The sequence below is a fragment of the Salvelinus namaycush genome, chromosome 12 (genome assembly GCF_016432855.1).
Source record: "Salvelinus namaycush isolate Seneca chromosome 12, SaNama_1.0, whole genome shotgun sequence".
NCBI lineage: Eukaryota > Metazoa > Chordata > Actinopteri > Salmoniformes > Salmonidae > Salvelinus > Salvelinus namaycush.
Genome location: NC_052318.1, coordinates 46,367,695 through 46,439,783, shown reverse-complemented (window position 1 = coordinate 46,439,783; position 72,089 = coordinate 46,367,695). Strand labels below are relative to the sequence as shown.

General features: G+C 42.6%; 2 protein-coding genes across 2 annotated transcripts; one reads left to right on the top strand and one right to left on the bottom strand.

The window, feature by feature from the left end:
- Positions 1-27,938: 27,938 nt before the first annotated feature.
- LOC120057339 (reticulon-3-like) lies at positions 27,939-38,500 on the bottom strand. The gene is made up of 7 exons (XM_039005920.1): positions 38,242-38,500; positions 33,481-33,688; positions 33,175-33,313; positions 32,422-32,491; positions 28,995-29,041; positions 28,844-28,902; positions 27,939-28,562 (listed from the first exon to the last, which is right to left on the bottom strand). The coding sequence occupies exons 1-7, from the start codon at positions 38,318-38,320 to the stop codon at positions 28,514-28,516; spliced, it is 651 nt and encodes a 216-aa protein (XP_038861848.1). The 5' UTR covers positions 38,321-38,500; the 3' UTR covers positions 27,939-28,513.
- A 4,338-nt stretch (positions 38,501-42,838) lies between these two features.
- LOC120057341 (mitogen-activated protein kinase kinase kinase kinase 2-like) lies at positions 42,839-67,076 on the top strand. Its single transcript, XM_039005921.1, has 31 exons — positions 42,839-42,959; positions 49,990-50,047; positions 50,146-50,236; positions 50,319-50,383; positions 50,541-50,596; positions 50,766-50,813; positions 51,032-51,074; positions 51,766-51,838; positions 51,928-52,059; positions 52,235-52,297; positions 52,996-53,077; positions 54,849-54,959; positions 55,090-55,168; positions 57,044-57,102; positions 57,209-57,255; positions 57,357-57,395; positions 57,608-57,966; positions 58,095-58,234; positions 58,334-58,375; positions 58,460-58,544; positions 58,638-58,717; positions 58,811-58,871; positions 58,971-59,094; positions 59,250-59,308; positions 59,404-59,507; positions 59,612-59,786; positions 64,728-64,796; positions 64,942-65,028; positions 65,110-65,180; positions 65,285-65,340; positions 65,449-67,076. Exons 1-31 carry the CDS (start codon positions 42,867-42,869, stop codon positions 65,534-65,536), a joined length of 2,739 nt encoding a protein of 912 aa, XP_038861849.1. The 5' UTR covers positions 42,839-42,866; the 3' UTR covers positions 65,537-67,076.
- Positions 67,077-72,089: the final 5,013 nt, after the last annotated feature.

Genomic DNA, 72,089 nt, shown 5'->3' with positions numbered 1-72,089 from the left:
TCTTAGAACTATTGACTGTTTACTGTATGTTTTTAACACACACTTGACAGGGCTCAATTTCGCCTTTTTGAACCTGTGGTTGTACAACTTCTCTGATATCACAGAAACTGCTGCACCTGTATCAACTTCTATTTTGAGTCTCACATCATCTACCCTTACATACACATAGTACGGTTTAGTAATGTCTTTACCTATATCTAATGTAAACAGTTCATCTACCCTTACATACACATAGTACGGTTTAGTAATGTCTTTACCTGTATCTAATGTAAACAGTTCATCTACCCTTACATACACATAGTACGGTTTAGTAATGTCTTTACCTGTATCTAATGTAAACAGTTCATCTACCCTTACATACACATAGTACGGTTTAGTAATATCTTTACCTGTATCTAATGTAAACAGTTCATCTACCCTTACATACACATAGTACGGTTTAGTAATGTCTTTACCTGTATCTAATGTAAACTGTTCATCTACCCTTACATACACATAGTACGGTTTAGTAATGTCTTTACCTATATCTAATGTAAACAGTTCATCTACCCTTACATACACATAGTACGGTTTAGTAATGTCTTTACCTGTATCTAATGTAAACTGTTCATCTACCCTTACATACACATAGTACGGTTTAGTAATGTCTTTACCTGTATCTAATGTAAACAGTTCATCTACCCTTACATACACATAGTACGGTTTAGTAATGTCTTTACCTGTATCTAATGTAAACAGTTCATCTACCCTTACATACACATAGTACGGTTTAGTAATGTCTTTACCTGTATCTAATGTAAACAGTTCAGTTCCTTTTACATCACCCAACTCATAGTCAGTGGTGAAAACGGTCCCTTTATCAGATGCCTCGCTCTCATTTGAGATGTACATGTAATGATCATCACTCTGTTCGCTTGAGTGTGACGCAATGCTCGTCTCTGTTGCAATGACGTTCTTGTCCTCTCTCTCGCTGTTGTGCGTTGCCCTGGTGCTGATCATCGTTGCTCCTCTCGTCTTCCTGCAGTCACAGGAAGTAGGCCTCTCCCCCAGTAGCATCCAGGTGCTTGATCCATTTGGCTTGATTCGCGTCATTGTTTCCCACTTGACGCGAGCGGCATGCCCTGGCTATGTGTGTGGCACTCATCTGGCATTTTTCCCCGCGCAACGGTAACATGGTTTACCGGTTGCCTCAGTTTTCTTGGCAACGCTTTTCTTCTCAACTGCATTTGCTTTAGAAGTATTTTATGAAAGCTGCTGTGCACTTTTCTTCGCTACTTCAAAAGAACATCCCATATCCACAGCCAGTGGTAATGTTGTCTTTCGTATATGAGCTATGTTCAGTAAACTGTCTCTCAGCTCCGCACTTTTAACACCGCACACATCTATCACACAATGACTCTTCAAGAAACGGACTGAATTTACAGCATACATAATAATATCAACATATTTGGATTCCTTTGCATTTCTACGAAATGCTTTTAAATCAGGCCAAGTAATTACATTTTTATTGCTGACAAACTGTGTTTGTCTTCTCATGGCTACTTTCCAGTATGGCATCAAGATGTCTGAGGGGAGGAAGACTCGCGGCTTCAAGGAGAACTATGAGAAGGCAAAGCTGGATAGGCAGTGGAAGAAGATCAGTGCTGTGATTGGATCACTCAATTGCTCCATTAACAGGGTTGTGACAGTGTTGTCAGGTAGGGTATAATGAGGTTGTGACTTATTAATCGTATGCTTTGTCCCTCACAGATCATCGAGAAGAGGATCTACTGCAGCCCTCATCCACCACATACAACACCTGTTCTGCCAGTCCCCAAAGCACACACATCCCTGGGTTGCTCGTCTTTTCAGTTTGCTGTAGCTAGTGACTGTAACGAGCTGCAACAAACACTCAAACTGGACAGTTTTATCTCAATCTCTGGACAGTTTTATCTAAATCATGGTCACTCTTACTGACAGTTGTGGCTGCTTTGCGTGATGTATTGTTGTCTCTGCCTTCTTGCCCTTTGTGCTGTTGTCTGTGCTCAATAATTTTTGTACCATGTTTTGTGCTGCTACCATGTTGTGCTGCTGCCATGTTGTGTTGTTGTTATGTTGTGTTGTTGTGTTAGGTCTCTATGTAGTGTTGTGTTGTCTCTCTTATCGTGATGTGAGTTTTGTCATGTATTTTTATTCATTTAAAAAAAAATATATAATCTCAGTTTGTTCTTAACTGAGGCAGATGGGTAAGTACATTTCATTCAGTCTGTTTTTCATCCTCCAGTTAGTGTACGTGACTGAGAGCAGACAGAAAGACCGTACGATGATGTGAAGATGGCGGTGTTAGCTGAGAGACTGTCAGAGCTGCTCAATGTGCTGTACAGTGGTGACCTACTTTCTGCTCACACTCAGAAAGTAGGAGAAAAACCTGTAGCGTAACACTTGTACCAAGCAGTGATGCAGTACTGCAAACCACTCTGGATAGTACCAAGCAGTGATGCAGTACTGCAAACCACTCTGGATAGTACCAAGCAGTGATGCAGTACTGCAAACCACTCTGGATAGTACCAAGCAGTGATGCAGTACTGCAAACCACTCTGGATAGTACCAAGCAGTGATGCAGTACTGCAAACCACTCTGGATAGTACCAAGCAGTGATGCAGTACTGCAGAACACTCTGGATAGTACCAAGCAGTGATGCAGTACTGCAAACCACTCTGGATAGTACCAAGCAGTGATGCAGTACTGCAAACCACTCTGGATAGTACCTAGCAGTGATGGAGTACTGCAGAACACTCTGGATGGTACCAAGCAGTGATGCAGTACTGCAGAACACTCTGGATAGTACCAAGAAGTGATGCAGTACCGCAGAACACTCTGGATAGTACCAAGAAGTGATGCAGTACCGCAGAACACTCTGGATAGTACCAAGCAGTGATGCAGTACTGCAGAACACTCTGGATAGTACCTAGCAGTGATGCAGTACTGCAGAACACTCTGGATAGTACCAAGAAGTGATGCAGTACCGCAGAACACTCTGGATAGTACCAAGAAGTGATGCAGTACCGCAGAACACTCTGGATAGTACCAAGCAGTGATGCAGTACCGCAGAACACTCTGGATAGTACCAAGCAGTGATGCAGTACTGCAGAACACTCTGGATAGTACCAAGAAGTGATGCAGTACCGCAGAACACTCTGGATAGTACCAAGAAGTGATGCAGTACTGCAAACCACTCTGGATAGTACCACGCAGTGATGCAGTACTGCAGAACACTCTGGATAGTACCACGCAGTGATGCAGTACTGCAAACAACTCTGGATAGTACCAAGCAGTGATGTAGTACTGCAAACCACTCTGGATAGTACCAAGCAGTGATGCAGTACTGCAAACCACTCTGGATAGTACCAAGCAGTGATGCAGTACTGCAGAACACTCTGGATAGTACCAAGCATTGATGCAGTACTGCAAACCACTCTGGATAGTACCAAGCCGTGATGCAGTACTGCAAACCACTCTGGATAGTACCAAGCAGTGATGCAGTACTGCAAACCACTCTGGATAGTACCAAGCAGTGATGCAGTACTGCAGAACACTCTGGATAGTACCAAGCATTGATGCAGTACCGCAGAACACTCTGGATAGTACCAAGAAGTGATGCAGTACCGCAGAACACTCTGGATAGTACCTAGCAGTGATGCAGTACTGCAGAACACTCTGGATAGTACCAAGAAGTGATGCAGTACCGCAGAACACTCTGGATAGTACCTAGCAGTGATGCAGTATTGCAAACCACTCTGGATAGTACCTAGCAGTGATGCAGTACTGCAAACCACTCTGGATAGTACCAAGCAGTGATGCAGTACTGCAGAACACTCTGGATAGTACCAAGCATTGATGCAGTACTGCAAACCACTCTGGATAGTACCAAGCAGTGATGCAGTACTGCAAACCACTCTGGATAGTACCAAGAAGTGATGCAGTACTGCAGACCACTCTGGATAGTACCAAGCAGTGATGCAGTACTGCAGAACACTCTGGATAGTACCAAGCAGTGATACAGTACTGCAGACCACTCTGGATAGTACCAAGCAGTGATGCAGTACTGCAAACCACTCTGGATAGTACCAAGAAGTGATGCAGTACCGCAGAACACTCTGGATAGTACCAAGCAGTGATGCAGTACTGCAGAACACTCTGGATAGTACCAAGCAGTGATGCAGTACTGCAGAACACTCTGGATAGTACCAAGCAGTGATGCAGAACATACTGGATAGTGGAACAGAAGGCCAGTATTTCTGAGCTTGCCCCGAAAGACCTCAGCCTGCGGAGAAAATACATGCGCTGTTGCACCTTAGCACACACGTAGTCCACGGGGCGGCAGGTAGCCTAGTGGTTAGAGCGTTGGACTAGTAACCGAAAGGTTGCAAGATCGAATCCCAGAGCAGACAAGGTAAAAATCTGTCGTTCTGCCCCGAACAAGGCAGTTAACCCACTGTTCCTAGGCCGTCATCGAAAATAAGAATAGGTTCTAAACTGACTTGCCTAGTTAAATAAAGATAAAATAACAAAAATGTGTAAAAGCGAGCAGTGTGTCAAGAAGCAGTGCGGCTCGTGTTTCGGAGGACGCATGGCTCTCAACCTTCGCCTCTTCCGAGTCCGGAGTTGCAGGGATGGGACAAGACTGCAACTACTATACCAATTTGGATATCACTAAAAAATAAATAAAAACCTGTTATGATATTTGCTCTATAACCCATTCGCTCATACGCCAACGTGAAATATAATAAGGCCGTGACATCACTCACACAGTGGCGGAATAAATTAAACTACACATACGTTTGTTTCATCACAAAACCGGAGAGCAACATTTGTCCTGTGAAGTCCACAAAGCAGATATTGCATGAAACAAACAGTTATATGACCTATAGCATGGTTAAGCACGTTCATGTTTTCGACAGTTTACTAAATAAACAACGACTGATTTAGAACCATGGAGTTACAGCAAGGCAGCACAAAGACTACAGGAGCCCTGCCTCCGCTATTCCAGCACCATTTCAACTTAAACATCAAATCAACCAGGCTATATGCTTAGTTCAATACACTGAAAACAAACGTTAAGATACCATAAAACAATTTAGTCTAATCAGTGTTGCTAAATGTCATGTGGTTGACAATGTGACTATATCTAGGCTCCATATTGAACTTCAATCGTCTCAGACCAGTTGCACAACATATTAATTTATGGTTAAATCAGAATTGCCGTTATAATCATTAGCCTGTACAGAGAATGAAGTCAAAACCACAAGTCCATATTCCCCTCTGATTCCATGGCTTGGGAAAGGGACGATTTAGAAAGGTAATTACTGCAGAACATCAACACAAGCAGACCAGGAACAGAAAAGTTTTTCTGAAAATGACGTTTTGCTTAGGAAGTAATTTGATTGGTCTGAAACCAAATCCAAACTGACATCCCTTGGGGTAGTTTTTGCTGCACCAGAACAACCTACAGTTAAGCTCAGCTCAACGTTGATTGGCTAATTATTTTATCAAGGGATGCCAAATGCTTGCTGGCATCAATCAATCAAATGCTACGGTGGCAACATGTTGTACTATTTTGGTCCAGACAGCATCATATACAGTTGAAGTCGGAAGTTTACATACACCTTAGCCAAATACATTTAAACTCAGTTTTTCACAATTCCTGACATTTAATCCTAGTAAAGATTCCCTTCCCTAGGTCAATTAAGATCACCACTTTATTTAAAGAATGTGAAATGTCAGAATAATAGTAGAGAGAGGGATTTATTTCAGCTTTTATTTCTTTCATCACATTCCCAGTGGGTTAGAAGTTTACATACACTCAATTAGTGTTTGGTAGCATTGCCTTTAAATTGTTTAACTTGGGTCAAATGTTTCAGGTAGCCTTCCATAAGCTTCCCACAATAAGTTGGGTGAATTTTGGCCCATTCCTCTTGACAGAGCTGGTGTAACTGAGTCAGGTTTGTAGGCCTCCTTGCACGCACATGCTTTTCAGTTCTGCCCACACATTTTCTATTGGAATGAGGTCAGGGCTTTGTGATGGCCACTCCAATACCTTGACTTTGTTGTCCTTAAGCCATTTTGCCACAACTTTGGAAGTATGCTTGGGGTCATTGTCCATTTAGAAGACCCATTTGCGACCAAGCTGTAACTTCCTGACTGATGTCTTGAGATGTTGCTTCAATATATCCACATAATTTTCCTCCTCATGAAGCCATCTATTTTGTGAAGTGCACCAGTCCCTCCTGCAGAAAAGCACCTCCACAACATGATGCTGCCACCCCGTGCTTCACGGTTGGGATGGTGTTCTTCGGCTTGCAAGCCTCCCCCTTTTTCCTCCAAACATAACGATGGTCATTTTGGCCAAACAGTTCTATTTTTGTTTCATCAGACCAGAGAACATTTCTCCAAAAAGTATGATATTTGTCCCCATGTGTAGTTGCAAACCATAGTCTGGCTTTTCTATGGCGGTTTTGGAGCAGTGGCTTCTTCCTTGCTGAGCGGCCTTTCAGGTTATGTCGATATAGGACTCATTTTACTGTGGATATAGATACTTTTGTACCGGTTTCCTCCAGCATCTTCACAAGGTCCTTTGCCGTTGTTCTGGTGTTGATTTGCACTTTTCGCACCAAAGTACGTTCATCTCTAGGAGACAGAATGCGTCTCCTTCCTGAAGGGTATGACGGCTGCGTGGTCCCATGGTGTTTATACTTGCGTACTATTGTTTGTACAGATGAACGTGGTACCTTCAGGCGTTTGGAAATTGCTCCCAAGGATGAACCAGACTTGTGAAGGTCTACAATTTTTTTTCTGAGGTCTTGGCTGATTTCTTTAGATTTTCCCATGATGTCAAGCAAAGAGGCACTGACTTTGAAGGTAGGCCTTGAAATACATCCACAGGTACACCTCCAGTTTACTCAAATGATGTCAATTAGCCTATCAGAAGCTTCTAAAGCCATGACATCAATTTCTGGAATTTTCCAAGCTGTTTTAAGGCACAGTCAACTTAGTGTATGTAACCTTCTGACCCACTGGAATTGTGATACAGTGAATTGTAAGTTAAATAATCTGTCTGTAAACAATTGTTGGAAAAATGACTCGTTTTCCTCCTCGTCTGAAGAGGAGCAAGGATCGGACCAAAATGCAGCGTGGTTTGAATACATGATGATTTATTTAATTAAGACGAATGCGAAGGACACTTGATAAACTACAAAATAACAAATGACGTGAACAGACCTGAACTTGAGAACAAAAACACATGAACGCACGAACAGGACGGAACGAACGAACGAAACGAAACAGTCCCGTGTGGTACAAACACTGACACAGGAACAATCACCCACAAACAAACAGTGAGAACAGCCTACCTTAATATGGTTCTCAATCAGAGGAAACGTAAAACACCTGCCCCTAATTGAGAACCATATCAGGCTAATACATTGAACCCAACATAGAAACACATAACATAGAATGCCCACCCCAACTCACGCCCTGACCATACTAAACAAAGACATATAAACAAATAAAGGAAATAAGGTCAGGAACGTGACAGTGTTCACTGTGGATGAGTTCACTGTGAATGGCTCCAGTCAGCCACTGACCTGGGGTCAAAGATACCTTCCTGTGTGTTTGTGACATTCAGGACCAGAGAATTTGTGTCACACCACTGCACAAGGCTGTTTACATTGCCTAGGTACAGTGGGAGGGCGATGTTGTCATTCTTTCATTTGGGCCAGGAGAACGGTGTCGTCAGAGAAATGAATGATGTGATGCTTTGACTTGTGCAATCGTTGGTGTACAGAATGAAGAAGACGACTGAGCTCACACAACCTTGCAGGGCCCCGATGAATTTATGAAATTGCTTCTTCCAGTTATTGATAAACATGCACATGTTAAGAACCTGACTGTTACAACTGTTATAAGGCTCTGTGGATTGATGAGGAATTGAAAAACTGTATGGTTGAAAGAGATGGGGCAAAAGGAGTGGCTAATAAGTCTGGCTGCATATCTGACTGGCTGACTTACTTCAAATTGAGAAATTATGTGAAAAGAAGAAGAAACTGCATTATGAAGCTAAGACCAATGATATAAAGAATGATGGGAAAAAAACGATGGAGTACTTTAAATGAAATTATGGTCAGAAAGACTAATTCGACTCCATCTTTCATCGAATCAGATGGCTTATTCATCACTAAACCATTTGAGGTTGCCACATATTGTAATGATTATTTCATTGGCAAAGCGAACAAACTTAGGCAGGAAATGTCAACAACGAACAGTGAACAATTGTACTGACGCATTAAAAAAACTAATAATGAAAGAAAAGCATTGCCAGTTTGAATTTTGTACAGTTAGTGTGGGAGAGGTGGGAGAATTATTGCTATCGATCAATAAAGACTAACCTCCTAGCATTGACAACTGAGATGGAAAGCTAGTGAAGATGGTAACTGACTCTACAGCCACTCCTGTCTGTCATATCTTTAATCTGAGCCTAGAGGAAAGTCTGTCTTCAGGCCTGGACGGAAGCCAAATTAATTCCGCTACCCAAGAGTGGTAAAGCGGCCTTTACTGGTTCTAACAGCAGACCTTTAAGCTTGCTGCCAGCTCTTAGCAAACTGTTGGAAAACATAGTGTTTGACCAAATACAATGCTATTTCTCTGTAAACAAATTAACAACAGACTTTCAGCAAGCTTATAGAGAAGGGCATCAACATGTACTGCACTGACACAAATGACTGAGGATTGGTGGAAAGAAATTGATAATAAGAAGATTGTGGGAGCTATACTGTTAGAATGCAGTGCAGACTTCGATATTATTGACCATAATTGACCATGAAAAAATGTATGTGTTATGGCTTTTCAACCTCTGCCATATCGTGGATTCAGAGCTATCTATCTAATAGAACTCAAAGGGTTTTCTTTAATGGAATCTTCTCTAATGTCAAACATGTAAAGTGTGGTGTACCACAGGGCAGCTTTCTAGGCCCTTTACTTTTTTCAATTTTTACCAACGACCTGCCACTGGCATTAAATATAGCATGTGTATCCATGTATGTTGATAGTTCAACCATAAAGCAATCAGCAACCACAGCTAATGAAGTCACTGAAACCCTTAACAAAGAGTTGCAGTCTGTTTTGAAATGGGTGGCCAGTACTCAACTGGTCCTGAACATCTCTTAAACTAAGAGCATTGTATTTGGTACAAATCATTCCATAAGTTCTAGACCTCAGCTGAATCTGGTAATGAATGGTGTGGCTGTTGACCAAGTTGAGGAGACTAAACTACTTGGCGTTACCTTAGATTGTAAACTGTTACGGTCAAAACCTATAGATTCAATGGTTGTAAAGATGGAGAGAGGTCTGGCCGTAATAAAGAGATGCTCTGTTTTTTTGACACCACACTCCAAAAAGCATGTTCTACAGGATCTAGTTTTGTCTAATCTTGATTATTATCCAGTCGTGTGGTCCAGTGCTGCAAGGAAAGACCTAGTTAAGCTGCAGCTGGCCCAGAATAGAGCAGCACGTTCTGCTCTTCATTGTAATCAGTGGGCTGATATAAATACTATGCGCGTCTCTCTTGGCTAAGAGTTGAGGAGAGACTGACTGCATCACTTATTTTTTAAGAAACAATGTGTTGAAAATCTCAAATTGTTTGCATAGTCAACTTACACACAGCTCTGACAGACACACTTATCCCACCAGACATGCCACCAGGGGTCTTTTCACAGTCCCTAAATCCAGAATAAATTCAAGAAAGCGTACAGTATTATTTAGAGCCCTTATTACATGGAACTTCCGTCTCATATTGCTCAAATAAACAGCAAACCTGGTTTAAAAAAACAGATAAAGCAACACCTCACGGCACAACGCCTCTCCCCTATTTGACCTAGATAGTTTGTGTCTATGCATTAATATCTAGGTTACGTGTCCATGAGCTCTTCTTGTCTATTGATGTTCTGTATTATGTCATTGGGTATTATGGTTCATGTTTTGTGTGGACCCCAGGATGAGTAGCTAGTGCTTTTGCAACAGCTAATGGGGATCCTAATAAAATACCAATACCAGAGATGTTCGATTGGGTTCAAGTCCGGGCTCTAGCTGGGCCCGGGTTGTCTTGGCTGTGTGCTTAGGGTTGTTGTCCTGTTTCCCAGTCCCTGCCGCTGAAAAACATCCATGCTCCACCATAAGGATGGTGCTAGGTTTCCTCCAGACGTGACGCTTGGCATTCAGGCCAAAGAGTTCAATCTTGGTTTCATCAGACCAGAAAATGTTGTCTTTAGGTGACTTTTGGCAAACTCCAAGTGGGCTGTCATGTGCCTTTTCCTGAGAAGTGGCTTCCGTCTGGCCAATTTACAATAAAGGTCTGATTGGTGGAGTGCTGCAGAGTTGGTTGTCCTTCTGGAAGGTTCTCCCATCTCCACAGAGGAACTCTGGAGCTCTGTCAGAATGAACATCAGGTTCTTGGTCACCTCCCTGACCAAGGCCCTTCTCCCTCGATTACTCAGTTTGGCCGGGCGGTGGTTCCAAACTTGGTGGTTCCAAACTTCTTCCATTTAAGAATGATTGAGGCCACTGTGTTCTTGGGGATCTTTAATGCTGCAGGATTGTTTTGGTACCCTTCCCCAGGTCTGTGCCTCGACACAATCCTGTCTCGGAGCTCTACAGACAATTCCTTCGACCTCATGGCTTGGTTTTTGCTCTGACATGCACTGTCAACTGTGGGACCTTATATAGACAGGTGTGTGCCTTTCCAAATCAAGTCCAATCAATTCAATTTACCATAAGTGAATCAAGTTGTAGATACAACTTATTTTTAATAAATGCAAAATGTCTAAAACCTGTTTTCGCTTTGTCATTATGGGGTATTGTGTGTAGATTGCCAAGGATTTTTTTAATGTAATTTAATCCATTTAAGAATAAGGCTGTTACTTAACAAAATGTGGAAAAATTCAAGGGGTCTGAATACTTTCCGAAGGCACTGTATATACACCATTGATGCCAATGATCTGTTTAGCATAGCAACATTGCAAATAGTGTAGAATGAATATGTAATGGCTTCCGTCGGTAGAAGGAGAGGAGGACCAAAGGGCAGCGTGGTATGTATCCATATTTATTAGAATACTTTTTCAATAATGAACAAAACAATAAACAGACGAAAACCCAACGAAGCTACAGTCCCGAACTAGAGAACACAAAAACTGGGATGCTGGGATGTACCGCACCGGGCTATGCACACGTACAGGAGACACCGTGCGCTCTTCCGCATAACACGGTGTCTGCCCGTACTCTCGCTCTCCACGGTAAGCCCGGGAAGTTGGCGCAGGTCTCCTACCTGACTTCGCCACACTCCCCTTTAACCCCCCCCCAAGAAACTTTTGGGGTTTCCTCTCGGGCTTCCTTGCCAGCCGAGTTCCCTCGTAACACCGGTTCCCTTTCGCAGCTGCCTCCGCTCTCCTAGCTGCCTCTACCTGTTCCCATGGAAGGCGATCCCTTCCAGCCAGGATCTCCTCCCATGTGTAGCAACCCTTTCCGTCCAACACGTCTTCCCAAATCCATTCCTCCTGACATCGCTGCTGCTGCTGCTGCCGCTGTCCGTTACCACGCTGCTTGGTCCTTTTTTGGTGGGTGATTCTGTAATGTCTTTCGTCGGTGGAAAGAGGGGAGGACCAAAGCGCAGCGTAGTGCGTATCCATAATTTATTAGAATACTTCTCAATATGAACAAAAACAATAAACAGACGAAAAACCAACGAAGCTACAGTCCCAAACTAGTGAACACAGAAAAACCCAGGAACACACGAACAGGAACAATCACCCACAAACCAACAGTGAAAACAGGCTACCTTAATATGGTTCCCAATCAGAGACAACGTAAAACACCTGCCTCTGATTGAGAACCATATCAGGCCAATAAGACAAACCTAAACAAAGAAACACATAACATAGACTACACCCACCCAGCTCACGTCCTAACCAACTAAACAAAGACTAAACAAAGGAAATAAGGTCAGGAACGTGACAGAATAGAATTAACAACCAGGTCAGAACCTCAGAATTAACAACTGGCTTTTGCCTGGACTATATCATCAGGTGAAAAGATTAAATAAAATGAATTTACTCATTCAAATAAAGAACAGCCCTTTGTCAGGAGTTATTCACACAATAATTCTCGGATTCTCATGCCTTATTGTTTAAACATAAAAGGCACGTTGTCAATTATGTTGATAAATGTATGTTAAATTCACACTGCTCTATATTCATTTTACTCATTTTTATTTCAGGGAGAAACCGAAGAGGCCTAAGTATTAATGTTCTCCCCTCTTGCATATTTTGGAACATTTTGAAAATCTGAACATCTTGCAATATATTGTTTGCTAGAAATCCTGTTACTATTTTGTGGAATACTAGATTGTGTATAGTTTTGATTACTTGTTATCTTTATTTTTGTTAATGTAACCATCAATGAGAATTGGAGCACAATGTTTTACAGCTTTTACACGAATGTCTCTATTAACTAAGCAGGGTCGGTCCTGGACTGCTGGACCAGATACTGCTGGAAGTGGTATTGGAGGGCCAGTCGGAGACACTATTTCCTCTGGTCTAAAATGCAATATCCCAATGCCCCAGGACAGTAATTGGGGATATTGCCCTGTGTAGGGTGCCATCTTTCGAATGGGACGTTAAACGGGTGTCTTGACACTCTGTGGTCATTAAAGATCCCATGGTGCTTATTGTAAGAGTAGGGGTGTTAACCCTGGGGTCCTGGCTAACTTCCCAATCTGGCCCTCATACCATCATGGCCACCTAACCATCCTCAGCTTCCAATTGGCTCATTCATCCCCCCTCCTCTTCCCTGTAACTATACCGCAGGTCGTTGCTGTAAATGAGAATGTGCTCTCAGTCAACTTATCAGTAAAATAAGGGTAAGAAAATATATAATAAAAAAAGGTAACATCCAACAAATTAGAAGGAAAAAAACATGTTTCTTGGTTTATGTCATACATTTTATTTCTAAGAGATTTGTCATAATACTGTTTCAAACAGTTTGATGTAACAACATACAATTTTGTTATTATTTTACAGTCACCTAAATGACAATAAACCCATGTTGAATAAATATTTTTGAACCCGTCCATGACCTAAATACACATAATAAAAATGTAAAAAATGTTCTTGTTAACCCCACCATTAGCAGAAGGTGAAAGAGCACCCTGGAACCAAATATATTTCCAATATAAGCTTTCCTTGACAGCCAAAGGCAAATATACATTACCAGTCAAAAGTTTGGTCACACCTACTCATTCAAGAGTTTTTCTTTATTTGTACTATTTTCTACATTGTAGAATAATAGTGAAAACATTAAAACTATGACATTACACATGTAACCCAAAAAATGTTAAACAAATCAAAATATATTTTATATTTGAGATTCTTCAAAGTAGCCACCCTTTGCCTTGATGACAGCTTTGCACACTCTTGGCATTCTCTCAACTAACTTCATGAGGAATGCTTTTCCAACAGTCTTGAAAGAGTTCCCACATATGCTGAGCACTTGTTGGCGGCTTTTCCTTCACTCTGAGGTCCAACTCAGAGTGAAGTGTGTATCATTTGATATGTTTAACACTTTTTTGGTTACTACATGATTCCATATGTAGTACAAAAAAAGAAAAACCCTGGAATGAGTAGGTGTGCCCAAACTTTTGACTGGTACTGTATATTTCTTCTATAATTTAGTTATTAGTTCTTCACTCTCCATGTCAGACTCCTCTTCTTTACCCTGTAGATTGCAAGACATGGTAGGTAAAAATGTCTAGTCTAGTTCACTGTCAGTCTTTCACTGCTTTATGCTGCTATATGTTCCATGGCCCAATAGAAGAGATGGAGTTCAAAGTGTCTTACCAGGAAGAGGAGTGTGTGGTGGATAATGAGCTCTCTGGTGAGCTGCACCATGTCAGTGTTCGTGGCCAGCTCCGGGAATAGTGTGGGGACAAACACCAGCGCCAGGTTCTGAGCTGTCATACGGTTCTCTGTACTATACTGCTGAACTCTAGAAGGAGGGGTGAACCATTAGTCACACAGGTTCATTTCGAGGCCCTTTTCAATTTGACAATCATTGATCATGTGTGGTTCTTACATGTAGAAGTGTCCGCAGAGGGCGTTGAGTGTGATTCTGTTGTCAGAGGGCAGCTTCTTCAGGAGTCCGCGGTACGTAGCCAGTCTAAAGGTCTCTTCTGTGTGAGCTATGGTGACAAAGGGCGATTTATGAGAACCCCATTATTTAAATCACAGCTTGTATTAAACAACTTCCATCTCCATCAGAGTTTGTTTGTTATTCTAGATACTGGTCAAATATGTCCATGGTGACCCTAAACTGTGTGGGGGGGGGGGGGGGGGTGTCTTGCGTAATTGGTCAGATGCTCGATTAAGTTCTGGGTCCATACGTGTTAAGAGAAGAGATAGAACAATGATCGGAACCGGGAACACAGAGCTCCACCCTCTCTCTTTGCAAGTTACAGGCAAGTCTATCGGCCAAATACCCCCAATCCCCCCCCCTGTCCGATATTCGAAAGATGCTAACAACTGCGGAATTTGTGATTTGTCCAAAAGCACCGGAACTAATGCTGCTCGTTATCTACCTCGTCTCATTGTATCAGGACAGATCTACAGTACCGTTTATGTTGACACAGTCGGTCCACAAGAGATTAAGATGAGAAGGAGAGTACCTGCAGCCTCAACCCATAGTTTCCTGTGTGTTTCTGGGATGAGCACCACCTGCTGGCGGACATACTGCTTCAGGGCCCCTGCAGCGTCCAGGAGACCCTCTTCGTCTGTGTCCAGAGGGGTAGTTGTAGGTGAACTGCAGAGGGCATCCACCAGACAACTGATCTTTGTGGCCAAGCCACAGCGCCGGTACAGCCCATCCACCTTTAAACCTGGCAGGGAGAGAGGAGTGGAGCTGATGCAGCTGTAGAATTGTGAGAATCATTTTCCCCTTGTTATCCAGATCACTACAATACTTGTTCCAGTATCAAATGGAACACACCATATTGTGTGATGTGTGAGATACACCTCTCGATGGCAGGGGGCACATTGCCAATGACGTTGGGGGGCAGCTGGTACAGCTTCCTCTCTGTGGTCACTGCCCGTTTCAGTAGGCTGTGCCAGGACTGACAGCTGTGGTCTCGTTCAAACTGCATGGACATGGTTCTAGCAGGAAGAAGAGAGCAAGCAATAGATACATTGGGCACATTCCTTCCTTTGAATGATGCAGAAAAACGTTTGGGAACTGCTGCTATGATATAAGTAAACGCGAATGTGACTTGTTATAACAAAGTGTTCCTGTGGTGCTGACCTCTCTCCAGTGACCAGCTCTATGGTGTTCTCAGAGGAATCTATCTCTGTTGGCAGAAAATAACACTGTCAGTGTTGGGTGAGATACACAGTCATATTACCTCATCATGAAACTTCTGCTCATCGGCACAAGGCATGCACATCATGCTGTGTAAACACGCAGTCCGAACAATGAGGTGAGATGGGACTTACTGTATTGCGTCTCGAGGTTGAGTGTTAGCCTTTCTCTGTGGCGCTGCTGGTCAGTAGGATAGATGAGGACCTGACCTCCACGGAGCACTGCCCAGACCTCGTTGTGCTGCAGGCCTCCTCCCTCCCTGAGAGACACCCGGGACATAGCAAACCCCCTGTCCAGCACCTCCTCATCTATGGGCCCGGGCAACACCACCTGTCAGGGGGGAGAACAGATCAGTTTCAACCACATTACTTTGTTTGTTCTGTCTGTTTATCGGTACCCTTTACAGGATAGAGTACAGTTGGCACAACGGTTGCTATCATCATACTGCGCTACCTTGAGAATATGGAGAAGGTGTACGAGTAAACCATCTTCTGTATCCGAACTGCACAGCAACTGGTCCGTCAGAGTCACCATCTCAAACGCATGAGTTGGTCTGTGGGGGAGGACAAAAATCAACAGTCACCCCTTATGTCTTATCAACACACATCAAATCATTAAAAAAATGTGTGTTTTCTCCCACAACGCTAAGATCATAAGGTTGCAATACCCGTTGGAGCAGTCGAAGATGGAGATGACCTCCCTCAGGTCCAGAACATCACAGGCAGCAGAGTCATTCTCCTGGGAGAACAGGAAACGGTCCTCCTCCAACTTCCCATGGAGCTCCTCTCCTGCCACACACACGTTTACAATTTCACACCCACTACGAAGTCCCCTTCTAGGCAATTGTGATGCACTCATAGTATACGTGTACCTGCAGCAGACAAGGGGACCGAGGTAGCAGGGTCTCTGCTGGGCTTCTGATGAGCATAGGCAGGGGCCTCTGTACAGGAGAAAAACAAACAGATAGGAGAAACCATGATGAACAAGACCGACATTTGATGTACTGACTTCATGAAAGTTGACAAGTTGAGACGACGCAAAAAACACAAAACAAAAGCAGTACTGTGGATCTTGGACCCCTGATGTCAATACCTGTGTACTCGTTGTGTCTGAGGAGCTCAGTCTGCATGGCCTGTCCAGCCCGCTCTGCCAGTGAGATGGGTGAGGAGCATTGAGGGTCCCCTGAGTGGCACAGGACCCGCGCCCCCGAGCACAGCAGGGACATGGTCTCTGGGACGTTAGGGCCACACACTATCTCACACAGCCTCTGGAGGACATAGGGTGAGGTGATGATGTTGCCATAACAACCAATAACACATCTCATTTAGCACAGTTTTTCCTGTACAGACTCTGGGAGGTTTAGGTGTATGTTGCTTTCTTTTAAGATTGATAGGAAATCCGAAACGGACGCTTACAAATGTGTAATAACACGAGTTTGGAAGGGATCTAAACGATAACCTGAATAAGTACACTGTCCTCTGCTGGTTGATAGCAGCAGTGTAGGCTGAGGCTGGCTGACCTTGTTGAGCAGGTTCTGGCTGGAGGCTAACGGATGGGTCCGTCTGTATCGGCCCTTGGTGTACTTGGCCCTGATGAAGTCCCCCCTCTGATCCACAGAGGAGTCCGGCAGGATCTGCTCTGCACCCGGTACGTTGTGAGCCCACACTTCATTGGCTGCTTTGTTCCCATAATGGACAAAGAGCTATGGAAGAAAGAGAGAATATAATTTGTATATGTCAACTTCACAGATCTTCATTGTAGAGGGTTTAAACACTGTTTCCCATGCTTGTTCAATGAACCATAAACAATTCATGAACATGCACCTGTGGAACGGTCGTTAAGACACTAACAGCTTACAGACGGTAGGCAATTAAGGTCACAGTTATGAAAACTTAGGACACTAAAGAGGCCTTTTTACTGACTCTGAAAACACCAAAAGAAAGATGCCTAGGGTCCCTGCTCATCTGCGTGAACATGCCTTAAGCATGCTGCAAGGAGGCATGAGGACTGCAGATGTGGCCAGGGCAATAAATTGCAATGTTCGTACTGTGAGACGTCTAAGACAGCGCTACAGGGAGACAGGACGGACAGCTGATCATCCTCGCAGTGGCAGACCATGTGTAACAACACCTGCACAGGATGGGTACATCCGAACATCACACCTATGGGACAGGTACAGGATGGCAACAACAACTGCCCGAGTTACACCAGGAACGCACAATCCCTCCATCAGTGCTCAGACTGTCCACAATAGGCTGAGAGAGGCTGGACTGAGGGCTTGTAGGCCTGTTGTAAAGCAGGTCCTCACCAGACATCACAGGCAACAACGTCGCCTATGGGCACAAACCCAATGTCGCTGGACCAGACAGAACTGGCAAAAAGTGTTCCTCACTGACGAGTCGCGGTTTTGTCTCACCAGGGGTGATGGTTGGATTCGCGTTTATCGTCGAAGGAATGAGCGTTATACTGAGGCCTGTACTCTGGAGTTGGAAGTGGAGGGTCCATCATGGTCTGGGGCGGTGTGTCACAGCATTATCGGACTGAGTTTGTTGTCATTGCAGGCAATCTCAACGCTGTGCGTTACAAGGAAGACATCCTCCTCCCTCATGTGGTACCCTTCCTGCAGGCTCATCCTGACATGACCCTCCAGCATGACAATGCCACCAGCCATACTGCTCGTTCTGTGCGTGATTTCCTGCAAGACAGGAATGTCAGTGTTCTTCCATGGCCAGCGAAGAGCCTGGATCTCAATCCCATTGAGCATGTCTGGGACCTGTTGGATCAGAGGGTGAGGGCTAGGGCCATTCCCTCCAGAAATGTCCGGGAACTTGCAGGTGCCTTGGTGGAAGAGTGGGGTAACATCTCACAGCAAGAACTGGCAAATCTGGTGCAGTCCATGAGGAGGAGATGCACTGAAGTACTTAATGCAGCTGGTGGCCACACCAGATACTGAATGTTTTGACTTTTGATTTTGACACCCCTTTGTTCAGGGACACATTATTCCATTTCTGTTAGTCACATGTCTGTGGAACTTGTTCAGTTTATGTCTCAGTGGTTGAATCTTGTTATGTTCATACAAATATTTACACATGTTAAGTTTGCGGAAAATAAACGCAGTTGACAGTGAGAGGACGTTTCTTTTTTTGCTGAGTTTATATAGTGGTGCCTATTTTCACATTATGTTATTTTAGACTTTGAGTATTTGGCAAGACATACACTGTAGCACTATTACAGAAAAAGTAATCTCACCAGAATCAGAGGTTCGGTCCACACTTTAATGTCCAACTTCAGGCTTCTCACTTTGGACACGTGTATGCCCAAAGACCGATGCTGGCCTTAGAGAAACAATAAGGAAACTATTAACAAAGGTCATGTCGAGCAAATTTCGCAATCCATACACATTCTGTGCCTACTTATTTAGGCTCACCGCAGTCCCGGCTCACCTGCACAGGCCTCACAGATGACCACCAGCAGGTTGACTGAGGCCCACTCAGGGTTGGCACAGCCACAGTCGGCACACACTTTGTTCCAAGGGCTGACCCAGAGTCGCTCGGCCACCTCGCTGCATGACAGGGCACTGCGGATCACCTGGGTCAGGCTCCCCAGCCACACGCCCAGCTCCCTCAACGAGTCTGTGGAGAAACTAGAGTACACAAAGACTGTGCTTTTCAGTAGCCAGTAAAGCAAGGTGCTCACATGCACGGGCCAGATAATGGGATAATCTGCGAGAAGAGAAATTGTCTTGAGTCAGCTCAGACTGAGAGACAGTGCGAGAGAGAGGAGCTGGACACTCACTTGAAGGTCTTGTACGGTGTGATGAGGCTGAAGTTATGACGGCCAGTCTGCTTCACTGACGCCACGTTCATGGACACAAAGGTCATCCCAACCCCCAACTGGAAGTCCTGCATGGCACAATGACAATAACTGAGCGACACAAAATGCACTGAAGACGTCCTCCCAAATCATCAAACAATCATATACTGATGGATCATAGCTGAGTCCTGTTCCCTTTCCCCACCTCTTTATTGTTGTAGATCCATAGGTTGTGTCCACAGATGGCAGCGTACACTCTGCTGCTGCGAGGGTTCTTCATAGTCAGGGCTCCATGCTGCTCCGGAGGGACTGGGGCGTCCCGTCCACGACAAGCCAGGAGGGAAGTCACCCAGCCCTCCTGCACCTCTGGGACCAGGGAGAGAGGCGGGGAGAGTCAGGGCACAGCACAAAAACCACTTGGAACCAAAGGGAGAGTCTACATCCATCAGCGGCTCACCTTTGTTGTGTGCCATGAACTCAAAGTGTTTCTTGCTGAAGTAAATGGAGAAGCGTCCTTTCTCCTGCTTACGGACGTCGGTGATGCTTGACACGTGGAACACTATGTCTGTGAACTTGTCCTGCAGCACAGAAGATGGGGGAATAGTGGGAGGCATAGCCCGGGAGATACAATAATGTCATAACAGACGTTATGCCAAAACTCAAAGCAAGGGTCCATTGAACCATGGTGTGGTGGTGGTGGTTCACTCACTGTTCGTTTCTTCCATAGTGATACCAACGGTCCATCCAGGGTGGCCCACAGAACATTGTGCCTTCAGGGACACAAAGTATCTCAACATTTCCAAAAACACAGAAATGAATCTGAAACGTCATATCAAAGAGTGTGATTTCGGCAAGGTGCCGCTGAAACGTTGACAGTGCATATCTCCCGTCCCACAGTGTTCCACATTACCTGCGTCCCTTCCATACATCCAGCCAGCTGGATCTGGACACGACACTCTCCCTACGAGAGGACTCTGCTATCTGGGCACCACCACCACTCGCTGCTGCCTGCTTTCTCCTGCTGACGCGGATGGTGGCAGCACTGTGAACAAATAGAGGAGTTATCTAACAGAAACATACACGTGGACAACTGTTTCATTAGCTGTCGGCTATCTTGAACAAATATGCTACACATTCAGGTATAGGTATGCGGAATAGAGTGATCTGAATACATCAACAAAGGTGCTTGCGGAGTTCAGAGATGAGTAAACAAGGATGTCACGCTCAACATCAAATAGCTGCTGTTCCATGTCTGATCTGGCTACACCCCAATGATAATTTCAATGGGTTTTCAATTATATCACACCATTACAACCATGAAATACGTCAGTATTGGCAAGGTACTATCTTAACATTTCTGTTGATTAGGTGGTCATTTTTATTCTATTGAACTCCCCGGGAAAGCTGTCTGTTAACTGTCTGTCTGCTGTGATGGGGTGCTGTGACGTACCGTGGGGTCTTTTGTTTGATTGGTCTGGTCTGCATAGACGCCTGTTCCACAGGAGGCTGAGGGGTTTCTCCATTGGGGACAACACCAACCTGCCTTGACACCACACTGGAACCGAGGCATGGAAGAATGAGACAAAGCCATTTCAACGTTTCTCCCGCCGTTTCATGTTTTCTGTGACCTGTAGCTTGTTACATAAATTGATATACATAGTCTGCCCTGTCTTTGGACATGGCCTGTACTGTTTTGTTACCTATGCCTTTAAACCTGCTTGCTAAAACTCACTTCACTCACCTGATAGCTAAAACTCACTTGTTCAACTGAGGTGGGTTCTTTATTTCTCCAGTAACGGCATCATCATCATTGGAAGATTCCGATCCAAGGTCTTTTGCCCAGTCAGCTACTACAGTGATATCAGGGTCATAATCTGCAGCAGAACTGTATGGAGGGGTGGATGACCAGGCAGATCTGTCGTGGAGTCCATCTGGATCATTACTGCCCAATAATGGGCAAGACAGAGTCACTCCAGAATCAGATCTGAAGAGAGGGAAGTTATGCTGGCTTTGATTCTCATTAGCTGGGCTGGAGATGGCAGGGCTGAATGGAGGTTTATTTAGGATAATGGCATGGTTGTCTTCACTTTCTACCAGCAAATCATTTGTGGGTGGAATACCTGTGAACCCAAGATAAAATGGCATACAGTAAAATATGATGCGTTGTCTGGTGAGAAATTAAAGGCGTGAATCTGTCACCGATTCACAAGTATTTGGGACTAGAACAAAACCAGTTTTTCTTGTGTTGCTATTATGACAGTGCACTGGAGCTATCTTTAGCTTCAGGAATGTTTTACTGGAGATTACGATTAAACTCAGCATCACATTTGAAAGGATGCAGACGTTATTGATTGACAAGTGGGGGAGGAGTCTCATTTTATGACTTGTACGGAACAAATGTTGTTTGGCATGATAGCAGATCGCTCATTGGTTGAGTTGTTGAAAGGTGAGCTGTTCAGCTGACGCATTGTGTCTGAGTCAATTGAGTACGGCCTGTTATTACAGGTTAGTTCTAACGAAACTCATCTTGTTTCAAAGGAAATTTATATGTTGTCCAAATCTTTATCATTGATCAAGTAATGTCATTGTTATCATGATAAGCACCAGGGTCTACCTTTGCTAGGATTTTCTGTAGTTGCTGCTGGATCTGGTGTATCACATAGAAAATCCCTTGAAAACAAATGTAAAAACAAATAATTAGAAAATAATCACCAAGGAACATATCAGGTGTTTGGTAAGACAAGTAAACATGAGGATATGTCACCTCTCAGAAGAGAGCTGGCTCTGTAAGCTCCCGCCAGCCCGCTTGTACCGTGCCCGTGGTTTTGGTACTGGCACAGGCATGTCTGGACAGAGGGGGACAGGCATCTAATTCACAGTAGGAGACACGTAGGACACAAACACGTCTGAAATGACACATTTCATCTTAATAAGGCTTTTTAATATGAAAAATAGTTAATTGAACTAACAAAAGACCAAACACATTCTAACATAGTAATTGAAATGCACGATGATAATAGGCTTATGTCTTAAATGTTATAGCAACTATGATCATTTTCTTTGACACTTAGGCTGAGACACATTCTGGAGATAATCTCAGTCTTGTTTCTCCTCACAGTTTATAGGTAGGCTACTATTGTTGCTCTTTCTTTTCAAATGTCTGAAGGCCTACAAAAAGTTAGCGTTTCCGTATGAAAATACGTGAAAATATTGTCATGGTTATTTAATGGGGGGAAAAAACAATGTGTGCTTGGGCATTATTAAAGTGATGGTCCAGAACTTTTTTTTCAATTATTTCAGCCATTCGTTTTGAGAGTGGTGCTCACGAGTCAAAACGGTTCCCCATTTTTTGTGTACTACGTCATACAATTGTCTACTACGTCATCCATTTCAAATAATATGGTTTTTTTTGTGTTTTTTTTAATGAATCCAATTCAAACAATATGTTACGAATATGTTGTTGGAAGGCATCTTTAATAGTACATGTTGGAAATGTTGCTCTCAGCTACAGTCGCCGGCTTATCCCCCATTATAAGCTCCGAATCACAACTGAGTTCATGCTGTCCTGTGTTCAAAGGTAACAAACACCTGCCCTTGTTCCGAACATGTGAAATAACTACGAATGAACATGATGGCTAGCTTTCTGCGTTAACAAAGTGTTGAGAAAAAGAATAAAAAACATATTGAAATCCAAAATGAAATATTAGCCTACTCAACAAATTCAGCCTATTCAGTCACTGTGACCTAAAAAGGTCATTCAAATTTTACCTTGTCGCTGCTCCCCTGTTCTGCTCAGTTGCGATGTTCAAACAAGCGTGATCACAGGCCAGGGAACTTGTAGACTCCTTACCCTCCTAACACTGAAGGGGTTTGTGGATGTTCTGCTTTCTGACAACAGCGACGGTGTGTGGGCTATGCGTAACAAATCTCTGCAGCATAGTCTCACCTGTATTACCTGTTCGGCAGCTGAGCTAGCAAGGGCAGCAGATGGGCAGGGCAGGTAAATGAGTCTTATCACATGAATAACATTAAAGCTCAATCAATGTAACTGTTATGTATTGCCGTAGGCGTGCCGCAGAGCACCATGGGGGTTTGCATGTGTTGACTGATCACGTTCGAGATAAATGGTTGAACCAAACTCCTGTCTTCCATCTCATCATTGTTCTAAAGATGTGGTTATGAAACCCACGAGACATAACAAAAGATTCCTGTAGGTTCAGACGAGTAAGTCAGAACCTACAGGAACTGTTCTGTCCAGAAGAAATTGGGTTTTACAAATTGAAAACTGTTACTTTCAGTGGTACAGTCTAGATAATGTTAGCACAGTGTCGAGCTAGCTAAGAGAGAGAGTTCGCATCGTCATGGACCGCAGAAAAGTATTTGAGACGGACGTCGGAGTGGGAAAACAATGTGATTAAAAAGGAGCAGTGGCAACCAGTCATTCAGGGCAGGTGGATGTTTATGTGTATGTAAAGTAAAGTAAGAATGTACAGTAAAAATTCACATTTTGTAAGAATGATTTTATTCCCAGAACCCGATTACCCCAGGGTTTTCATTCCCGAATGCACCTCTGGCAACAGGTAAACAACTTCCCCCTTGAACGACTTAAATGACAATAACAATGTCCTGATGCAAACACAATGACCTGACAGTGTGCCAACTTTCACATAATCACACAAAAAACACAAAAACACACATCTGGCGACTTAGGTCCTCTAATGATATTTAGTGATATTGAATTGTGATTGGTTGTCAACACAAACAAATATCAACATTTGAAGGAGATGTATCTAGGGCTTGGATAGTTCCATCTGTGCCACTGTTACGTTCCCCAGTTTCTGTGTTGAGTTTGTATTTGAGTGTGTGTGTTTCAGGAGATGGCTTCCTGAATTTCTCCCCAAGCAGCTGATTGGTCGGACCCAATGGATGATTAGAGAGCTGACCCCGCCCCCTCGTCAAGATACAGCTGTCTCTAATTACCATTGCCACCTGAAGCTATATAAAAGCCAGTGTTCTGTTCAGGAAGAGAGAGCTTTTTGCAGGGAGAGATCATAGGCAGGCAGAGATCATTGCTGGAGAATTTGATTGTGATAGTGTTGGTTGTTTATCAGAAAGCGTTGGTAGGTACTGTGTTAGTTGTTGCTGGGAGCAGTTGGTATGTTCCGTGTGAGATTGTTGCTCAGCTAGAGCTTATTTGATGTCCTTTGTTTATTAGTTTGTTTGAGTATTGTTTGATATTCTGTTTCATTTGTTCCCAGGGGGGAAGGGGAAGGCACCTAGGGAGTGCTTAGGCAAGAGGCCCGCGGGCATACATATACCCGTAGTATATTCAATGTCTAGGCACACTAGGTAAGACCTGGGCGTACCACCCCCTGTATTTTGGTTAGGGCACCAGGTGGTGCTAAGTTAGGTAAGTAGTGGGTAGGCAGGTTAGATAGGAGAGGGGGAGCTTTGATATTTACTTTCTTTGCTTTGGTTCCGTCCAGCCCCTTTTCCCCATATTACCGTGTAAGGAAATAAATCCTAGTAAGCGGTCAATTCTGCCTTTTTGTCATCCTTACTCGCACCTACAGTCCATACCTCTTTCGCTTCACGGAGAGTTGAGTTGTAGCAGGGTGTTGCGTTCCCTCTTCACAGAGGCGTGCGTAACAGCCACTGACTTAGTCTGTCTTTTAATTCCAGTTTGTCTACAAATTAATAATTGATATGTTGGATTCACATCTCCATCGCAACCAAAAATCTAAGTTAAAGAATGGGATGAAGCCAGTGGCTCAGATGGAACTATCCAAGCACTAGATGCATCTCCTTTAAATGTTGATATTTGGTTGCATTGTCAACTCAACACAATTCAATATTACAAACTAATTTAACATTCAAACTTAAAATGAGAAACAACATCCATTGCCACAATTGAGGTTACTTTAACATTAGATGTATTCTTATGTAATCGTATAAAGCGTGCATGTTCAAGATAGGATGTGAAGGTCGCAGGTCTGTGGAGATCTTCACAATTGCTGTAATAATCTACGCAGAATCTCTGTACTTTTAATGTGATCGCAACTGCAATCCAGGTCATTTGCTTGTACTATTAGATGAAGCACAGTGATGACACAATCGGTTGTATAAATGAACACAATATCTGACATTGTATTTCAACTTTAGTGTGCTTTTTAAATGGTTGAAAGCACAGTGATAGACATTTGGGTGACGACTAAACCAAAAATCAGACGTTGTTTTCCCATTGGAATTTGGTTGTGCTTTTAGATGGTTGAAATCATAGTTATAACACTGGAAATTCTACTAACTTTTGGCAGTCTTTTTGAGTGGGTGAATATAGGTTGTAATCTCATTGATCAACATCTCAACCAAAGATTACCCAATTATCCACGTTGAAATGAGGTGGTGTGCCCAGTGGGTGGATTGTTGAGTTACTTTGCCATGATGAATATGTTGAACACAATGACGCTTTATAGGGTAAGGGAGACCAGGGATGGTTGTAACGGGATAGTTGTAACACTGTCAATATCTCCAATCAGTAACAAGCTGGAATAATGTGACTCACTGTGCACATGCTCAGTTTAGCCCTCAACCCTAATATGAAGAAGCAAGACCCTATGATAGACTGCAGGTTTTACTGAGAAAAAATAAAGCTTTTGACGTAAAGTCATTTAAGATTTTGAGGTAAAGAAAGTAATTTGACCAAATTTGTTTTTGTGATGGCATCACCTGCTTTGCAGTTAGATTCATCAAACGTATATCAGCTTTGTAACCGGTGTGTGTCGATATCTTTGACGTAAGTTAGCAATGCTAAAGTCTTAACATGTAGCCAAAATTGAAGCTAGCTAATGGCTGCAAGGGTCAGACTTAGTTGTAACAGCATGTCCAGCATTCAGTCTCACAGCGCGGGTGCACACGCACACACGCCACCGCTCTGTCTCTCTCGAACTCACACACACCACAAACATTCAGTTGTTTAGTTCAGATGTTGTTTAGTTGAGAAGGGCCAGTTAATGGAGTGTAAAAAGAATAAACATTTTATGATTTGTATCATTATTGTATTATGTCAGCCATACAAATATTAAACATGGCAATGTTGTTCTCATCTTCTCAAAAAAGGCTTTCAATATTTCGTTGCATGTCATGATTTATGCATTTTCTTATACTGTTACATTTCACCCCAAGCTCTGTTACAATTTACCCCTTCTCCCGGGTCAATTGTATCACTTCACACACTTCACACACAGATTTAGAGATAATACCTATACCATTTTGTAGCAGACAGATGGATGTTGTTCTTATCACATTTTGACTGTAGTAGTTCAAACGACCTCTGAGAAATTGACAAAAATGCTAAAAGTCTTACAACCATCTCCGGTCTTCCCTATTCCATGTCTGTGACGGGATGCTCCCCTGTCTGACAGCCCTCCAAATATGATGGCCCCATGCCACGACCCCACCATTGTAAATAGTCTGGCTCATCGGTTTCATAAGACGGAGGATACAGACCAAGTCCCACTGGAAAACAAGATCGCAATCAAGCTTTTTCTTTAGCAGGATTTGAATAGGCCTATCCCGTTCTTCGCCTTGCTATGTCATAAAGGCCACTGTTAGGAGATTATTAGGCCTATTGAAAGATAATCATAATAGTAATCCTAATATACAATTTTATTCATATATTATTTTTAAAAATAGAATGGGTAAAAAGTGTGTTTGCATACTGTCGTGACGTTGTATTAGTTAAATGAGTACAATTGCTAGAAATTAAAACACCTAAATCTTCTCTCCGCCATCAAGATGGGGGCCTCTAAAATGTTTTTGCCCAGGGCACCAGGTTTGGTTAGTCCGGCACGGTCATAATCACCACCACCATCAAACTAATAACTCTTATGGGATGACTTCTACATTTGAAGTACCAACCACATCTGATGTGATTCTTGCTCGAGCTCGAGGAATTTCAGTCATTCACTCAATGTTTAAACCAAATTGTTGCTTATTTCACATCATTGCCGCCATCTACTGCTCATAATAAAGAACTGTAGCCTACCTACATCACGCAAACCTTTCATATTTGTCAACAATACAGTCCCAGCAGATGGCTTATGACAAAGGCCTTAAGGCCGATATGTAAAGCTTATTAAAGAGCAGTGACACAAGCCAGGGCAGTGATACTAGCCAGAGCACTATGCGGGTTTCTTCATTCTCATCTTAATATGTGGCACAAACTAGATGAGCCACACGTTCATTGTGACACAAACATTGACATTACGTTAACGTGGCATTAGGTGGTCATGTTCCCAAAAGTCTGGTACATTCCATACTAGCTCCTACTACTTCCATGTGTACTCAACTGAAAGATCTTGAGTAGGTGTAAGCCAGATGGCACTATATCCTCCGCTATAGCCTACTGAGTGGAGGGTTATGTGGTGCCATCACCATACTGTACTTCTTAAACCAGTCTTCCGGTTAAGGTGCCAGTGAAAACATTTTGGGGGGGATTTTGGCATATGTAGCCTACTTACGCAATCAATGTTTGCTTGTCTAACCCTCTTAGGCTGCTCTTTTGCAAATAAATTGGGCAAATGCTAATGCAGCCATATTGAAGTTTGGAACATCTGTGTATGCCTTTGCTTTGATACTCTAACTCTGTTTCCCCAGCTCATACACACAAAACTGGATCAATCATGACTCATGAGAGCTTTTTTTAGAGTTTCCTTCATTTTTATTTCAAGTTTGATGAATTACTTACAAAATACTCAGTGCAGTGCAGATACCAAGTGTCTTTAGGATGAACTGAGATGATGCTGAAAAGGTTGAGTGCCCCAGAAACTTAAACAATTCAGAAACGCACACCAAGAGCTTAAGTTATGTTCTTTCATAAATTAAAAATGATTTATTTTGTGATAATGTACAAAACTACAAAGAATTTTCTTCTCAAAACAGATTAGAGTACAAACATTTGCTTTTTAGAGATGCTACACACCATTCTGTATCCTTGAAATAATTAAAAAGTGAATCACTGATTCCCCTGACTTAAACCCCCCCGGTTCAAACAGGAATCATATGTTAAGGAGTACATGGTCTTTGAAGATCAAGAGACAATGTACAGAATGTGGATGGCTCCAACAACAAAATACAAGCATTGCACCCTATGCAAGTTAGTTACGGTACATTGAATATTGAGCGATGACTTTGCCACTAGTTTGACGCTGTGTAGGACTGGAGTCGCAGTAGAAGTGATAGAGATTAGTTGTTGAATAGGGTTCATGAACCATCACTCTGCTTTGGTGCGCTTTACTGCCCCAGGGAGTTTATCTTGAAGCCTGAAAAGGAAAAAAAATAATAATACTGTACTAGAACAAGGCTGGCCTTTCACCTTTATATACACTGATACATTAGATGTCATATTGTATCTGGACAAAGACAAATCTTTTTAATGGTCCCACCAAGACAGTTGATCATGAAGGTACTGATGCTGTGTTCCTTCATGCCATGACTCCAAAGGTAAAATGTCCACTTATACTGCCGAAAAACTGAAAAGTGTGTGTTCTGTGATTTCACCTCATCTACACGTCGATGATGATTAGAAAAAGAATGCCCTTACTTCGCAAGTGTGACTTCAACTCTGGTGCGAATCAGTTCAATGTATTTATCGATCTGAGTCTGAAAAAAGAACAATTGTTAACCAACAAGCACACAGGTTGATAACATTAGTAATTGTATGCCAAATAAAAACTGCTTCCATTCACACTCACTTTATTTCTCTCATAAACCAGAGGCGTGCTGAAGAAGATGATATCAGCTGTCAATGAGAGAGCGGACGCCGGTCAAGTATGTCATTTCTAAGGTTTCCAGATACACTACATGGCCAAAAGTATGTGGACACCTGCTCGTCAAACACCTCATTCCAAAATCATGAGCATTAAATATGGAGTTGTTCCCCCCTTTGCTGCCATTACAGCCTCCACTCTTCTGGGAACGCTTTCCACTATATATTGGAACATTGCGGCAGGGACTTGCTGCCATTCAGCCACAAGAGCATTAGTGAGGTCGGGAACTGATGTTGGGCGATTAGGCCTGGCTCGCAGTTGGCGTTCCAACTCATCCCAAAGGTGTTCGATGGGGTTGAGTTCAGGGCTCTGTACAGGCCAGTCAAGGTCTTCCACACCTATCTCGACAAACCATTTCTGTATGGGCCTCGCTTTGTGCACGGAGGCATTGTCATACTGAAACAGGAAAGGGTGTTCCCCGAACTATTGCCACAGTTGGAAGCACAGAATCGTCTACAGTCGTGGCCTGTTTTGAGAATGACACAAATATTAATTTCCAAAGTTTGCTGCTTCAGTGTCTTTAGATATTTGTGTCAGATGTTACTATGGAATTTCTGAAGTATAATTACAAGCATTTCATAAGTGTCAAAGGCTTTTAAAGACAATTACATGAAGTTGATGCAAAGAGTCATATTTGCAGTGTTGACCCTTCTTTTTCAAGACCTCTGCAATCCACCCTGGCATGCTGTCAATTAACTTCTGGGCCACATCCTGACTGATGGCAGCCCATTCTTACATAATCAATGCTTGGAGTTGGTCAGAATTTGTGGGTTTTTGTTTGTCCACCCTCCTCTTGAGGATTGACAAGTTCTCAATGGGATTAAGGTCTGGGGAGTTTCCTGGCCATGGACCCAAAATATCGATGTTTTGTTCCCCGAGCCACTTATACCCTGACTACACCGCTCGCGTCGCACATTTTTTAAAAGGAATCTATGCCCCCACACTGCTCGCGAGCGTATGCGTTGCCAAGAGCTAAAATAGAAGTCATTGCTATTTCTGACGCAGATCGCGCTGCAAGTCCTGCCTCTCCCATCTCCTCATTGGTTTATAGAAGCAGGTACCCACGTGCCAACTTCTCATTGGTTATACCCACGTGGGTGATTGAAAGACGAACTGTTGCCGGTTGTCGTGGTAACACAATGAAAGTTTAGATGCCAATCACCATATAATTTAAACGATGAAAAAGCCTGGGAGGAGGAGAGATAACTAGAAACGATTCGGTTGACCGTTTTTATGTGTGGATTAATTGTCGGAGTAGAGGACCTTGTGCATTTCAGGTAAAATAACAACCTAATGTTTATATCCCAGGACAAACTTGCTTGTAACAGCAAGCTAGCTAAATAGGACAAATTAGCTAGCAAGTGCAAGCTAACTAGCTAAATTGCCATAAATGTGTAATGCTTTTCGACCCGTCCCCAAATTAATGTCATTGGTTCAGAGTTTGTTTTGATATTTTAACCTGCGTGTTGTGAATGCGTTTGGTGTAGGGGGACAAAATATATTTATCACGATGGCACACGCGCGCAGCCGGTTTGGGTTCCGTGTGAGTTATCACTTTTTCCTTATGGCAAGGTGCTCCATCATGCTGGAAAGGGCATTGTTCGTCACCAAACTGTTCCTGGATGGTTGGGAGAAGTTGCTCTCTGAGGATGTGTTCGTACCATTCTTCAGTCATGGCTGTGTTCTTAGGCAAAATTGTGATCGAACCCACTCCCTTGGCTGAGTAGCAACCCCACACATGAATGGTTTCAGGATGCTTTACTGTTGGCATGACACAGGACTGATGGTATCGCTCACCTTGTCTTCTCCGGGCAAGCTTTTTTGCCCGAAACAATCGGAAAGGGGATTCATCAGAAAATGACTTTACCCCAGTCCTCAGCAGTCCAATTTCTGTACCTTTTGCAGGCCAGGCCATCCTCCAAAAGTCTTCGCCTCACTGTGCGTGCAGATGCACTCACACCTGCCATTCCTGAGCAAGCTTCTGTACTGGTGGTGCCCCGATCCCGCAGCTGAATCAACTTTAGGACACGGTCCTGGCGCTTGCTGGACTTTCTTGGGCGCCCTGAAGCCTTCTTCACAGCAATTGAACCCCTCTCCTTGAAGTCCTTGATGCTCCGATAAATGGTTGATTTAGGTGCAATCTTACTGGCAGCAATATCCTTGCCTGTGAAGCCCTCTTTGTGCAAAGCAATGATGACAGCACATCTTTCCTTACAGGTAACCATGTTTGACAGAGGAAGAACAATGATTCCAAGCACCACCCTCCTTTTGCACCACCCTCCTTTTGAAGCTTCCAGTCTGTTATTCGAACTCGATCAGCATGACAGAGTGATCTCCAGCCCTGTCCTCGTCAACACTCACACCTGTGTTAACGAGAGAATCACTGACATGTCAGCTGGTCCTTTTGTGGCAGGGCTGAAATGCAGTGGAAATGTTTTTGGGGGATTTAATTCATTTGCATGGCAAAGAGGGACATTGCAATTAATCTGATCACTCTTCATAACAATCTGGAGTATATGCAAATTGCCATCATACAAACTGAGGCAGCAGACTTTGTGAAAATGTATATTTGTGTCACTCTCAACTTTTGGCCACGACTGTACAGCTTGTGTGGCCTAACATTTCGCGGCTGAGTCGTTGTTGCTGCTGCTAGACGATTCCATTTCACAACAACAGCACTTACAGTTGACCGGGGCAGCTCTATCAGGGCAGAAATTTGAGGATCTGACTTGATGGAAAGGTGGCATCCGATGACGGTGCCACATTGAAAGTCACTGAGCTCATCAGAACAGGCCATTCTACTGCCAATGTTTATTTATGGAGATTGCATGGCTGTATGCTCGATTTTATACACTTGTCAGCAACGGGTATGGCTGAAATAGCCAAATCCACTCATTTGAAAATGGTATCCACAATTCCACATACTTTTGGCCATGTAGTGTAGCGTTGGACACACCTCTAACATGATATTTTAACACAAAGCTATTCATTGAATACTTACAAACCGTTTAAAAGATACATTTATTACAGCAGTACTGCACAGGATCTCACGAGGCAACTTAAACCATGTCTACTATACACCATTCAGACCACCCCCCTCCACCACTCTTTAGTGTAAACACAGGTCTGACTGTTTCAATTCAAAATACTTTATCCCATAAGGGACAACATTTTAGGCAGGACTGCAGATACGTAAAAACAACGCAACACCAATAGTTGAATGAAACACCATGATAAATCTAGGTTCCTAGAGAGTACTAAAAACAGACTATCATGAACATAAAGTGTCTAAGTGACTGGGTGCACCACACTGTTTTGTGACAGACATAAATCAAAGACGGGAGTGTCTTACTCAGTATCAGGATAGTGATGCCATTGAAGACGGCGCCCACGTAAGTCAGCAGCCACATGAAACCGGCCAGCTGCAACAGAGAGGGACCAGCACATTTCAGACCACCACCACACTATATCGCTAAATACCATGACAAGCATAAGGGCTGCATTTTCCTTGGCCTCTCTATAGATCAATGTAATTATCGTCGAAATTCTAACATTGTGTGTTTGAAAAAAAGGTTCAACTATCAAAATAAAGAAAGTCGCACACTCCACGTATAAACAGTCATGCCGAAACGTTGGTAAATACCCATTAAATTGCTGGGAGTTTATACATGGAGTGTGCGACTTAGTTTATTCGCCGTTAGCCAACACCTCCACACAAACTATTATTCTGGGTGTGCGCCAGCTCATGTTTTTTATCTATTTGAAAAAAAGGAAAATATAATGAGCATCCCATAATATGTAGCCTTTATAAAAACTTGTTAGGATACCACACACTGGCTGCCTTCAGCTGTGTAATCCACTCCTTTCTTCATCTGATAAACTCTTAATCCCTAATTTGAGCATCAGCCAGGTATTCCTCTCTCTGCCAGTCCTCATCACATGACGGCTTTTCAGGCTTTCTTAGCCAGCCGTTTCAATGCACAATAGGGTGGACTTCAGTGTTGTGAAAACATATCGCCAACAGCACAGAAGGTGACCACAGTATATATGGACCAAGACTCTTAAGGCCAGATCGTTTTTCAAGAGTGAGTTCTTAAGTGAGTACCTTAAGTGAGTCCACCAGGTCCTCCACCAGCAGCAGGTGCCTGGCCTGTTTGATGGCACGATTCACATAGGTCAGACACACATCCACATATTTACAGAAAATCTCAGGCTGAACGGTCAGGTCCTTCTCCATCAGAGCCCTGAGGGAGACAAAGATTTACCATCATCACCAAACAAACTAAATTAAGCTTCAACTACAACAACTCAAATCAGACAATGACTCCAAGGGGTAAAGTTCAATGTGCCTTGTGTATTACTAAGAATATATCCTTGTTCTCCCATCATATCCCAAACTGAGCTGTCGTACTTGAAGGGGTGGCCCTCTTCAGACTTCTGCACTGCCTGAATGACAGACTTGTAGACGCGGAAGGTGATTGTGACACAGAGCAGTGCCAGCAGCAGGTAGGAGACCACACTGATGACGCTGAAGGTAGCCAGGGACAGAAGGACCAGCAGGGACATGCCAAAGGCCACCGCAGACTTCTTTGGGTCCCGCCAGTACACCAGCTCCAACACTTGAGGAAGGACGAGGGACAAACAGGAGGGAGCAGGATTATTTATCAAGCAAAACCTAACGTTTGGACGATCACAGATCTCATTTATAAAATGGGCATTTCCATTAAAAACGACCCTGAGCACCAACATGTGAAGTTCATAGGAGCATGTCAAATTAAAAGAAAAGAGTTATATATATATATATATATATATAAAAACTCAGCAAAAAAGAAACGTCCTCTCACTGTCAACTGTGTTTATTTTCAGCAAACTTTACATGTGTAAATATTTGTATGAACATAACAACTGAGACAAACTGAACAAGTTCCACAGACATGTGACTAACAGAAATGGAATACTGTGCCCCTGAACAAAAGAGGGGTCAAAATCAAAAGTAACAGTCAGTATCTGGTGTGGCCACCAGCTGCATTAAGTACTGCAGTGCATCTCCTCCTCCTCCTCTCCTCCTTTAGTTCCACCTCCCACACATGCAATGACCTCACCTGATTAAAATTATGTTTCTAGAGACAATATCTCGCTCATCGTCACTTAATGCATAGGTTTACCTACACTGTATCACATCCTACCATATCTTTGTCTGTACATTATGGTTTGAATCTATTCTACCGTGCCCAGAAACCTGCTGCTTTTACTCTCTGTTCCGAACGTACTAGACGACTAGTTCTTATAGCCTTTAGCCGTACCCTTATCCCACTCCTCTGTTCCTCTGGTGACGTAGAGGTTAATCCAGGCCCTGCAGTGCCTAGCTCCATTCCCATTCCCCAGGCGCTCTCATTTGTCGACTTCTGTAACCGTAAAAGCCTTGGTTTCATGCATGTTAACAATAGAAGCCTCCTCCCTAAGTTTGTTTTATTCAATGCTTTAGCGCACACTGCCAACCCGGATGTCCTAGCCGTGTCTGAATCCTGGCTTCCATCAAAAATCCTGAAATTTCCACTCCTAACTACATTTTCCGACAAGACAAAACTGCCAAAGGGGGCGGAGTTGCAATCTACTACAGAGAGCCTGCAGAGTTGTGTCATACTATCCAGGTCTGCGCCCAAACAATTTGAGCTTCTACTTCTAAATCCACCTTTCCAGAAACAAGTCTAACCATTGCCACTTGCTATAGACCACCTTCTGCCCCCAGCTGTGCCCTGGACACCATATGTGAATTGATGGCCCCCTATCCATCTTCAGAGCTCGTGCTGTTAGGTGACCTAAACTGGGACATGCTTAACACCCCGGCCATCCTACAATCTAAGCTTGATGCCATCAATCTCACACAAATGATCAATGAACCTACCAGGTACAACACCAAATCCGTAAACACGGGCACCCTCATAGATATCATCCGAACCAACCTGCCCTCTAAATACACCTCTGCTGTCTTCAATCAGGATCTCAGCGATCACTGCCTCATTGCCTGCGTCCGGAATGGGTCTGCGGTCAAACGACCACCACTCATCACTGTCAAACGCTCCCTAAAACACTTCAGCGAGCAGGCCTTTCTAATGCCTGGATATTCTTTAAAAGTTCTTTCCTCACCATCTTAAATAAGCATGCCCCATTCAAAAAATGTAGAACCAGGAACAGATATAGCCCTTGGTTCACTTCAGACCCGACTGCCCTTGACCAGCACAAAAACATCCTGTGGCGTACTGCATTAGCATCGAATAGCCCCCGCGATATGCAACTTTTCAGGGAAGTTAGGAACCAATAAACACAGGCAGTTTGAAAAAGCTAGCCTTTGCTTTCCTAACAGAAATGTGCATCCTGTGGCACGAACTCCAAAAAGTTCTTGGACACTGTAAAGCCCATGGAGAATAAGAGCACCTCCTCCCAGCTGCCCACTGCACTGAGGCTAGGAAACACTGTCACCAGTGATAAATCCACGATAATTGATCATTTCAATAAGCATTTCTCTACAGCTGGCCATGCTTTCCACCTGGCTACCCCTACCCCGGTCAACAGCCCTGCACCCCCCACAGCAACTTGCCCAAGCCTCCCCCATTTCTCCTTCACCCAAATCCAGATAGCTGATGTTCTGAAAGAGCTGCAAAATTTGGACCCCTACAAATCAGCTGGGATAGACAATCTGGACCCTCTCTAAAATTATCAGACGAAATTGTTGCAACCCCTATTACTAGCCTGTTCAACCTCTTTCGTATCGTCTGAGATCCCCAAAGATTGGAAAGCTGTCGCGGTCATCCCCCTCTTCAAAGGGGGAGACACTCTAGACCTAAACTGTTACAGACCTATATCTATCCTACCCTGCCTTTCTAAAATCTTCGAAAGCCAAGTTAACAAACAGATCACCGACCATTTCGAATCCCACCGTACCTTCTCCGCTATGCAATCTGGTTTCAGAGCTGGTCATGGGTGCATCTCAGCCACGCTCAAGGTCCTAAACGATATCATAACTGCCATCGATAAGAGACAATACTGTGCAGCTGTATTCAACGACCTGGCCAAGGCTTTCGACTCTGTCAATCACCAAATTCTCACCGGCAGACTCAACAGCCTTGGTTTCTCAAATGACTGCCTCGCCTGGTTCACCAACTACTTATCAGACAGAGTTCAGTGTGTCAAATCGGAGGGCCTGTTGTCCGGACTTCTGGCAGTCTCTATGGGGGTGCCACAGGGTTCAATTCTCGGGCCGACTCTTCTCTGTATACATCAATGATGTCGCTCTTGCTGCTGGTGATTCTTTGATCCACCTCTACACAGACGACACCATTCTGTATATTTCTGGCCCTTCTTTGGACACTGTGTTAACTAACATCCAGATGAGCTTCAATTCCATACAACTCTCCTTCCGTGGCCTTCAACTGCTCTTAAATGCAAGTAAAACTAAATGCATGCTCTTCATCCGATCGCTGCCCACACCTGCCCGCCCATCCAGCATCACTACTCTGGATGGTTCTGACTTAGAATATGCGGACAACTACAAATACCTAGGTGTCTGGTTAGACTAAAATCTCCTTCCAGACTCACATTAAGCATGTCCAATCCAAAATTAAATCTAGAATCGGCTTCCTATTTCGCAACAAAGCATCCTTCACTCATGCTGCCCAACATACCCTCGTAAAACTGACTATCCTACCAATCTTTGACTTTGGCCCTGCCTTATCTCAGCTCACTGGTCACCATAGCAGCACCCACCCGTAGCACGCGCTCCAGCAGGTATATTTCACTGGTCATCCCCAAAGCCAACTCCTCCTTTGGCCGCCTTTCTTTCCAGTTCTCTGCTGCCAATAACTGGAACGAATTGCATTTTTTTTTTTATTAAAAATTAAATTCACTGAAGCTGGAGACATATCTCCCTCACTAACTTTAAGCATCAGCTGACAGAGCAGCTTACCGATCACTGCACCTGTACACAGCTCATCTGTTAATAGCCCACAAACTACCGCATCCCCATATTGTTATTTATTTTGCTCTCTTGCACCCCAGTATCTCTACTTGCACATCATCTGCACATCTAACACTCCAGTGTTAATTCTAAATTGTAATTATTCCACCACTATGGCCTATTTATTGCCTTACCTCCCTAATCTTACTACATTTGCACACACTGTACATATATTTTTCTATTGTGTTATTGACTGTACGCTTGTTTATCCCATGTAACTCTGTGTTGTTGTTTTTGTCGCACTGCTTTGCTTTATCTTGGCCAGGTCGCAGTTCTAAATGAGAACTTGTTCAACTGGCCTACCTGGTTAAATAAAGGTGAAATAAATAAAATAATTAAAAAGGCCCCTCACCTGTGAATATGATGCCAGTTCAGAAAGGACTAGGCTACATCAATTACATATTTCACTGACCTGACAAGGTTGGTTTTGATTATTGTTAAAGCAAAAGGCTGGTAACCATGCTTTTGCTCAACCAATTTTAGGCAGGGTGATTATTAGAAACATTCGAATAGGGGCGTGTGCTCTTCCCAATCTAGTTAGGCATCTCACACGTATCCATAGGAGTCTGACTTATGAATGTGGCAGTATAACGTTACAGTCAGTAAGTAGTCTTTCAGCTAATGTTAGTAATATTTTATTTGAATAAGCTTGCAGCTTTAGCCTCAGTAAGTAGGTAGTGTATTAGTTAGCTTGCAACACATTGGAAATACAATAGTTACCTTACATTGCTAATAACACTGGTCAGAGATCAGCTGAGTGAACAAACGACCTATTGTGAGTTAACGTCAGCTACTCGAATATACAAAGGCTTCCTTCCTTCCTTTGTTCTTAAACGGTCCAATTATTTATGGTATGGGCATTTCGCAACACTGCTAAACGAAATATAGAGGGCGTTATCTATAGCTAGCTAGTTATTGGGGTCTTTTATTCTACTTAGCTAGCCAACATGTGTGTCCTGTTGTGAAATTGCTAACGTTAGTTAGCTGCTAGGTCAGCCAGCTTGCTGTCAGACGCACTGTTGCTCAAACGAGTAAATCTTCCCTCACGTCAATTGTTCGAACTTGCATCGATGTATACAAGGGTGGTTGAACTGAGCTCGAACTAAGTCAAAATGTTTGCATTCCAACAGAAAAACGCTTTAAAAAATAATGTCATACCGTAATATGTGGATTCTTTGGTCGATGAAGCGTTCATAGCTGACGAAATCTGGGCAGACTGTGTCGTCGGATCTGCCATTTTTGTGATGCTTTCTAACGAAACAACCAAAATAAACGTAATAAATTCGATTTGCGTAGCTACGTATGTTCTGGTCAAAGTCCTCCAAATTCTCGCTTTTTTTTATGGATGACAGATGGATGCTCAGTTGACTCCCCACGCCCGTTGGTCGTTTTGGAAATGGTTTTTCTGTCTAGTATTCTGGCACAAGCACAAATGATGACGTCACGTTCATATGGTAATGACGAAACATTCAAAATAAAACCCCGAAATTTCAAAACTGCAATGTGGATTGAAAAATGTAATTTAAGCAATGGCCAATTTTATTGTGACAAAAAGAAAAAGCCATAAGTACTTTTTGAAAACAAATGTAAAAATATGGTTTTAAAATTATTATTATTTTTTACCAATAATGGAAAAATACAATTTTGACACTAGTATGTTGAGAACATTGGGCTGTAAAGAGAACACCTGTCTACAGGGGTGCAACTTTGGTTTTAGAAGTGAGGGGGACATAACTTTGCGGGGAGTCTGAGGGTCCTCCCATTTTAGGGGCATCTAAAGCTAATTTCCTGAATGTCTACACAATCTAATATGACCCATAGCCCTTCTAGCCATTTCTATTTATTACAACAAAAAGTCACCAAAATGCCCACTGTCATCAAGCTAGGTAAGAGACCATTATTAAATATCTTTAAGTGATTGATAAGACTGAACTACATCAATGATAATTCAGTAATCAATATTGTGCTGCACATTTAACCAATAGCCTAACAAATGAACAACTCTTACAAATAAAGTAAAAATACTTAACTTTTGATTGTCTTTATTAAGACATTCTCTATATCAAATTTCATCCAGACCACCCAGCCAGCCAGAGCCACTTGCACGCCCGACCCCCACCAGTCTAGTCAATGACTCAACTCTCACCCCAACACAACTTCCTTCTCATCTATTTTTTTTTATGTTTCAAGGGAAAGGTTTGGAAATCAAAGTTGAGTAAAAACACACATACACCTCCTACACATTAACACACAGAAACAGTATATCCTCCATATAATTCATATCATAAGCCTAATAGTACTGTAGAGCTCTTCTTACTTGCACACAACATAGATGGGTCACCCCGTCCTGTCCCTAGCGGTCCATGGCCGTGCAGCTCCCCTACCCAACACACCCCACTCAGCTTTAGAATCTTAGTGAAACCCTCATTATTGGTTTCAGGTGTGTTACACCAAGGCCAGAGTGACAACCCACAGTACGTCAGACCCCCGGGGCCAGGACTGAGCAATCCAGCAGCTAGGGATTGCCTAAATAGGTATCTCCCCTGATGTGGACATGTTTTCAATACAGACTCCTTTTGTCGTACAGTATTCCATATAAGGAATCCAGAAAGTTGCACAGTATACCCTTAATCTTGTAATAAATCAAATCTAGTGATACATAACTTGACATTTCTGCCATCCATTGTGGCATTGTGGGAGGATAACCAACATTCCAATTAATGGCAATGCATTTCTTAGCCACTATAAATGCTAGATTACACAGTTTCTTCTGTCTCCATTATCAACATTTCCAAGCAAACAAAAACAGGGAGAATCTGTAGACATGCTGAGATAAAAGGACATACTCTATGCCAGAATTCAGCCAGCGTTCACAAGACCATAACATTTGTGTTTTACATCTTCAGCAGAGGAATTACAATTCTGAGTGCATGAATATTCAGTTTAACTGGTATATAGTATGTTCCAGTGATGGTCTTAAACTGCAGTAATTTACGTCTGAGATTATATGAACATGACTAGGCATTCTAACATACACTACTTGACCAAAGGTATGTGGACACCTGCTTATCGAACATCTCATTCCAAAATCTGGGGCATAATATGGGGTTGGTCCCCTTTGCCGCTATAACAGTCTCCACTCTTCTGGGAAGGCTTTCCACTAGATGTTGGAACATTGCTGCAGGGACTTCCATTCAGCCACAAAAGCAATAGTGAGGTCGGGTACAGATGTCGGGCGATTAGGCCTGGCTTGCAGTGGGCGTTCCAATTCATCCCAAAGGTGTTCAATGGGGTTGAGGTCAGGGCTCTGTACAGGCCAGTCAAGTTCTTTCACACCGATCTCGACAAACCATTTCTGTATCAACCTCGCTTTGTGCACGGGGGCATTGTCATGCTGAAACAGGAAAGGGTCTTCCCAAAACTTTAGCCACAAAGTTGGAAGCACAGAATCGTCTAGAATGTATGCTGTAGCGTTAAGATTTCCCTTCACTGGAACTAACAATGAAAAACAGCCCCAGATCATTATTCCTCCTCCACCAAACTTTACAGTTGGCACTATGCATTCGGGCAGGCAGCGTTCTTCTAGCATCCGCCACACCCAGATTCGTCCGTCGAACTGCCAGATGGTGAAGTGTGATTCATCACTCCAGAGAACACGTTTCCACTGCTCCAGAGTCCATTGGCAGCAAGTTTTACACCACTCCAGCCGACGCATTGCGCATGGTGATCTTAGCCTTGTGTACAGCTGCTCGGCCATGGAAACCCATTTCATGAGGCTCCCGACGAATAGCTCTTGTGTTGACGTTGCTTCCAGAGGCAGTTTGGAACTCGGTAGTGAGTGTTGCAACCCGAGGACAGACGTTGTGTATCACAGTGCAATTATAAAACTGGTGGGGGACAAAAATGCAATTTCAGAATGTGTGGCGGGGGGTCATGTCACCAATGAAAATTGCACCCCTGCTTTTCTACCTGTCCCAGCTAAAAGTGGAGTGGGAAATACTCAGTAGTGTCTTTACTAACCAAAAATGGTTAGTTTTGGAGGAGGACTATGTTGCACGGCCGCATGCTGGATTTTCACTCCGCCTCCCCTATACCCCAATGCAATGCACTGTAATAGACTGTACATGGATACATATTGGCTTGTAAAGAGAGAACTTTTCTACCTGTCTCAGCTAAAGGGGAATGGGAATTACTCAGTCGTACATATCCGGCAGCACTTCATTATCCACCCCCTCCATAGCTCCCAATGCAATACACTGTAATAGACTGTACATGGATACATATTGACAAAAAAAGTTGCAGTGTATTATTGTATTGGGGGCTATGGAGTGTTGCAGGATATGCATGACATAGTCCCCCTCCAAAACGACACATATTTGGTTAGTAGAGACCCTACAGAGTATTTCCCACCCCAGTTTATATGAGACAGGTATTAGTGTTTTTTTTCTCTACAACCCAATAAGTATACCATATACAGTGTATTGCATTGCAGTGCATGAGTGGGTTGATTAAGGTGTCACCAGCACTCTGTATTAAACCTGTTGCCCATCACAAGGGACCATTTTAAATTTTGCAGATTGAGTAAACCAATAACATATAGTTGTATTTTTATTAAAAGTGTATTTCTTTAAATATAGCCTACACCATGACTTTCAACGTATGAGCATTTATGTAAACTTTCAAAAGAAATGCTGGTATAAATAATACAATATTACAAATAAATACATACAATTATCAAAGGTGGTTGCAATGCTGTGAAAAACAGTTGTATTGCCCTAGAGTGCATTTTCTCCCCGATATTCCCAGTTGAGCATTTCTTTGCAAACCGACTCTGATTTTGCAAAATAAAATCCCAAGATCTGCTGCCATAATATCCTGCTGCTAGGAGAACGATGATGTATTTCAGAGCACAACGAGGGGCGTATCTTCATCACGGCTATAAAGCTGACGTCTCTCAATTTACATTTTAGTCATTAAGCAGACTCTCTTATCCAGAGCAATAAAGGTTATGGCACATCGACCGATTTTTTCACCATGTCGGCTCAGGGATTTGAACCAGCAACCGTTCAGTTACTGGCCCAACGGTTTAACCGCCAGGCTGCCTGCCAGCCATAAGGTCATAGTTTCCAAATTAAGCCATTATCGTTTCCTTACGAATAAAAACTATACACAGTGGATTGTCTTTTATAAATCATAATATATATTTTCCATGGAAGTAGTTTTGCTACCTATTTAATAACCTTAATAATCACCCAGTCAATCAACAAATCAATCAATTAACGTATCAATCACCACAATAACCTCAAGGGTTCTCCCAAGTGTAAGCTCTCCCCAGGGTTTACTACCCCGTTGGGCATGTGCGTGCGAGCGTTTACTACCCCGTTGGGCATGTGCGTGCGAGGGTTTACTACCCCGTTGTAAACCCTCGTGCAAGCGAGATGTTTTTATGAAATTGAAAGAAAAAAAACTTTAAACAAAACAATAACCAAACTGGTGTACAATTACTCTTTTTTGACAGGGCTTCGTTTCAATGAAAAAACTCAAACGCGGATTATTTTCTTCATTCAGGAGCAACAACAATACCTTATTATTTACATAAATGCCATGGCACTGGTAGGCTGCCGTTCACTGAGCATAACAAGGCTGTCGACTATAGCTGCCATTTTTTTATTTAAAAAAAAAGTTTTTTGCCTCTGATGGTTTGTTGCTGAGGAAGTGCAGACATTTGTACAGGAATCAACATTAGTCGCAAGACAGCTCGAGTCGAGGCAGACATTGCTGCGATGGAGGCAATTGGTGTCTCCTACTCGAACCCGTTGGAGGACTACGAGTTGATTCACCGAATCGGGAGTGGTACATACGGAGATGTATTTAAGGTATTTTAAATTCGCAATGCTCTATTATTTTGTACTTTAGTGAAACTTAGGTCTCCTTCGTAGGCTACTGGATATGCATCAATCCCCCGAATTGTGATTGTTTTGCATATGACTGTATTACCTGAGCAGACACATACCTGTTTGAATAGATGGTCATTTATAGCATTATTCGTATGTTGCGTCACCGTTAAAAACAGAATGTGATGGTATTCTTAATAAAAAAATGCTAGAAATTGTTTTGTGATTAAAACACCTATTTTTTTCTGATATAATGTTGCCTTCCTTAGTATCATCAATGTGTGCATTTCCCCACTGTATTTTGCCTAGGGTCGGGTTTACGAGACTAACAAGACTCAGGGAAATGCTGATTAAGCTTTTACTCTAAGTATACAGTGCGTTCGGGAAAGTATTCATTCAGACCCCTTGACGTTTTCCACATTTTGTTACGTTACAGCCTTATTCTAATATATATGTATTTTTAAAAAATCCTCAATCCCATAATGACAAAGCAAAATAGTCTTTTAGAAATTTTAGCGAATACCTTTACATAAGTATTCAAACCCTTTGCTATGAGACTCGAAATTGATCTCAGGTGCTGTTTCCATTGATAATCCTTGACATGTTTCTACAACTTGATTGGAGTCCACTTGTGGTAAATGCAATTGATTGGACATGATTTGGAAAGGCACACACATGTCTATATAAAGCCCCACAGTTGACAGAGCATGTCAGAGCAAAAACCAAGCCATGATGTCGAAGGAATTGTCAGTAGAGCACCGAGACAGGATTGTGTCGAGGCACAGATCTGGGGAAGGGTACAAAAATGTCTGTATAGTTGAAAGTCCCCAAGAACACAGTGGCCTCCATTCTTAAATGGAAGAAGTTTGGAATCACCAAGACTCTTTCTAGAGCTGGCAAACTGAGCAATCAGTGGGGAGAAGGGCCTTGGTCAGGGAGGTGACCAAGAACCTGATGGTCACTCTGACAGAGCTCCAGAGTTCCTCTGGAGATGGGAGAACCTTCCAGAAAGACAACCATCTCTGCAGCACTCCACCAATCAAGCCTTTATGATAGTGTGGCCAGACAGAAGCCACTCCTCAGTAAAAGGCACATGACAGCCCACTTGGAGTTTGCCAAATGGCACCGAAAGGACTCTGACCATGAGAAACAAGATTCTCTGGTCTGATGAAACCAAGATTGAACTCCTTCCCAACGGTGAAGCGTGGTGGCGGCAGCATGCTGTGGGGATGTTTTTCAGCAGCAGGGACTGGGATCGAGGGAAAGATGAACGGAGCAAAGTATAGAGAGATCCTTGATGAAAACCTGCTCCAGTGTGCTCAGGACCTCAGACTGGGGCGAAGGTTCACCTTTTCAACAGGACAACGACCCTAAGCACACAGCCAAGACAACACAGGAGTGACTTCGGGACAAGTCTCTGAATTTCCTTGAGGGTTCCAGCCAGCGCCCGGACTTGAACCTGATCTAACATCTCTGGAGAGACCTGAAAATAGCTGTGCAGGGGCGCTCCCCGTCCAACCTGACAGCGGCTGAGAGGATCCGCAGAGAAGAATGGGATAAACTTCCCAAATACAGGTGTGCCAAGCTTGTAGCGTCATACCAAAGAAGATTTGAGGCTGTAATCGCTGCCAAAGGTGCTTCAACAAAGTACTGAGTAAAGGGCCTGCATCCTTATGTAATGTGATATTTCATATACAGTTGAAGTCGGAAGTTTACATACACCGTAGCCAAATACATTTAAACTGTCACAATTCCTGACATTTAATCCTAAAATGTAAAATGTCCTTGTCTTAGGTGAGTTAGGATCACCACTTTATTTTAAGAATGTGAAATGTGAGAATAATAGTAGAGAATTACTTATTTCAACTTTTATTTCTTTCATCACATTCCCAGTGGGTCAGAAGTTTACATACACTAAGTTGACTGTGCCTTTAAACAGCTTGGGAAATTCCAGAAAATGATGTCATGGCTTTAGAAGCTTCTGATTGGCTAATTGACATCATTTGAGTCAATTGGAGGTGTATCTGTGGATGTATTTCAAGGCCTACCTTCAAACTCAGTGCCCGTTTGCTTGACATCATGGGAAAATCAAAAGAAATCAGCCAAGACCTCAGAAGAAGAAAAAAAAAATCTGGTTCATCCTTTGGAGCAATTTCCAAACGCCTGAAGGTACCACGTTCATCTGTACAAATAATAGTACGCAAGTATAAACACCATGGGACCAAGCAGCCGTCATACCGCTCAGGAAGGAGACGCGTTCTGTCTCCTAGAGATGAACGTACTTTGGTGCGAAAGGTGCAGATCAATCCCAGAACAACAGCAAAGGATCCTGTGAAGATGGTGGAGGAAACGGGTACAAAGGTATTTAAATCCACAGTAAAATGAGTCCTAAATCGACATAACCTGAAAGGCCGTTCGGCAAGGAAGAAGCCACTGCTCCAAAACTGCCATTAAAAAAAGCCAGACTATGGTTTGCAACTACACATGGGGACAAAGATCGTACTTTTTGGAGAAGTCCTCTGGTCTGAAAAATAGAACTGTTTGACCAAAATGACCATCGTTATGTTTGGAGGAAAAAAGGGGGACACTTGCAAGCTGAAGAACACCATCCCAACCGTGAAGCACGGGGGTGGCAGCCTCATGTTGTGGGGTTGCTTTGCTGCAGGAGGGACTGGTGCACTTCACAAAATATATGCCATCATGATGCAGGAAAATGATGTGGATATTATGAAGCAACATCTCAAGACATCAGTCAGGAAGTTAAAGCTTGGTTGCAAATGGGTCTTCCAAATGGACAATGACCCCAAGCATACTTCCAAAGTTGTGGCAAAATGGCTTAACAAAGTCAAGGTATTGGAGTGGCCATCACAAAGCCCTGACCTCAATCCTATAGAAAATGTGTGGGCAGAACTGAAAAAGCATGTGTGAGCAAGGAGGCCTACAAATCTGACTCAGTTACACCAGTTCTGTCAGGAGGAATGGGCCAAAATTCACCCAACTTATTGTGGGAAGCTTGTGGAAGGCTCCCCAAAACGTTTGACCCAAGTTAAACAATTTAAAGGCAATGCTACCAAATACTAATTGAGTGTATGTAAACTTCGGACCCACTGGAAGAAAAGGGTGCCACTGAAAGGAGTGATTACTGGGGTAGCCATAAATGTAAAAGTTAACCAACTGAAGGGGAAGATTCCCAGTGTTTGATGCTTTTTGTTTGGTGCGACGCAGACAGGGTGGGTTGAGTGGTGAAACAGAAGTTGTCTGTGAGTTTTGGTGTTGAGTCTTTGCCCGACCAAAGTGAGGTTATATATAAGTTATCTTGTATGAGCTTTAGTGCCGAATACATATTACGTTGTTACAGGTGTCAAGCTTATGGGCATGTGGCAGCAGTGTGTAGGAGGGAGGTAGAGGAAGATGGGTCAATGGGGAGGGATCCTAAGAGGAGTGGTGTGAGTAGTAGATCTGTACCAGTACAGAGGGATAAATCAACAAGTGATATAAGTTTCAGTAAGATTGGATTTTTAACATTTATAGTAATGGTTATCAACTGTACTGCAGGGATGGAACATAAGACGCAGACAATTGAGGTTGTGGTGGCAGCTGACGAGAGGTATTTGGGTGTGCGAGACTTGACATCAGAAGAGTTACATGGTGTGTTAAATGGTGGTGTCCCATCTTTTTAGGATGTTGGCCTGAGGTAGGACTAAATAGATATAAATAGTAGAGTAGGGTGGTGTTATGTTTTTGGCTAAGTTGTATGTAAACTTCCGACTTCAAGTATGTGTGTATGTATGTGTCATGCACAAAGTAGATGTTCTAACTGACTTGCCAAAACTATAGTTTGTTAACAAGAAATTTGTGGAGTGGTTGAAAAACGAGTTTTAATGACTCCAACCTAAGTGTATGCAAACTTCTGACTTCAACTGTATACAGTACCAGTCAAAAGTATGGACACACTTACTCCTTCAAGGGTTTTTCATAGTTTTTACTGTTTTCTACATTGTAGAATAATGTAAACATGTAGTAACCAAAAACTGTTAAACTAATCAAGCAATTATTCAAAGTAGCCACCCTTTGCCTGACAGCTTTGCACACTCTTGGCATTCTCTCAACCGGCTTCACCTGGAATGCGTTTCCAACAGTCTTAAAGGAGTTCCCACATATGCTGAGCACTTGTTGGCTGCTTTTCCTTCACTCTGCGGTCCAATTAATCCCAAACCATCTCAATTGGGTTGAGGTTGGATGATTGTGGAGGCCAGGTCATCTGATGCAGCACTCATCATTCTCCTTGGTCAAATAGCCCTTACGCAGCCTGGAGGTGTGTTTTGTCCTGTTGAAAAACAAATGGATAGTCCCATTAAGTGCAAACCAGATGGGATAGCGTATCGCTGCAGAATGCTGTTGTAGCCATGCTGGTTAAGTGTGCCTTGAATTCTAAATAATTCACCAACAGTGTCACCAGCAAAGCACCCCCACACTATAACACCTTCTCCTCCATGCTTCACGGTGGGAACCACACATGCGGAGATCATCCATTCAACTACTCTGCGTCTCATAAAGACACGGCGGTTGGAACCAAAAATCTCAAATTTGGACTCATCAGACCAAAGGACAGATTTCCACTGGTCTAATGTCCATTGCTCGTGTTGCTTGGCCCAAGCAAGTCTCTTCTTATTATTGGTGTCCTTTTAGTAGTGGTTTCTTTGCAGCAATTCGACCATGAAGGTCTGATTCACGCAGTCACCTCTGAACATTTGATGTGTCTGTTACTTGAACTCTGAAGCATTTATTTGGGCTGTAATCTGAGGTGCAGTTAACTCGAATGAACTTATCCTCTGCAGCAGAGATAATTCTGGTTCTTCCTTTCCCGTGGTGGTCCTCATGACTGCTAACATGACTCATGTTAGCACAGTTGAAAACAGTTGTCCTTATTTAAAGAAGCAATAAAACTGGCCTTCTTTAGACTAGTTGAGTATCTGGAGCATCAGCATTTGTGGGTTTGATTTACAGGCTCAAAACGGCCAGAAACAAATAACTTTCTTCTGAAACTCGTCAGTCTATTCTTGTTCTGAGAAATGAAGGCTATTCCATGCAAGAAATTGGCAAGAAACTGAAGCTCTCGTTCAACGCTGTGTACTACTCCCTTCACAGAACGGCGCAAACAGGCTCTAACCAGAATAGAAAGAGGAGTGGGAGGCCCCGGTGCACAAATGAGCAAGAGGACAAGTACATTAGTGTCTAGTTTGAGAAACAGACGCCTCACTTGTCCTCAACTGGCAGCTTCATTAAATAGTACCTGCAAAACGCCAGTCTCAACGTCAACAGTGAAAAGGTGACTCCAGAATGCTGGCCTTCTAGGCAGAGTTCCTCTGTCCAGTGTCTGTTATTTTGCCCATCTTAATCTTTTAAATCGCCTCTTCACTGTTGACATTGAGACTGGTGTATGGCGGGCCATTTTGAGCCTGTAATCAAACCCACAAATGCTGATTCTCCAGATACTCTAAAGAGGGCCAGTTTTATTGCTTCTTTAATCAGGACAACAGTTTTCAGCTGTGCTAACATAATTGCAAAAGGGTTTTCTAATGATCAAATAGCCTTTTAAAATGATCAACTTGGATTAGCTAACACAACGTGCAATTGGAACACAGGATTGATGGTTGCTAATAATGGGCCTCTGTACACCTATATAGATATTCCATTAAATCTGCCATTTCCAGCTACAATAGTCATTTACAACATTAGCAATGTCAACATCAAATTGATCATAAATACAGTGTAATTTTAATGGACCAAAAAATGGCTTTTCTTTCAAAAACAAGGACATTTCTAAGTGACCCCAAACTTTTGAACAGTAGTGTATATATATTCCATAAATCAGTTTATTTTATTATGGGGTATTGTGTGTAAGGGGGGGTCTGAAAAAGTCAAGGGGTCTGAATATTTTCCAAATGCACTGTATATGGTCATGTGTTTAAAAAAAAGATCCAGCACACCAAATAAAGTTAATGGAGTATAGAACAGAAACAAATCATTGAGTTTGTGGTTATGTGAGATGATGCCTTGGTTGTAGCAGTTGGTAACAGGAAACCAAAAATTTGTTGAGAAAGGAAGTTGTCAAAACCGTGAGAAACTCACTGTATACACCCAGGCCAGAACCCTGACCTAAATTCTGATATTTGCCATGGCCAGCAAATATAGTCTTATCATTTTCAATGTAGCATACCCAAGAAACCCTTGTAAAGTATGGGAAAGATTTCTGTAAAAAAAATATAGAAATCATCATAAAATAATCGATGGATTAGTTGCCTAAGCCATGTCTTGAGAGTGATCTTGAGCTGAGATTAGCAATAATAGTCTCATTTAGTCGAGGATGTAAAAGGTCTGCTGCATAATACACATTACTTTTACGTGACTTTCATCACAGGAAGTCTTTTTTACTACAGAAACAAAACAGGAAGTGAGTACCGCTCCGTATCAGATGTCTTTTTTTTCAAGGGTAGCTGACAAGGGCCTCATAGTTCCCCCACATGTCCTTTCACTGCTTTGCTTGGTAACATAATCATTGTGTCTGTATGATCTGTAGACATACAGTAAGGGTGTACTTCCCCTTATCACCCATTTTTTTTATCAGTGGAAAACAAAGTGTGAGCACAAGGCCCTCAAATAGGATACTTAATCGGCTGAGGTGTAATCATTATCCCAAACAGTTGCGTTAGAAACTCTCGTTTTCGTTGCATATCTGACAAATTCAGCTAGTTCCCTCGTAGTTTTGTTCAGTTTGCTTCCGTTTGGTTCCTAGTGAATACATCCCTGGTTTAAATCTAATATACCTAGAACTACTTTCAACTTGATGTGTGGTCGGCTATTATTCGTTTCCCATTGTATAACTGAGTCTGGGGCACTCATGACTTGAACGGTCATGCCAGTACCCATAACATTCACAGCAAAAAAATGAAATCACAATGTCAAATGATCAGGAAAACATCAAACATTTTTTTTGTACTCTTCTCTATAGGCCCGAGACATCAAGACGTCTGTGGTATCTGCAATCAAAGTTGTAAAACTAGATCCCGGTAGGCTATTTATCCCAAAGTACGGTTGTGTTTTTATCTCCATCACATTGTGTCGCAGTATTCCTGGAATATAAATCAGTGCTCGTCTCTCTTTTCAGGTGACGACATCTCATCTATCCAGCAGGAGATCACCATGATTAAAGAATGCAACCACAAGAACATTGTGGCCTATTTCGGCAGCTACCTCAGGTCTGGTCTGCAGTCGAACGTTAAAAGTTGATGTGAAACTCGGAGCGATTCCTTTTTAACGGTGCGCCTCTTCCTTTGGTAGAAATAACAAGCTGTGGATCTGCATGGAGTACTGCGGAGGAGGTTCCCTGCAGGACATTTATCATGGTACAGTTGGAGAACGTCATCCCCCCCTAACACCCACCCCGATAGATCATGTATATGCATGGCATCATCCAGTGTTTCAAGTAAAGATTCAACTAGCTACTGTGTCCCTCGTATATTCTCTTTTTGACTGACACACGTAATTGTTACGTTTCCATAGCTACTGGCCCCCTGAATGAGAGGCAGATTGCGTATGTGTGCAGGGAAACACTCCAAGTAAGAATGAAATGATATGCAGCGTTATTCATTGGATAAAGCGTTTAACAATTTTCTATTGTGAAACTTTCCATTTGGATGTAACATTTATTTACATTGTAAATTCATAAACGTCATGCTTGACAGTGGCATCTCAGGGCAACGGTCATTGGATTTTCTTTGTTTGCAGGGACTGCATCACTTACATGAGACTGGGAAAATGCACAGAGACATAAAAGTAATGTATAGAATCCTGTTGGATATGAAACATGTAAAGAAATCGCGCTACCACTCATCTGAATTGAATCATTTGGTCTGGCGCTTTGGAACTACTTACAGAAATGTAGTTTTGCAAGTGTAAATGTATGTCTCTCTCTGTGTAATTGGAGCTTGGGACTGTCTTCATGGGAGAGTGTGAGACGGTGCACTCATTGTGTCAATGTGGGTTCTTCACAGGGAGCCAACGTTCTTCTAACATCGCGAGGAGATGTCAAACTGGGTCAGTGACTGTCTTCCACCCTCACACTGTCACTCACTTTCACATATCCTCTTTACCTCTCCCGTGGACAGTTGTGGAAAAAGTACCCAAGTGTCATACTTGAGTAGAAGTAAAGATACCTTAATAGGAAATGACTCAAGTAAAAATCATCCATAAAAATACTACTTGAGTAAAAGTATTTGGTTTTAAATATACTTAAGTATCAAAAGTAAATGTAATTGCTAAAACTCCTAATATTAAGCAAACAAGGCGGCACCATTTTCTTGTTTTTTAAATGTATTTACGGATAGCAAGGAGCAGGCACACTCTTACACTCAGACATCATTTAGTGAGTCTGTCAGATCAGAGGCAATAGAGATGCCAGGGATGTTCTCTTGATGAGTGTTTGAATTGGACCATTTTCCTGTCCTGCTAAGCATTCAAAATGCAACTAGTACTTTTGGGTGTCAGGGAAAATGTATGGAGTAAAAAGTACATTATTTTCTTTAGGAATGTAGTAAAGTAAAAGTTGTCAAAAATAGAAATCGTAAAGTACAGATACCCCAAAACACTACTTATCTAGTACTTTTAAGTATTTTTACTTAAATACGTTACACCACTGCCCTTGGACACACCCAGTCCCTGATTTATATATATTTTTTGATTTACTCAAATATTTGTCTCCACCTCTCACGCCATCGTTTCCCTCCAGCGGATTTTGGCGTTGCAGCTGAGATCAATGCTTCTGTTGCCAAGAGGAAGTCCTTCATAGGCACGCCTTACTGGTGAGTGATCTAAGTCCATCCATGGCACCAAAACAAGGCCCACTATCATGGTGTACCACAGTTATCCACGGGCAGCGTTGCTCTTCTAGGATGGCACCCGAGGTGGCAGCAGTGGAGAAGAAAGGCGGGTACAACCAGCTATGTGACATCTGGGCAGTGGGCATCACCGCTATCGAGCTGGCAGAGCTTCAGCCTCCAATGTTTGACCTGCACCCAATGAGGTGAGGGCACAGTTGCTGGGATGTCACCTCTCATTATTATAATTATACAGATTCTGTAATAAATGTTGTAAGTTGTATCCAGTCATATTAACAAATCAGATTTGGATAATGATCACTGCATCATGTTGCACAACAAGTTATTGTTCTGCGATTTAGATGATTCTTTTTTCCCCAGGGCCTTGATGGTGATGTCAAAGAGCAGCTTCCAGCCTCCCAAACTGAAGGACAAGTCCAAATGGTAGAAGTTAGTTTACAATTAAAAAGTAATATGAGCTACATAACTAATAATGTATTTATGTAATGAATACGAGTAAGAGAGGCTAAAATGATAACACATTAAAGCATTAAACCTCTTTCTGCAAAAGTTAAACCCAAACTGCTGCTCCAGTAGATTAGCTGGCTCATCCTTTGTTCAAAAAATGCCTTTTTTCCTTTAACCAGATTACAAGCTCTCTTTGTCAGTTAATTGAAAATGAAACCTTGTTCAAAGTATCGCCTTTTTTTCTTCTAACAAGCCGTACAAAGCTGGTTACAATTTAAATATCATCCTCCTGAAAGCCAGAACAAATACTACAACAAATATTATAGTTAAACTCAAATATACTGATTGATTTTTTTTTTTTACGAATAGCTGAGGGGTGCGGTTTAAAAGCTGTAATAGTTAGGACCGAAAACACCATATGTATACTGGATATGTCTGAGTACCATTTAATGTGTATATCAAAATGTATTTCTGACATGTAATACTGTGTATAAGGGTACCATGTATTTCAAATGTAGGAATAATGTATATGTAACAAAATACTAAAACAAAGCACATGTTGTCCTCCGAAGGGCTAATAAAATGATAATAAATCAAAAAGAATACTATAAATGTCACTGTGTCTAGGAGCCCATTAGCCCCTGTGGTAATAACCAGTGGTCTCTCCTGTTTAGGTCCGTTGACTTTCACAGCTTTGTGAAAGTATCCCTCACCAAGAACCCTCGCAAAAGGCCCACTGCAGAGAAGTTGCTACAGGTACTACCTCAGAGTTCCATCCTTTTGAGGAGAACAAGAAGATGGCATCAAAGTTAATGAAAACCTGTTGAATTTACAGTGCCTTTGGAAAGTATTCAGACTCCTTGACTTTTTCCACATTTTTGTTAGGTTACAGCCTTATTCTAAAATTGATTAAATATATATTTTTTTTTTCTCATCAATCTACACAAAATACCCCATAATGACAGAGCAAAAACAGATTTTTGCTCATTTATAAAAAACGGAAATATCACATTTACGTAAGTATTCAGACCTTTTAGTCAGTACTTTGTTGAAGCACCTTTGGCAGCGATTACAGCCTCGAGTCTTTTTGGGTATGACGCTACAAGCTTGGCACACCTGTAGTTGGGGAGTTTCTTACATTCTTCTCTGCAGATCCTCTCAATCTCTGTCAGGTTGGATGGGGAGCGTCGCTGCACAGCTATTTTCACCGTCTCTCCAGAGATGTTAGATCGTGTTCAAGTCTGGCTCTGGCTGGGCCACTCAAGGACATTCAGAGACTTGTCCTGAAGCCACTTCTGCATTGTATTGGCTGTGTGCTTAGGGTTGTTGTCCTGTTCGAAGGTGAACCTTCGCCCCAGTCTGAGGTCCTGAGTGCTCTGGAGCAGGTTTTCATCAAGGATCTCTCTGTGCTTTGCTCCGTTCATCTTTGCCTTGATCCTGTCTAGTCTCCCAGTCCCTGCCACTGAAAAATACCCCCTCATCATGATGCTGCCACCACCATCCTTGGCATTCAGGCCAAAGAGTTCAATCTTGGTTTCATCAGACCAGAGAATCTTGTTTCGCATGGTCTGAGTCTTTAAGTGCCTTTTGGCAAACTCCAAGTGGGCTGTCATGTGCCTTTTACTGAGGAGTGGCTTCCGTCTGGCCACTCTACCAGAAAGGCCTGATTGGTGGAATGCTGCAGAGATGGTTGTCCTTATGGAAGGTTCTTCCATCTCCACAGAGGAGCTCTGTCAGAGTGACCATTGGGTTCTTGGTCACCTCCCTGACCAAAGCCCTTCTCCCCCGATTGCTCTGTTTGGCCGGGCAGCCAGCACTAGGAAGAGTCTAGGTGGTTCCAAACTTCTTCCATTTAAGAATGATGGAGGCCACTGTGTTCTTGGGGACCATCAATGCTACAGAATTATTTTGGTACCCTTCCCGAGATCTGTGCCTCTACACAATCCTTTCTCGGAGCTCTACGGACAAGTCCTTCAACCTCATGGCTTGGTTTTTGCTCTGACATGCACTGTCAACTGTGGGACCTTATATAGACAGTTGTGTGCCTTTCCAAATCACGTCCATTCAATTGAATTTACGACAGGTGGACTCCCAAGTTGTAGAAACAACTCAAGGCTGATCAATGGAAACAGGATGCATCTGAGCTCAATTTAAAGTCTCATAGCAAAGGGTCTGAATACTTATGTGAATAAGGTATTTCTGTTTTTTGCATTTTTAGTACATTTGCAAAACATTTTGCTCTGTCATTATGGGGTATTGTGATGTCATTATGGGGTATTGTGATGTCATTATGGGGTATTGTGATGTCATTATGGGGTATTGTGATGTCATTATGGGGTATTGTGTGTAGATAGCTGAATATTTTTAAAATACATTTTACAATAAGGCTGTAACAATGTGGAAAAAGTAACTGTGTCTGAATACTTTCCTAAGGCACTGTATGTCCCTAGTGCAGAAACTATACGTAGGTTCTAAACATAGTCCTTTAGGTGACCGACACTCCCCACATGACTCGTTTTCTTCTCAGCACCCCTTTGTGAGTCAGCGGCTGACCAGGACCCTGGCCATTGAACTGCTGGACATGGCCAGCAACCCTGTTCTGCAAACCTCACACACTATGGATGAGAGTGATCTTGAGGTGAGCTCTCCTCTCCTGTCCTAAAATGTATGCTTGGGCACGACACTGTACTATGTGGATTACTACTACTAAGTTAAACATGTCACTAATGACCTGTATACTACTGTGTGTGTGTGGGGGGGGTTTGCAGACATGCAGTGCATTCCCTGATAAGATCCAGTCCTTAGGGAAACCCCTGTCGGTCCAGAGGACTCAGTCTGAGGAGCAGTGTGAGTAACTCTCAGATCCTAGCATCCACAGCTTCTCAAGGACACTGGAATTACTGATGAGCCATTGTTATGGCCGACGTAGCATTACCGCATGCAGGGGCAAGCAGCCAAGGTCAGGAGGACACAAGGGGATAGTCACTGGCACCAAGACTGAGCATCCACTCAAATAAAATGAGAGTAGTGTGAGAACAAGTGTGTTTTTGGTTTACTGGTATCATATCATTTTCATAACAAAAAATGATGATTATGATGATGATATTGAGGAGGATTTTCTAGTACAGTATTCAATATTTTAAAGGTGTTATTCTGTATCATATGTACAGTACCTGTAAAAAGTTTGGACACCTACTCATTCAAGGGTTTTTATTTATTTTTACTATTTTCAACATTTTAGAAAAATAGTTAAGATTTCAACACTATGAAATAACACATGGAATCATGTAGTAACCAAAAAAGTTTTAAACAAATCAAAATATATTTTAGATTATTCAAAGTAGCCACCATTTGCCTTGATGACAGCTTTGCACACTCTTGGTATTCTCTCAACCAACTTCACTTGGAATGCTTTTCCAACAGTCTTGAAGGAGTTCCCACATATGCTGAGCACTTCACTCTGCAGTCCGACTCATCCCAAACCATCTCAATTGGGTTGAGGTCGAGTGATTGTGGAGGCCAGGTCATCTGATGCAGCACTCCCATCACTCTCCTTCTTGGTCAAATAGCCCTTACACAGCCTGGAGGTGTGTTTTGGGTCATTGTCCTGTTGAAAAACAAATGATAGTCCAACTAAGCGCAAACCAGATGTGATGACATATCGCTGTGGTTGCCATGCTGGTTGTGTGTGTGCCTTGAATTCTAAATAAGTACCATCGCACCTCCTTCTCCATGCTTCACGGTGGGAACCACACATGCAGAGAAAATCCGTTCACCTACTCTGCGTCTCACAAAGACACTGGTTAGAACCAAAAATCTCAATTTTGGACTCCTCAGACCAAAGGACAGATTTCCACCGGCCTAATGTCCATTGCTCGTGTTTCTTGGCCCAAGCAAGTCTCTTATTGGTGTCCTTTAGTAGTGGTTTCTTTGCAGCAGTTACACCATGAAGGCCTGATTTCATGCAGTCTCCTCTGAACAGGTGATGTTGAGATGTGTCTGTTACTTGACCTCTGAAGTATTTATTTGGGCTGCAATCTGAGGCTGGTAACTGAAGTGAACTTATCCTCTGCAGCAGAGGTAACTCTGGGTCTTCCTTTCCTGTGGCGGTCCTCATGAGAGCCAGTTTCATCATAGCGCTTGATGGTTTTTGCAACTGCACTTGAAGACACTTTCAAAGTTCTTGAAATGTTCCACATTGACTAACCTTCATGTCTTCAAGTAATGATGGACTGTCATTTCTCATTGCTTATTTGAGCTGTTCTTGCCATAATGTGGACTTGGTTTTTACCAAATAGGTATATCTTCTGTATACCACCCCTACCTTGACACAACACAACTGATTGGCTAAACGCATTAAGAAGGAAAGAAATTCTGCAAATTAACTTGTAACAAGGCACACCTGTTCATTGAAATACATTCCAGGTGACTACCTCATGAAGCTGGTTAAGAGAATTCCAAGAGTGTGCAAAACGGTCATCAAGGCAAAAGGTGGCTACTTTGAAGAATCTCAAACTATAAAATATATTTTGATTTGTTTTAACACTTTCTTTGGTTACTACATGATTCCATATTTGTTATTTCATAGTGTTCATGTCTTCACTATTATTCTACAATGTAGAAAATAGTAAAAAAAATAAAGAGAAACCCTTGAATGAGTAGGTGTCCAAACTTTTGAATGGTACTGTATATGTGGGGATTGACTTTTTTTTTTTTTTTCAGTTGATCTGCTAAAATTTGGCCCTCCCATGAGGAAGGAGACTGACCCCTCTCCTGACCTGGTGAGTAGCCTATCATCTGTGTCTAACCTCTGTTATATGAACGTCATGTTCAACATAGAAAACAATATGTCGAACTGTCAGTACATCAATATATTTTCCCCAACAGGGATCATATGACGAATGGAGCATTACAGATGATGAAAAGAACTCCTCGTAAGCTATCGTTTATTTTACTTCCTATGACAAATCTGTCGTAATAATAAATTACAAATGAAGGCAGTAATAACTTAATCTACTCTACATTTGAGGTGCAGGAGTCTACTGGAGTGTGTTGAGGAAGCATTGCTTGAAAGGTGAGGCTATAAAACCATCTATATACATCTCTTTATAGCACTTATCTACATTACCAATAACACACCAAAGCCAAAGGGAACAAAATATAATTCCCATTACAAACAAACATACCAAGTAAGCTGAATGCAAAGGAATTTTAAACAATTCTGCACATCCAAATCACTACACATGTTTAATTCCCATAACGTGGTCTGTTTGATATCCATTGCAGGAGGTTAACCGTCAAGAGAGCGCCCTCTGCTGAGGTGAGAGGGAACTACACACTGTATTATCTTATCCTCTCAGGCACTCCACACTGTTTCTTTGGAGCTGCACCAGCGTGTGTCTGTGTTCATCTGTTGCAGCACTCTCCTGAAGATGATGATGGTGATATGGATAAATGTGGCACAGTGAAGAGGAGTGGGGTCCTCAGTCCTGCCCCAAGGAATACCATCCCCCAGTCCACTGACACTACTAGCGCCATAGAATGCACTGGCAATTGTGACTCCACCCCTCCCACTGTCACTCCTCCATTCACAGACCCCACCCTGGCTGACCCCTCTCTCTTCAACTGCTCCTCTCCCTCTGAAGGTGCAGCATCCACTCACACACAACACATCCTGTACACACAGGAACACTCACTAAAACAATCTATGAAGTCATTGTGTAAAGGTAATGACATCAACTACTAATTTTGTCAATCTGCATGACCAATTTAGAAAAGGCTCAAATCCATCATCCTGAGACCCTATACTGCACTGAAGGGTCTGGACAGAGGCCGGGAAAGACGGCCGCCAAGGCCCAGCAGCCCCCACTGTCTCCAGAATGGAGCACACTCAGGAGGAAAACTGAGGACTCGGTGAGTCACCATCAGACAAGTTACTGACACGCCTCTTAAATGCATCTCTTGTGCAAAAATGATGACTGATAATTCTGTGGAATTTGTTTTTTTCTTCAGAGAGGTGATTGCCATGGACTTCCACCCACACCCAAAGTCCATGTAAGTCAAGATGTCTGGATATATAGCTACCAATAAGAAAATACCGCTTTGAAATGATACATTGAACCACACAATCTTTTCTAGATGGGGGCCTGTTTTTCCAAGGTGTTTAATGGCTGTCCATTAAATATCCACTGTGCTGTCACATGGGTCCTGCCAAAGACTAAAGGTAAGCACAGGCTATAAAGGATAACAGTCAGTCAATAGAGCTTCTGTCAAACCAGTCATAGCTTGGGAAGAATATCTGACTATCCTCCCTCAGATCAACACCTCATCCTGGGGACAGAGGAGGGCATCTACACCCTGAACCTCAACGAGCTCCATGAGGACACAATGGAGAAGGTACCATCATGTTAACACCAATTGTACAAAAATGTTTAAAAAAATAGTTTTTCTTACCAGTCCGTTTTTAAAAAGCTTTTCTGTGTTTTTCAGTTATTACCCCAGAGGTGCAGCTGGCTGTATGTCATGAACAATGTGCTAATGTCTATCTCAGGTAGGGCCCTCAGTGTCCCTCACACCAGCAACAATGACAACACACCCTAATACAGTGTGTTCTATCTAGACGTGTGTTTACTGTCTTCGTGCGCCACAGGGAAATCATCGCAGCTGTGCTCCCAGAGGCTGACCACCCTGTTTGATCAGCGCAGACACCTGCCGAAGAGGCAGGGCCACCTGTCCATCAACACCCACCGCCTCACAGAGAGGATCAACTCAAGGTAAGGACACCCCACCCCTGGGCAGCGAGAGGCCGTAGTGAAAATACCCAAGCAATGTTGCTTTTCACTGATATTGGCATGAGAGGAAGGGAAATCATCCTGGAAATTGTACATAAAAAAAACAAATGGGTCATGTTAATGTGTTCTCTTTGTAGAAAGTTTTCTGTGTCTGGAAAGATACCAGACACCAAAGGCTGTCGACGCTGCAGCGTTGGTAAGGAACATGTTATTTTAGTCAAACATGGAGATGTACTGTGCCGTCTTTATGACTAAGATGACATCTCTCTCTTCTGCCTTATCTATTCTCAGTGCGTAACCCATACACTGACAGCACATTTTTGTGTGCTGTTGTACCAACTGGCCTTGTCCTACTGCTGTGGTACGAGCCCCTGCAGAAGTTCATGCAACTCAAGGTGTGTATTCCCAATGCATCTCTATACAACGTTAGCATTGTGTTCTTTAAATAGAAAAGCATCACAAAGCATTCTTCCGTTCCGCTTTCTCCTCTCCCTCTCAGCATATCGCTGTGAGTCTCCCAGAAACCCTCCCCATCTTTGAACTGCTTGTCCTGGAGAAAGAGGAGTTGCCACAGGTGTGTGTGGGTGTGAGCAGGTTACAGGCCCCTGTCAAGACCTGTGAGCAGGTCCACTTTGACATCATCCACTTGAATGACACACCCAGAGCCCAGACAGGTACCTCCATCAATATTTTGATATTTTATCTAGTTTAATCTAGACCAGTGGTCACCAACCTTTTCCGAGTCAAGATCACTTTCAGTCAAAAAGCAAGCCGAGATCTACCGCTCAGAATTTGTTTTAAACATGACTTAAATGTTTTTTAGGTTAATGTAAAAAAATATATATATGTTGGAATCAGTGGTGGTTGGTGCTGTTTAAGATGAGGGGGGCTGATCAATTTTTTATGATAAATTTTCTTTTTCTATTACAGCATATTGGATGACTGTCATTCATATTCCATTCACCCAGCTCAATGTAACATCGATAGGTTTAGGCTACTACGTGATAGTCTAATTTCCCTATACCCATCATGCAGTTGCTACAACCTAGCCTATGAACGAAAGTTTACAACGTAGAGAATTTTGAGTAGTCAAGGTGACAGACAGTGACACATTCAATAGCGCTTTGCACCCTCTTGACTGCATGTAGCTGATCTAGGAGGTAATCATTAGTGCAACACTTGCAAATGTGAATTTCTATTGGACAAATTCAGGTATTTTTATCACCGTTCCGTTTGCTTCCATTTTAAGAAACGCTCTTTCAATAGAATCGGCAGAATGAATAGTATTGGTATTTTATTAGGATCCCTATAAGCTGTTGTGAAATCAAATCACATTTTATTGGTCACACACATGTTTAGCAGACGTTATTGCGGGTGTACCAAAATGCTTGTGCTTCTAGCTCCATCAGTGCAGTAATATATCTAACTAGGCAAGTCAGTTAACCTGTCTAGGACTAGGGAACCCCTCACCAACAGCCAATGAAATTGCAGGGCGCCAAATACAAATCAACAGAAATCTCATAAATCTAGTTTCTCAAACATACAAGTATTAGGCACCATTTTAAAGATAAAATTCTCGTTAATTCAGCCACAGTGTCTGATTTCAAAAATGCTTTACGGCGAAAGCTCCACAAACGATTATGTTAGGTCACCACCAAGTCACAGGAAAAACTCAGCCATTTTTCCCACCAAAGAAAGGAGTCACATAAAGCACAAATAGAGATAAAATGAATCACTAACCTTTGATCTTCATCAGATGACACTCATAGGACTTCATGTTACACAATACATGTATGTTTTGTTCGATAAAGTGCATATCTATATCCAAAAATCTCATTTTACATTGGTGTGTTATGTTCAGTAGTTCAAAAACATGCTATGATTTTGCAGAGCCACGTGAATTCACAGAAATACTCATTAAAAATGTTGATAAATTCAAGTGTTATGCATGGAACTTTAGATACACTTCTCCTTAATGCAACCGCTGTGTCAGATTTCAAAAAAACTTTACGGAAAAAGCATAATCTGAGAACGGCGCTCAGCCCAAACCAGCCAGAGAAATATCCGCCATGTTGGGAAGTCAACATTATTCATAAATAGCATTAGAAATATTCACTTACCTTTGATGATCTTCATCAGAATGCACTCCCAGGAATCGCAGTTCCACAATAAATGCTTGTTTTGTTCGATAAGGTCCATAATTTATGTCCAATAGCTTCTTTTGTTAGGGCGTTTGGTAAACAAATCTAAAAGCGCGATCTGGTCCAGTCGGACGAAACGTTCCAAAAGTTATATTACAGGTCGAAGAAACTTGTCAAACTAAGTACAGAATCAATCTTTAGGATGTTTTTATCATAAATGTTCTATAATGTTCCAACCGGAGAATTCCATTGTCTGTAGAAAAGCAATGGAACGAGAGCTACCTCATGTGAACGCGCCTGACCGAGAACGAGGCTGCTGGCAGACCCCTTTGTCAAACAGCTCCCATCCGGCCCCCCTTCACACGAGAAGCCTGACACAACGTGCTAAAGACGGTTGACATCTAGTGGAAGCCTTAGGAAGTGCAAAATAGCCCATATCCCACTGTGTATTCAATAGGGGTGAGTTCAAAAACCACAAACCTCAGATTTCCCACTTCCTGTTTGGATTTTTTCTCAGGTTTTTGCCTGCCATATGAGTTCTGTTATACTCACAGACATCATTCTAACAGTTTTAGAAACTTCAGAGTGTTTTCCATCCAATACTAATAATAATATGCATATATTAGCATCTGGGACTGAGTAGGAGGCAGTTCACTCTGGGCATGCTATTCATCCAAAAGTGAAAATGCTGCCCTCTATCCCAAACGAGTTAAGAACAAATTCTTATTTTCGATGACAGCCTAGGAACAGTGGGTTAACTGCCTTGTTCAGGGGCAGGGCGACAGATTTTTACCTTGTCAGTTCGGGGATTCGATCTTGCAACCTTTCGGTTACTAGTCCAACACTCTAACCACTAGGCTACCTGTCGCCCCCACTAGGCTACCTACCTGCCGCAGCAATGTGGGAGTGGCATAGACCAAAATACAGTAGAATAGAATACAGTGAGTAAAGCAAAACTATGTAAACATCATTAAAGTGACCTAGTGTTCCATTAATGAAGTGGCCAGTGATTTCAAGTCTATGTATATAGGGCAGAAGCATCTAAGGTGCAGGGTTATGTAACCGGGTGGAAGCCGCCTTGTGATGGCTATTTAACAGTCTGATGGCCTTGAGATAGAAGCTGTGTTTCAGTCTCTCGGTCCCATCTTTGCTGCACCTGTACTGACCTCACCTTCTGGATGATAACGGGGTGAACAGGCAGTGGCTCTGGTGGTTGTTGTCCTTGATGATCTTTTTGGCCTTCCTGTGACATCTGGTGCTGTAGGTGTCCTGGGGGCAGGTAGTTTGCCACCGGTGATGCATTGGGCAGACCGCACCACCCTCTGGAGAGCCCTGCGGTGCAGTTGCCGTAGTCAATAGTCAATGAACAGCATTCTTACATAGGTATTCCTCTTGTCCAGATGGGATAGGGCAGTGTGCAGTGCGATGGCATCATCTGTGGATCTATTGGAACGGTAAGCAAATTGAAGTTGGTCTAGGGTGTCGGGTAAGTTGGAGGTGATATGATCCTTAACTAGCCTGTCAAAGCACTTCATGATAACAGAAGTGAGTGCTACAGGGCGCTAGTCATTTAGTTCATTTACCTTTGTTCCTGTACCCAAGAAAGCAATCTTGAAGCAAGTGGGCACAGCAGACTGGGTTAGGGAGAGATTGAATATGTCCGTAAACACACCATCCAGCTGGTCTGAGGACACGGCTGGGGATGCCGTCTGTGTGGTTTGCCATTTGTAGTCCGTGATTGTCTGTAGACCCTGCCACATACGTCTCGTGTCTGAGCCGTTGAATTGCGACTCCACTTTATCTCTATACTGACGATTTGCCGGTTTGATTGCCTTAGAGGGAAAACTACACTGTTTTATATTAGGCAATATTCCCAGTCACCTTGCCATAGGTTTTAATAGTCACAGTGGGTACAACATCTCCTATACACTTCGTGATAAACTCAGTCACCTTATTCGGCGATGTTATTCTCAGAGGCTACACGGAACATATCCTAGTCCACGTGACCAAAACAATCTTGAAGCAGCAGCTACTCTTCCTGGGGTCCACACAACATGAAACATTACATAATGTAGAATATTAATAGACAAGAACAGCTCAAGGACAGAATACACTCCTGATCACACGCAAACACAGTTCACTTTCATAGCAGCCACATGAAAACAGCGTGATCCCTTTGCTCGTTGTACTGTATATGTAATTCCTTCTCGCTACTATCTATGCCTTCTCCTCCTCTTACCTTTTTCCTTTGCTTGTGGACTTCTAGCTAACATGGCATCCCTGTCTGTTTGAGCTGGGTGTTTGAGTAGGCAAAACTAGTTAGCTGTATTCTCTTGCAAAGTGAAAGTTTTTTTTAAATACAACCGACTATAGCTTGCTCTCTCTCGCTTCGCCTTAATTTTGGAAGAAATTACTTTTTTCAAAACTGTTCAACTATTGTTTTTCTCTCTGAGTCAACTACTCACCACATTGTATGCACTGCACTGCACTGCAGTGCTAGCTAGCTGTAGCTTCTGCTTTCAGTACTAGATTAAATATCTAATATTTTGATTAGGTGGACAACATGTCAGTTCATGCTGCAAGAGCTCTGATGGGTTGGGGGACGTCCTCTGGAAGTTGTCATAATTACTGTGTAAGTCTATAGAAGGGGGTGAGAACCATGAACCTCCTAGGTTTTGTATTGATGTCAATGTACCCAGAGGAGGACAGAAGCTAGCAGTCCTCCGGCTACACCATGGTGCTACCCTACAGACTTCTGCTACTGTAGACCTTCATTATAAAACAGTGTTTTAATCAATTATTTGGTGACGTGAATATAATTAGTATAGTTTTATCTTAAAAGGATAACTCCACTGGTAGGAATGAGGTTTGTGTAGTAGGCCTAATACATTATCACATCATATTGGCTATATACCTGGCCTGCCAATATTCTTCTCAGACCATATTATATTATTAGAACTTGAGCTTTGATAACAAAATAGATCAGTTGGTGTAGCACTTGCGAGGCACAGCTGGACATAAATTGAAATAATTTGCAAATTAACTTTTTTATTAAACTGGACTGATGGTACCTGCATCTCATGGTCATGGTGCTTTCAAGACAGTTGGGAACTCTGGCAGGGGGAAAAAAGGGGTCAAATCGTGACGTCAGTGATCTTCAGTTCAGAATTGGAATTCTGAGTTGGATGACTGTTTAAAAAAATTATGTCCCAGTCAGATCCCAGTTGTCTTGAACACTCGGATGTTGTAGATGGCTCAAAATGGGAACACTTTGCTTACCCGGTGCACAGAGCTTCTGAACCAAGTGCACCCAACAACAACAACGACAGCGAAAGCCTTTATCGTTGGCTTTCGTACAAAAATGTTTGGTGATCGACTAGGAATCGCGATCGACAGGTTGATGGCCACTGATCTAGACAAACAGACGAGCAGTGTGCAAGCTGTAATGTTATTGTTTATGTAACGTTTTCACAGGTAGTCAATCTCTGAAGGTGATGCAGGTAACTCAGCTGGACAGAGACACGGTACTGATCACTCTGGAGAGTGAGTTCCTTTCTTTCAATACTCTGCTTTCAGTATAATTTGATCAGGAACATTGGATGTGCTAGTGTTCTAGTTGGAATGGTAAGAACCCTTGAATGAAGAAGAAAAAAAGCAAGATTGAATTGTGACCATTTGACCTTTGCAGACACTGTGAAAATTGTGACTCTGAATGGAAATCCATGCGAAGGGAGGACCTCAAAGTTGACCTTTGACTTTTCCATTGAGACTCTTGGTAAGGGAATGGATGAGTGCTGCATTCTAATCATTTAGCTTTGTGTCTTTGGATTGGAGGCGACTAAATTGTTCTTTGCAGTATGTTTGCAGGATAGTGTTCTGGCCTTCTGGAAGCATGGGCTTAAAGGTAGAAGCTTGAATAGTGATGAGGTAATGCAGAACAAAACACCAGTCCAGCTTTTCTAGATTGTCAGACTGTTGTCAACTCACCTATTGACAATAAAATAACATTGACGTTTTTACATTTTTCATAGGTTACACAAGAGATCACGGATGAAAGTCGAATATTCAGAGTCTTGGGAACCACAAGGCATGTCTCTTAACTAATGGAGTTTGATAGCAATTCGATAGCAAAACATTTGTCAAATTACTGAAGCAAAATAAATAATTTACATTAACACGTGCTTTTATTCTTCAGGGACATTATCTTGCAGAGTACTCTCACGGACAATCCATCTGCCTTAAGCAACTTGTACATCCTGACGGGGCATGAGAGTAGCTACTGAGGAAATCAGAGAATGGAGGACATTCTGTCTCGAGGAAGTACACAGCAGTCTCCTACTACTCCTAAAAGGACAAGCACAAAGTCAATAAGGATGGAGCAAGGATGCCTACAAGGGCGAGTGGTTGGCCGAAAAGACACAGCTGGGACTGTCTGAGCTTTGATTGGAGTGGGCTTTCCTCACGGCTTCTTTGCGTCCAAATTGACCTGTGAATATCAGTGGTTCAAAACAATACCAGTGGCCTAGGCTACATAAAGATCTTGGCATTGCAGTTGCAGATTTAAAACCACACTTGTCATAACTCTCTCCTGTGACGATCTGAAGGATCAGGTTACAGTGGGTCTGCGCTACAGCGTGCCCCCTCTCGTAGAGCGGGAAGTCGGCTGTTTTTTTATGGCGGTCATAAAATACGCTGCCTCTATGCTCTGTAGTGTTCGATCTTGGAATGTAAACTGTGGAACACTGAGAGACCCTTGGACATCAAAAGTGTGAATAATTAAACAATATTTTTTATTTTTGAGAATGTGGTCCGTGGACACTTAAGGGACATTCGTGAAGAGTGTGTTTCATTTGGTGATCTCATGAAGGACAGGAAACCCTCTACTGTGTCTTTGGTTGTGTACACTTCTTAATTATGGAGTTTACATCTAAATATTGTGAAATGTTTGTGATTAAACATGAAACTATTTGTGAAAAGATGTAATGTGATAACCTTCTAAATGAGAAAATATGGGTTTTCATATAAAGTTAACCAAATCAGTGGCCACGCCCACATGAGCGTAGACATTACGTCGGCGTCATGGACCGCCCTTTTCTCAGACGTGTATAAAATCCACTCCTGACTAAATTGACATTAGACTAGAAAACATGGAGCTGACGCTACATGTTGAAATGGTTAAGAACTACAACTCTATAGGCCCAGGAGACCAGACAGCGTGTAGTGTTGGCTACACGGCTGAAAATGGTTCAACTCTGAGACTATCGATCACTACAGAATAAGAGCAAATCCTAGATGTAGAATTACTAGTCTGCAGCTGGAAATTACGTAAATCTAGTACGAGAATAACGACAACCGCGGAAGCATCTATTCTATGCAACGGCCATCTGTACGCCTGACGTATCCATTACAACAGACACTATCCAGAGCCGCTGAGAAAGCTACAACCGCGAAAGACATTGTGACTTCTGTGGACGTTAACCAGAGACTCTGATGAACTGAGTCTCCAGCAGACGGACCTGGTCGATTCCAACAGAGAAGACCACAACGACATATGGGCGTAAATGTATACATTGCAATTATTTTCCAATGAGCGGCCGTTCATGTGCAAAGGATTAGCATTTCAATTAATATAATTATCAACTGGGTAGTGAATCCATTATGTCTTTCCCGCTCTTTCTGTTCCCACCCCTTTCCATTGTCTACCAAGCCTCACAGAATGGTTTAGCCCACTAGGGATTTTTCAATGTGTTGTGTTAGTAACCAATAACTATATTGTTTGTTTATGTATTTCTGTGATTTGTTTAGTTAGTAAATAAATAATTAAGCCAATTTGTATATCGCTGATTCATTATGGAGGCTAGGGTTCAGCAGATATCCAAGGGTTTGCCATGTTCAGTAATGAGAACTGATGAGGTAATAAAATACATGAATACAAGACTGTACTCGATAAGTTATATATGGGAATTAAAACTCTATAAACAACATATTCCCGTGGTGCCCTAACTTCCTAGGTAATTGAAGTTACATGATTCGTTTAATCGCGTAATTAAATTACACACAGAGAATTGATTTGCTAAGATAAGTCTTCACATTTAATGATAGTCCAGACACAACACTTGTGTGAATTCTTCAGACTGGTTGTGACTGGGTAAAAACTTTGAACTGTAGCCCAAGACTGTCTAAGTCTGCAGTAACTCAGTACCAGCCTGAACAATACTTTCCCATAGGGCTGCTGTGTCAGTACTGAAGTAAAGTACAGGACCCAGTTTCCATGGATTGAGGTGGAAAACAATGGCATCATGCAGCTCTGTGTGTAGGCTAACTGACAATAAGTTCTATGTGGTGAAAAACACTTATTTACAAGCAGAAAAAAATGTGTCTGCCTGTTCACCATGGGTTGATATGTTATAACAGAGACGATTGTTTTTTCTGTGTTTTTATTTCAACAAAGCCGACGAGAGATATTTAGTACCGTGTCAGGCTCTGAATCACAAATTGTTAATCATTCATAAACATATTGGTTTGTTATTGTTTTTGTCAGTTTTGTCAATATAGCTACAGTATGTCTATATACTGTATACACTCAAAGATATGTTGCACAGTCACTTTTACCAAGGATTGTCTATTATATTGACAAAATATTCAAGTGACTGCTCTAACAATGGAAATATATGTCCTCAAAGATGGAAGACAGGCGGGAGGAAGCGAGTTCAGGTGGGACCATTCTGGCCGATGAGAGGGCAGATGATACGCGTGTGAACAACAGACCATAGAGATGGAGGACTCTGTATCTGTGCCATTATATTGTCTATGACAGCATAGGCAGCGCCATTTGAGGCTATCTCCATTTTAAAATAGTACATTTTCTTCTTCATTGGCTGATTGCTACCAACTCATAGGTTGTGACTAGAGGGAGTACAACTATAACCATAAGTGACTTCGTAGCAGGTTAGAAGAGCATTTTAGCTAACCCAAACCTTTTCCTAACCTTAACCTAGGTCTCCTAACCTACCACGTTAATTATCCTAACCTGCTGCGAAAAAGTCACTTCCAGTCATAGCTGTACTTCCTCTAGTCAGAATCCAACTCATAAGGAATCCCCACCCAGTAGACTGTGTTAAAATGGTGGAAGCCCACAATGGTAATATCCATGCTAAAATTTGTTATATCCATGATGAGTCCTCTATCTTTATGACTACAGGCACAACTCTGATATAAAGTTGTTCTCTTTTCAAAGTTGCCAACTTGCCACGGAGTGACTACTTATATCAGTGCATTCGTAACAACCTAACCATTAAGAAACTTATATTCGATCAAATAAGCCTCACGTAGCAATTTAGGAATTAAATGTTTTGTTGATGAAATTCAACACTCATACAAAAATTCCTTATTTCCGTGGATGGATTTTGGGGCGAAGTAAAACCTCTTGCTTTGCCTCTTCCTCTCTGCTTTTACACAACATTGTCTAGAACATGCCAAGGAGATAATGGTGTAATTGCAGACTGCAATTCGGGGCATTTCTGATATCAGTGTTTCTTGATGTCAAGTTACGCATATTGATGCTCGCCATTGATCAGTGGCTGTTTCTTTTAAGTGCATGTATTTTTAACAACTTAGAAATCTGTAGTCAGAATTAAGAATAGATTTCAACACTGTCGGTAATTCCACATAAGCAATATAGAACTTTTCAACATGTTCAATAAGACACTTTACCTACCCAATTCTTTATTTGAAGTTGAAATAATCCAACCTGGTCTCAGAGCATTTTGTATTATTTTCTACATAAATCTGCAGAACTCCTTCTGGTATATGTTACGTTTTGTATGGTATGTATGAATCTGTCCATCACCCATTTTGTAAGATATGTTACGAATTACAATTCAGATGTGTTATGAATTTGCAAAATGCATAATATGTTACGAATTTGGGAAAAAACTATGATATGTTACGAATTTTAGCTAGCTGGCTAATGTTAGCTAGGCTAGGAGTTAGGGTTAAGTTTCTGAGTTAGGTTACAGGGTTAAGATTAGGGGAAGTGTTGGCTAACATGCTAAGGTGCTAAAAAGTAGTAAGTAGTTGAAAAGTTGCTCAAATGCTAATGTTATCCGTGATGAGTTTTGAACTCACAACCTTTTGGGTTGCTAGTCATTTGTGTTAAAAGCCCAACCATCCACCCTGACCAACCACCCTACTTAAATTGTTGTCTTAAAGGAGAATTTCACTATTTAACACCCTAATCTTTAGGGTCCTAAATAGTCTCATTCTAGAGATCCAGGGTGTCCAAAAACATGAACAAAGGATAAAAATAAAAAAATCTCAGTATCGTGATGCAGGTCTTTAGATGTTGTATAGTCGTGGCCAAAAGTTTTGAGAATGACACAAATATCAATTTTCACAAAGTCTGCTGCCTAAGTGTCTGTAGATATTTTTGTCAGATGTTACTATGGAATACTGAAGTATAATTACAAGCATTTCATAAGTGTCAAAGGCTTTTATTGACAATTACATGAAGTTGATGCAAAGAGTCAATATTTGCAGTATTGACCCTTCTTTTTCAAGACCTCTGCAATCCGCCCTGGCATGCTGTCAATTAACTTATGGGCCACATCCTGACTGATGGCAGCCCATTCTTGCATAATCAATGCTTGGAGTTTGTCAGAATTTGTGAGGTTTTGTTTGTCCACCCGCTTCTTGAGGATTGACCACAAGTTCTCAATGGGATTAAGGTCTGGGGAGTTTCCTGGCCATGGACCCAAAATATCGATGTTTTGTTCCCCGAGCCACTTAGTTATCACTTTTGCCTTATGGCAAAGTGCTCCATCATGCTGGAAAAGGCATTGTTCGTCACCAAACTGTTCCTGGATGGGTGGGAGAAGTTGCTCTCTGAGGATGTGTTGGTACCATTCTTTATTCATGGCTGTGTTCTTAGACAAAATTGTGAGTAAGCCCACTCCCTTGGCTGAGAAGCAACCCCACACATGAATGGTCTCAGGATGCTTTACTTTTGGCATGACACAGGACTGATGGTAGCACACACCATGTCTTCTCCGGACAAGCTTTTTTCCGGATGCCCCAAACAATCGGAAAGGGGATTCATCAGAGAAAATGACTTTACCCCGGTCCTCAGCAGTCCAATCCCTATACCCTTTGCAGAATATCAGTCTGTCCCTGATGTTTTTCCTGGAGAGAAGTGGCTTCTTTGCTGCCCTTGAGACCAGGCCATCCTCCAAAAGTCTTCGCCTCACTGTGCGTGCAGATGCACTCACACCTGCCTGCTGCCATTCCTGAGCAAGCTCTGTACTGGTGGTGCCCCGATCCCGCAGCTGAATCAACTTTAGGACACGGTCCTGGCGCTTGCTGGACTTTCTTGCGCGCCCCGAAGCCTTCTTCACAACAATTGAACCCCTCTCCTTGAACTTCTTGATGATCCGATAAATGGTTGATTTAGGTGCAATCTTACTGGCAGCAATATCCTTGCCTGTGAAGCCCTTTTTGTGCAAAGCAATGATGACGGCACGTGTTTCCTTGCAGGTAACCATGGATGACAGAGGAAGAACAATGATTCAAGGACCACCCTCCTTTTGAAGCTTCCAGTCTGTTATTCGAACTCGATCAGCATGACAGTGATCTCCAGCCTTGTCCTCGTCAACACTCACACCTGTGTTAACGAGAGAATCACTGACATGATTCTCATGTTGTACACATTAAGTTTTTTGCCAGAGATAGCACTTGTATAGCCTAAGAAAGTAGCAAAAATGTGCAGAAAGTAGTTCTGAATGCATTTTATTGAAGGGAAACAATAAGTCTTGAACGTTTTTTGGCAACATAGTGATATATTCTTATACTGTACAATGAGGAATTCAACTACAAAATACTGGTCTTCTCCCATTTTTTAACCATTTCCCCCACCCACAAGGTGTATAAACAACAACAATAAATAAGAATAAAATAAGATAATAGATACAAAACAAAAACGTGAAGAACATAAATCAATCAACTCTAATTAGCACATGTAGGACAGTATGCAAGTGTGTGTGCATGGACTTTGCAGATGTATTTCTCACATGAGCAGCACATGGTATTTGTTTTACAGCCCTTTGGGGGGCAGAATTGGCATCTCCTCCTCTTGCATGCCCCAGCTGCAGCCTCTGGTGGATCAGGACAAGATTTAGCCCCCTGAACAGCTTTCACAAGCGCTGCAGAGCGGTGCTGCTGTGCGGGGGAGGCGCTCCCTTCTTTGAATGTGTGGGGTTACAAGTGCCTTTCCCAGCTGCTCCAGGAATACCCTTCTCTTGTTCCACTTATCAGACATTCCAGGTAGGGTTGATCTTGTTCCATATCACGAAGGCATTGTATGAGGACACATCAATGATGTTATGGAAGATGACCAAGGGTAGTCATCCTCCTGCAACTGTAAGTTCCAATCACTTTGTCCAGGTTGTCCACGCCTCCTTTGTGGTGGTTGTAGTCCAGGATGATGGCTGGCTTTCTGTCCTCACGATCACTGATCTCAGCTGTTTTGTGCAGTGTGCTCACGAGGACCACATTCTTGTTCCTCTTTGGGAGGTAAGAAACCAGAGTGGTGGTGGGCGTGAAGGCAAACTTTGATGAGAAAGCCTCTCTCCCCCTTGTTGCGAGGAGTGCAGGGGGAAGCTCAGGCTTTTTCTTTCTAACTGTGCCAACCATGGTGATCTTCTTCAGGAGCTGCTGGCCTAGTTCATAAGAGATTTAAGAAATTCTCACACGTGACATTGTGACACCTCAGTCCATCTGTCACATCAAGCACAACCCGCATCCCCTGGTTCTTACCCGGGCCTCCACTGGTCGGCTTCCCTG

Bases quoted from the DNA above. Each gene is read 5' to 3' on its own strand.
- LOC120057339 (XM_039005920.1), bottom strand. From the start codon at position 38,320: ATGGCAGATCCGACGACACAGTCTGCCCAGATTTCGTCAGCTATGAAC. The intron at 33,314-33,480 runs GTACGACAGCTC...TGTCTCCCTCAG, and splicing joins GAAGAGGGCCACCCCTTCAA to GGCTCTGATGGAGAAGGACC. The intron at 28,563-28,843 runs GTAAGGGCATTC...TTTCCTTTTCAG, and splicing joins GTTGAAGTCACACTTGCGAA to GCTTCAAGATAAACTCCCTG.
- LOC120057341 (XM_039005921.1), top strand. From the start codon at position 42,867: ATGGAGGCAATTGGTGTCTCCTACTCGAACCCGTTGGAGGACTACGAG. The intron at 42,960-49,989 runs GTATTTTAAATT...TCTTCTCTATAG, and splicing joins CATACGGAGATGTATTTAAG to GCCCGAGACATCAAGACGTC. The intron at 58,872-58,970 runs GTAGGGCCCTCA...CGTGCGCCACAG, and splicing joins TGTGCTAATGTCTATCTCAG to GGAAATCATCGCAGCTGTGC.